The sequence below is a fragment of the Lineus longissimus genome, chromosome 3 (assembly GCF_910592395.1).
Source record: "Lineus longissimus chromosome 3, tnLinLong1.2, whole genome shotgun sequence".
Classification (NCBI taxonomy): Eukaryota; Metazoa; Nemertea; class Pilidiophora; order Heteronemertea; family Lineidae; genus Lineus; species Lineus longissimus.
Window position 1 is genome coordinate 1072786 of NC_088310.1, and position 69798 is coordinate 1142583.

The 69798-nt window shown below is 40.5% G+C and overlaps 8 protein-coding genes across 10 annotated transcripts; 4 read left to right on the plus strand and 4 right to left on the minus strand.

Annotated features, from left to right (window-relative positions):
- Positions 1-619: 619 nt before the first annotated feature.
- On the minus strand, positions 620-3962 carry LOC135484951 (CDAN1-interacting nuclease 1-like). Its single transcript, XM_064766660.1, has 10 exons — positions 3720-3962; positions 3465-3510; positions 3172-3294; positions 2790-2868; positions 2361-2440; positions 2176-2225; positions 1895-1962; positions 1563-1628; positions 1259-1364; positions 620-1100 (listed from the first exon to the last, which is right to left on the minus strand). Exons 1-10 carry the CDS (start codon positions 3809-3811, stop codon positions 962-964), a joined length of 849 nt encoding a protein of 282 aa, XP_064622730.1. The 5' UTR covers positions 3812-3962; the 3' UTR covers positions 620-961.
- Positions 3963-4659: 697 nt separating this feature from the next.
- On the plus strand, positions 4660-10295 carry LOC135485397 (uncharacterized). The gene is made up of 9 exons (XM_064767384.1): positions 4660-5594; positions 5861-6034; positions 6299-6357; positions 6563-6693; positions 7025-7110; positions 7440-7500; positions 7750-9500; positions 9747-9851; positions 10026-10295. Exons 1-9 carry the CDS (start codon positions 5057-5059, stop codon positions 10247-10249), a joined length of 3129 nt encoding a protein of 1042 aa, XP_064623454.1. The 5' UTR covers positions 4660-5056; the 3' UTR covers positions 10250-10295.
- Positions 10296-10370: 75 nt separating this feature from the next.
- LOC135485398 (uncharacterized) lies at positions 10371-11671 on the minus strand. The gene is made up of 2 exons (XM_064767385.1): positions 11418-11671; positions 10371-10887 (listed from the first exon to the last, which is right to left on the minus strand). Exons 1-2 carry the CDS (start codon positions 11659-11661, stop codon positions 10829-10831), a joined length of 303 nt encoding a protein of 100 aa, XP_064623455.1. The 5' UTR covers positions 11662-11671; the 3' UTR covers positions 10371-10828.
- Positions 11672-14939: 3268 nt separating this feature from the next.
- LOC135484744 (tRNA (adenine(58)-N(1))-methyltransferase non-catalytic subunit TRM6-like) lies at positions 14940-20959 on the minus strand. The gene is made up of 13 exons (XM_064766413.1): positions 20808-20959; positions 19746-19873; positions 19297-19403; positions 18880-18971; positions 18411-18494; positions 18125-18249; positions 17851-17896; positions 17505-17625; positions 17003-17266; positions 16444-16520; positions 16071-16173; positions 15771-15857; positions 14940-15436 (listed from the first exon to the last, which is right to left on the minus strand). The coding sequence occupies exons 1-13, from the start codon at positions 20888-20890 to the stop codon at positions 15350-15352; spliced, it is 1404 nt and encodes a 467-aa protein (XP_064622483.1). The 5' UTR covers positions 20891-20959; the 3' UTR covers positions 14940-15349.
- Positions 20960-23209: 2250 nt separating this feature from the next.
- LOC135484916 (solute carrier family 25 member 48-like) lies at positions 23210-26098 on the plus strand. Its single transcript, XM_064766618.1, has 4 exons — positions 23210-23934; positions 24194-24318; positions 24643-24880; positions 25139-26098. Exons 1-4 carry the CDS (start codon positions 23880-23882, stop codon positions 25669-25671), a joined length of 951 nt encoding a protein of 316 aa, XP_064622688.1. The 5' UTR covers positions 23210-23879; the 3' UTR covers positions 25672-26098.
- Positions 26099-26854: 756 nt separating this feature from the next.
- Positions 26855-28884, plus strand: LOC135485257 (solute carrier family 25 member 45-like). Its single transcript, XM_064767105.1, has 4 exons — positions 26855-27154; positions 27376-27447; positions 27685-27922; positions 28190-28884. Exons 1-4 carry the CDS (start codon positions 27065-27067, stop codon positions 28669-28671), a joined length of 882 nt encoding a protein of 293 aa, XP_064623175.1. The 5' UTR covers positions 26855-27064; the 3' UTR covers positions 28672-28884.
- LOC135485258 (B9 domain-containing protein 2-like) lies at positions 28859-31524 on the minus strand. The gene is made up of 4 exons (XM_064767106.1): positions 31416-31524; positions 30908-30999; positions 30556-30681; positions 28859-30148 (listed from the first exon to the last, which is right to left on the minus strand). The coding sequence occupies exons 2-4, from the start codon at positions 30993-30995 to the stop codon at positions 29835-29837; spliced, it is 528 nt and encodes a 175-aa protein (XP_064623176.1). The 5' UTR covers positions 30996-30999; positions 31416-31524; the 3' UTR covers positions 28859-29834.
- A 521-nt stretch (positions 31525-32045) lies between these two features.
- On the plus strand, positions 32046-43237 carry LOC135485221 (exocyst complex component 7-like). Of its 3 annotated transcripts, none has more exons than XM_064767046.1 (20): positions 32046-32238; positions 32445-32610; positions 32912-32996; positions 33290-33395; positions 33663-33780; positions 34088-34280; positions 34519-34558; positions 37077-37138; positions 37327-37388; positions 38489-38598; positions 38968-39192; positions 39388-39447; positions 39624-39662; positions 39932-39994; positions 40229-40295; positions 40607-40675; positions 41201-41318; positions 41595-41690; positions 42054-42177; positions 42420-43237. In XM_064767046.1, the coding sequence occupies exons 1-20, from the start codon at positions 32188-32190 to the stop codon at positions 42654-42656; spliced, it is 2091 nt and encodes a 696-aa protein (XP_064623116.1). In that variant the 5' UTR covers positions 32046-32187; the 3' UTR covers positions 42657-43237. The 3 variants fall into 3 exon arrangements, with proteins under 3 accessions (XP_064623116.1, XP_064623115.1, XP_064623117.1); XM_064767045.1 differs by lacking the exon at positions 34519-34558 and adding an exon at positions 35117-35186; XM_064767047.1 differs by lacking the exon at positions 34519-34558 and adding an exon at positions 36176-36194.
- Positions 43238-69798: the final 26561 nt, after the last annotated feature.

Sequence of the window (69798 nt, forward strand, 5' to 3'; positions counted from 1 at the left end):
AGAGCTTTCGGGCTCGATTCATACTACCTACTGGGCATGCGCATCAAGGCCAAAGATCTGGTGCTTACCGAACCGCGGCGCTAGAAATCGAACGCGCTAAAAGGCCATGCGCTACAACAATGTACACACCCACTCTGTAGCACCAACACAACAGGTTTTGAACCACATTGATCTCGGTCATTCTATATTAGGAAGTGCTATTGGGTGATAAGTGACAATGGAATAATAGGAGGTTGATAATAATAGAGATGCTAATGCAGTTGAAACGCCTAACACTAACACGAACAGGTCCATTTTTTGGTAAGCCAATTAATTGTCCCCAAAATAGACCGAGGAATACAATTATCACCTCTTGCATACTAGTATTATCCAATCCATCCTGGAATACTAGAGTAAGTTGTATGCTCCTAACCTGGCACATACTGTCAATACTGAGCTTGGTCATCAGTGCCAAGTGTTGGCCTGATGTTCAGGATGCATAAGCTCGGTCATTGGTACAGAGTACTGCATGTATTGGCCTGAAGTTCAGGAGGAGGACTATTATCCAGCATTCAATGAAACAGCAAATATGAAAGAAAAAATTTTGTTATGAAAACTAGAAATGTTTTATTTCTTTCAAAAGCACATCTGGAGTACAAATTGCATCTGGAGTACAAATTGCATTTCAACAACATTGGAATAAATTGATATCACAACTGATTGTAAATCTTGTTCATCTGCAGAGACGACCAATTTCATGCAGAAACCATCAGAGGCACCAGTGGTAAATTCAGAGCAACGAGTCCTGTTCCAGTCGCTTACACAATGTGAAACCAATGGAGCCAAACACACTACTGATTAGTTCTGTAGGTTAGAATGATTGTCAGTAAAAAATTGCAGAATGGTATACACATATATCCTGGTCTGTTCTCATGATAGAGCACCTCGCATTATTTAACACATTTGAAGATGATATCCTTGTTCATCTATTGCTAAGACAAAGTGGGTTCATTTTAACGATATCCTCAGGAAAGTGATCTTTTAGAAGTATTCCTTTGTCTCGATTCGTATCCAGCTCATCAATGAAGCCAAACCAGTAGATGACTAATCCTGGTCCAAACCTGGAAATGAGAATCGTAGACTGAAGTGATGCAAGAAGAGGGCCAAGTAAAGAAGGAACAATCTCATGCACAGAGACTAGAGTAGAACAATCTGTCTCCTGGGCAGAAGACGGCAAAATGATGATTACCACAAATGAATATCATGGATAGATGTTTACCTATTCCAGTAACTCCAGAACTGATCCTTCAGGTAACCTCGATGACTGACTTCATCTCCAAAGGATGCTTTACTCTCGATCCAGTTCACCACATGGCCATCAATAGCTGAAATGATTGTCACAAATTTAGCGTACCCTGTATTTCATGTGTACCAATTCTGCGTGAAGATCCTGAAAAGGCATTCAGTGATTGTCATGCTTCAGAATCATTTGACGAGTGACAGATTTGCTGTCATCATTGTAGATGTAGAAGAAGACATAAAAGTACACAGTGGAAGAAAATCTCATGGATTCTTTTACTTACAAATAGGAACCTCAAGTTTTACATCAGGAGTCTTGTCATAGCCCCTCGCACGCATTTGATCTTCATCTGGAATTTAGAAAATTATGAGAAGTTTAACACCTTGGGACGTGACGTTTGGTTTTCCTCAGCTGTCCACACTGGGTAATGGTGTTATATTTTGATTGCAAAAATCGGATTGAGAGAATCTTTCAGTAGACACTGGGGCTAGGAGAACATGACCAGTTGCATGTCCCTTACACTTTCCCTGAAGACAAACGAATCAAAAAGTATTTACTTGTCTTTTCTTTTGGCAAGACAATGCCATCAATGAAGGAATTCACTGCTGATCTTACCTAAATATGAAAGACCTTTCTCGTCCACCTTTTTCTTCAGAAGGAATTCATATTCATGTCCAATTGAACTAGTTTAAAGGTCAAGGACTTTATGGAAATAGTTTTTTGTTAAATATCATGTCTCTTAATTATACTCTCAGACTATTTCAAATCTCTTCGATCTTCCAATAACAATACTGTTAACATTGTAAGAACGAATCTACCAAGTATGTAAGGTGTGGACCACATACTAGAAGAAAGTTCCTCAGAAAATGATTATGCAGTTCGGTTGAAAAGGATACTGTCGTATGCTGTCAACGATGGGTCCATAGAAATCATCATCAAGAATGCACTGAAAGGAAAGGAGTCAAGTCAAATAGCATCTAAATCTTGTCATTGTCCAATAAACAACTGGCAGCAGCATTCAGCCCCAATAGTCATTTAGTCATGACTCCGTTGTCACTTGTTTGCTTGGCACTTAACTTACTATGTCTACTTCCCGTGCTAGCACTGGGTCCTTGATTAGAGATGTGTCTTTCATCATCTGTGCCAAAACTGGCTTTGGAACTGCAAAGATAGGAGAAAAATTAATATCAGAAAACCCAATAACACAAATTTTTTAGAAGTGGTAATCAAAACGTTAGTCGTAATCTAATAACTAGTCCTAGACCTTCACTTTGTGGATCTGTCAATGATTTGGGCAAAGTCAAAAGTCGTCAAGGAGCATTCATTCCTGCATCCATGCTCAGATTGCAGCATTCGAGCTGAAGTGCTAAGGTGACACTGCTGAAGTGCCTCACTAAAATATGGCGTGGCAGTAGAAATCCTCGCCTGGACTGGTGACAGGAGATTTGGAATGTGCTACATCTGGTAAAAGTTTTACTGGAATGGCATTAGAAAAGGAATGTTTCCTTACCATTCTTGCCATCATACTCAGTAACGGAAACATGTTTCTCAACAATGGTTCTAGCAAGCAGTGAGGGGGAAATTTCAACCTGAAATAAATGGAAGACATTGAAACATAACCTTTTGGTGTCAAACTAATCTTTCTCATCAAGTTCAAGATTCCTTCCGTTTCTCGTAACCAGTTGCTACTTGCACTTAAGAGGGAAATTAGTTTCAAAATGTTCAAAGCCTGCCATTAAAGGGCACTCCCCAGCAGAAACTCCTGATGCAGAAATCTAGTGTTTCACTGAACAATGTCTGGTGGGGCCTCATGTCGAGAAAGAATATACTCAACAATTCAAATCTACCATAAGAATAAAATGTCCCCACCCCCTCTGATAGACTGTTCTTGCCTCATTAGCCAATGAAACCAGCACTTGATCTTCTCCACGGTTTATTCTCGTCCAATAGATATGGTACCGATTCTCAACAAAATCCACATCATGGTGTTTATAACTGACTTTCTTCATCTTTTTCTGGAAGAAAAACGGTCCAAAATGCTTACTTTATAATGCAATGTTTGAATTAACTTTAATGGTAAAGGGTTAATCCAGGGAGTGTCAGTGGAGTGAAAATGGAAATTGGACTAAAATCATTCAAGACTGCACTCAAAACTGACAGTCAACACTAACAGCATGAATAATACCTGGTATTCTTGAGAGACTATGCTTCCAATGGTGTACTTTGAAATACTGGAAAAAGAAAGCACTAATTTATTCCACAAGCAGATGTAAATATGACGGGAACTTGATTTCAAAATAATGTTCTGCACCTTGATTATATGTAAACAGTTTAAGAATGAAAAAATTTTGAGACACTAGTGTCTGAAAATAGATCAATACAATTTCAGTGTCGACTGTCATCCGACAACTGGGTTCTCAAGCTTATCAACTATAATTACCCTGGAAACTCATTTATAACATTGGCTACACGAATACGGCCCTTCATGCTCTGCACGAAGTCCAGTATTTCGTTATAAGCGCCGATTTTCATATTTTCATCCTGTAATTTCGTCTCACGAGTGGAACGTTTGCTTGCAAATCAGAATTTATTCGGGAGCCTCGTTTTGAAATGGAGGCAACTTCGAAAATGGCGATTTTTCCATATTTTCCAATTTTCCCTAGATTTTGATTCTTCTATGGCATCTGCAAACGTTTCTTGACCCGTCTCATACCAAAATTAGAAATCAGATGATAGAGAATGAGAAAACGTCGCCCTGCAGGGTCGGCTGAAAGCCCTGTTAAGTATAAATGTAGTAGAAACACGAGCAAAAGTAAACAAACATTCACATTGGCATTGGCACAGGTAGTTGATAAAGCTTGGAATCAGTGAAACCTTGGAACCAGTGATAAACCTTGGAATCAGTCCTAAAAATGCATAAAAACATGAAATAATGCCATTCGAACCTAACGTGGTTACGAATCAACATTTGGAGCTTATTCTTACATGATCAGATCGGAATTTTATGGTAATTTAGAAATCTGTCGCATATCCGATTCAATAGTCTGTATTTTAGAACAACCCAGTTGTACCTCGCCTCCAGTGTACAGTACTGATCTCCCAAATATGGGAAGACACGCCCACCACACACCCATAATATGAACCAATAGCGCTCCGCTTATAAATACGCCACCACCACGCGGGGCCTATTTGAACTACGGATCGGTCTGTTCATACAGGGTGATACAGAGAAAATTGGGGGCCTGTCATGCATTATGCATGGATAAGGTTGACGACTATGTCTAGGCCTAATTGTCTATGATTGACTGATATTTTATAACAAACGATGAATAAAAGAAGCCTAGTCATGTATGTTTATTACCGAAGTTTGCGGATGAAAATTTCCTTCGCCGTGAGCGATTTCTTCCATCTTCCAGTACGCATCGAGGGATGCAGAGATCTTTGTGACGTCACCAGTTCTAAGCGGTTTTTTTATTCACGTGTGTGTTTGTCCTATGATCTCGTGCATCTAGTACCGAGCATAATACTTTATCGTCTATGGAATACAAAACAATCATAAAAACTAATTTTTGCTTCCATTGAAGAGAAATAAAATATTTTAACGACCACAGCGCATTGCCAATTGATGACGTCATCCTCCACATTAAAAATGTTGGCTTCTGAACTAACTGGCAAATTGCTATCAATAAAGTCAGCTGGGACGAGACTGTCAGTTTGGAGGGTATAAATCGTGGAAGGAACGCACCCGATTTCCCGCGCTATTTGCACAGTGATTCCATGGTTTACATTGAATATTCCAAGGTTTATCAGTGTTTCCAAGGTTTCACTAATTCCATACTTTATCAACTACCATTGGCACATTCTGTCAACACATCAGCTGGAGCTGAAACTCCTCATCTACATCAGAACCAGAGACCTTTGGATGGCTTTATCATGGCAGATTCAACTTCTCTTCGTAGTCGTACTCGCCTTGCTAGTAAAGCAGAAAAGTCTGCTGAGAGTGTGAAGGTGAAGCCACGCAAACTTGGCCTCGACAAGTCTGCCCAATCGCCTCTTTCTCTTGGTCATTTTGGTGGTGCTGTGAAGCGTAAACGGAAGGGGTGTTCCATCATTCTAGATGATTCCGATGATGATGACGTGGTTGAAATCAAAGAGCCTTCGTCGCTGAAGAATGTCGATTCTCCAAGTTCAACTGTCATCCGAACCAAGCCTGAAGTAATGTCACCAGAATATCGGCAAAGAGTTGTAGACTGGAGGAAGAGTGAAATTTACAAAAAAAAGACTCCGTCACCTCTAACCACATCCACATCTAATGGTTAGTTTAGTTAGGGAATCAATTGGTCACTCAATCATTTACCATGTACCAAGATGATCTAGGGGATAACTAATGTACTGATGTCCCCGAAAGATCTCGATTTCCTGATAATATTCGGTATAGTTCAACTGAACATGTTTGATATGATTTGATAGCTTTAATCCACAGACATTTGATATAACAGCTACATCCAAATTGAGTACAATTTTATAATGATAGCATAGAAAATAACAAGATGATTCTCATGTAACAATACTTTTTTCCAGGCAGTTCAGATGGAATTTCACCAAGGCCTTCTGCCAGATTCAATCAGCCGGTCAACACACCATTGAGGACTCTGCTGCTTGATGACCTCCTGAGCTCTCAAGCAGAATCTCAGGTAGACGTCAAGTGGGACTGCCGGTCGCCCAATGCTATCAGGGATGCGAAAATGTATCAAAGTAAGTAATAAAACTAAAATTGGACTGTGGAACTGGAACAATTGACTCTTTAGATCTAATTTAGTAAAGCAGTGGCTCAGGTATTGGGGAACCATTGTTGTCGGTGTTGTTGATGAACTTTTAAAAGCTGGATTTTCTTCAAATTATGAAGGCCCATTCCAACTAAAAATGTAAGCTCCAACTGTGCTCTGAGTCTTAACATCATATGATTAGTCATATGTACATGTACATCTGATTTATGGACTACTGTCTCCTATTTTTCAGTGGGAAGTGACCAAGATGGAAGTGATTTGATAGCAATGCTCAAACAAGTTGAGAAACAGGTATGTCTGCCAACGCCAAGTTATCAATAACATTTTTTGATCAGTGTATCAAAATACTTTGTCTCAAAACAGCCTGTTTTAGGCACTGGTGCAAAGACAAGAATCTCTTTCACCACTCCTTCAATATCTCCATAATTGTTGTGGTAGGAGGCCTATATTAGTTATTTGACAATGGTTTTGATAATTTCAGTATATCTATTTCCAGGCCAGTCCAGAGCACTTTGGCACCCCGCCTCCTGCTCCCATATTCAGCATGCTGTGTCTTCCAAATGACAGGGAAACCAATCTTGCTCGCATTACAGAAACAAGGGAAATAACCACCAGGATGGCAAGAAGGTCAGTTGTCTATCTCGGAATAATTGAATAAGACAGACTGTGGTGATAAAACCTCTAATGTTATTAGCACTTCCTAAATGCATCACGTCACTTTGGAAACAGCAATGTTTAGGTGTAATGGAGACAATTCCAAACTATTGTCAACATGGCCGAAGTCAGAACTGCAATTAAACCTTGTCAGCAACTTGAAGCTTTGTGATAGATATGTTACTATTGAAATCATTCAAGATCACTTATTTTCTGTCACATCTCACAATATCAGATTCTGACGGAAAAGCATAATGATATGAAACAAATGAATCTGGTCTAAGATGAAATTCTTACTATACAGAAATTCTAGGAAGAAGGACGTCCCAAAGAATGCCCAGTCTTTAGAATTTATGCAAAAGTTGGCAGAGTACATTCAAGACCAAGCAGGTAAACTTGATATAATGGTTGTCTCTTGTCCGTTTACCCTATGAGATGTGTGGGTATTGCCATAATGTAGAATGTTACCCGTTTCTGGAAGAGGTTCGTTTCTCGATTATTTAGTGAGGAGGGAACCCATGTGATTGATTTTCTGTGGATTTCATAGGGGCATTGAAGGTCAGACCTGGTTAAACTATGGTTATGAATACGTGTAAGATGTAAACACACTGTCCTCCAGATTCTGTGTTGAGGGATTATTCATACCACGATTGATATTGTGTATCATGTCAAATTCAACTGATAGATAAACTTTATTGTGCATCTATTGTTTTTTCCAGATGTTGAAAAGGATCATGATGAGGATTACAAAAATGTTGATCTCAAGGAAGAGGAAGGAAGGTAACTATATGAATTTGTTTGGTACCAGGAGAGCACATCAAGATTGCAGGTGCAGACTTTCTAACAATCTCTATCAATCCAAAGTGTGAACCTTCACGCCGCATTTCCAGTTGTCACATAAATGCTATTTTTTGCTAATGCCATCAAGAGAAACTGGTTACAGTGTCTCTTTGCCTGCTGGTACAAGTTTAAAAACCAAGCTGATTTGAAAGTCATATATTTCAGTGTCTTTATTGTACGTTATTTCAGATCCCCTAAGTTGGTGCCTGAGTTTGATCTCAATGAAGCGGTTCATGAAGAACTGGATTCCTTAGATGCTGAAGATGACTTGTTTGGAAATGATGAAGCTGCCTCATCTAAAATTGCCACGCAGTTGGAGCCAAGTCTGTTGTTTGGTGGTGTCACCCCGAGTGCTAAATGTGGTGATTTGAGACCGTATACTGAAGTTGATCGGGAGATAATGCATGACATGAGCCTTCTCAAGGACATTAAATCTGGAGAACTTGGGAAAGACATTGTTGAAAAAGGTGCTGTGAAGACAAAAACTGACCTTGTTGACGAGTTCTGTGGCGACGATACATTAGATGACCTATTTGGTGATGAGTCATTCATGGAAAAAGCAACGCAGATGGAGTTATTTGATGACAAGACAAAGTCATTTAAAACTCCAAAAGTGTTGGGTAAAGTTGTTACCAGTTGTCTTTCTTCAAAGGATTGTGAAGAACAGTCTGTGAGTGTGTCCGGTGCTCCACAACTCCGGCAAAAGTTATTTACTAAACCCGGTGTGAGTAAATCTGCAACATTGGTGCCTCAAATTAAGACTTCGTTAGCCACTGCTGTTTGTTCCACTTGTGTTGCAAACCGACTTCCGATCAGTTCATCGTCTTGTGTTTCGTTTCCAAACAATAGTTCAAAATCCAAGGAGACCTACGTGGGTGAAACTACAATCTTAAGTAAACCAAGTGGTCAGTACGGTGAACAGTCTAAGCAGCCATCATTCCACAACAATAAGGGGGCTAAACCAGCAGCAGCTTCATGTGTAACGTCTTCAAATTCAAACTGGGCTAAAAAACCTCCAGGTGTTGTGTCCCGTGCACAGACTCTAACTGACGTGAAAAAACCCACGGGTTATACATTTCCAATTAGAGCTCAAACCATGCCAAATGCCACTGTTTCTGGTGCAGTTAGCCAGAACATGACAAACTTTGGTGCTAAACTTCCTCCGTCTAGATCCTCGACAATACCAGCTCCAATGACAAATTCTTCTCAAGCAATAGGACAATCTTTTGCTAAGTCTAACAAACCAGCAGCTATTGTGAGCAAAACACCTGCTGCTACTTTGAGTTCTAATTCAATTGATGCTGCATATTTTGATGATTTAAGTCTTTCCGAGGACTTGTTGATTCAACTTGCTGAACCCGACGACGTCTTGGACAGTCAGGTGTGTAATAGTGGAAGTTCTAGCAGTTCGGTAGAGCAGATTCAAGCTGATGCATTGAAAGTCGCGCAGAGTAAAAATAAGACAAAAACTGCAAAATCGGTTGATTCACAGCGCAGTACTCCTTCTTTTGGGAATAAGCCTAATGTCCGTGGTTCAGTGAACACTTCAAGTTCTAATTCAGTGATGAGACCTGTTAGTTCTCAGCGAGAGACTATGGCATGCAAGGCTGTTGTATCAAACACCATGTCTGCAGCAACTAGGTCCATGAGGAGCTCGGCTCCTTCCCAGCCCAGTACAAGGAAGTGTTTCCAAATAGGGAACGAATTTGAAACTAACACGAGAGAGGCGTCAACGTTGATACTTGAAGACTCTGACCTTGGGATTCCACCTACACCACAAGTTCAGAGTAAATTTATCAAGGCACAGAAATTCAACTTCAAATCAACCAATCTCAGCACAGGAGTTAATGCTGTGACAAGGAGTCAAGCTAAAATATCACACCCTGCATGCATGGTCGGGCCGGAAAAATTACAGGAAAAGCCAGTATCAAACGATAAAGGTAATTCGAGACATAAAATGTTGTTCTTCTCTCCAGGACATTCATTCAAGTATAAGTTCTGAAACATAATACTCTGGTACTTCAAGATTTGTTGGTGGAGTGACTTTTGCAGTGATAAGTTTCTCATAGTTACCGTATAAGATACATGAACTTGTGGACAGGATATATGATGAGCTAGTTTCATCATTTAGTCCTCTTCATCTGTTCTGTGTTGTATCTGAAGGTTATTTCCTCTTCCACTTCCAGCATCTCAAGATAAGAATGCGGTAGTCTTTGGTTTAGGCAACGATGATGACGATGATGATGATCTGTTTGAGCCAGAGGTTCTAGCCATGTTAGAAAATGTTGAAAGTAAGTAAATGTCCACAATTCTCAATCTTTCAGTGATTCAAAGCATAACTCCTCTATTTGGGCCTCCCCTGTGACTGACCAATGCTGTCCACAATAGAAAGGTGTCCCAGATTCAGAGATAGAATTAGGTCTCCACTATGGGAGGTTCCACTGTAGTTTCAATTCTCTTTCCAGACCAAGCAAGTCAATCGTCCAGTCAGCCTTGGAGTCAGAATCAATGCTCGGCAGAGCAGATCGAGAAAAAGAAACAGGAGGCACTGAAAAGACGAATTGAAAAGAAACGGCAGGAAGCAATAAAGAGACGTGGGGCGCAGTTACAGGCTTCTCAGAAAGCTCAAGCTGCGAGGAGTTGTAATGTTGGAGGACTATCACAAACAAGGAGGACAAGGAAAAGTTGACCTATAGGATATTTGGTTGTCTGATTTTCATTGACTTAACATTGCATTGCAAAGCTAACTGCTAAAAGGCTGTGACTAAATTTCAGTCCAGATGTATGATCATAGTGACAAAACTAATCAATGAATATTTCCAGAACGTTATTTAATCAAATATAAACCGGTAATCTGCAAACATTTACAATGTCTTAAACTACCGTGATGTATTGAATTACAATACTAGGCGCTTTTGTCTTGACATCCACTCGAAAGAATTTTGTTACGAAAGAGAAAATGTCTTGGCGTTCTCCATTTACATTTGTGATAGGTCCAGACGGTATCAACAGAGGTACATCACATCCAAGCAGTCTTCGGAGTCTGTGATGTTGTCAGATAGCATATCTGCAACCCAATCAAGGAATCAGCTTGGGAATCTTAAGAAACTTGTCACATCACATGATTAGAATTGTTAGTTTCAGTGAGTGTCTTTGGCCGAGTGAATCGTGTTTCCATTGCCACATTTCCTTTTCAACCAGACAATATCTTCACGAGAGTAGTGTCAATAGAGTTCTTGGAACACTGGCAAAATCTTTGTTGTGAATTTCATGTTTTGGCTTTCTTTGGGTTTGGTTCTTGGATGGGTTCATCTTCATCACTTTCATCTGAAAAAGGGATTCCTGGATTTAGTACTGGTCAAAGTATTTGGAAAAATAAAGATGAACATACAATACAATTTACAGACTTGTCACCTTGTGTTTAGAAAAGTAAAAAGAGCACTGAATATTTATTTACTTTATGGATTGCAGGATGGCTTGGCCACTCAGAAACATCTGAGAATTTGTGAGTCTCATTATGATGCTCTTATTTCCATGATCTCTACTTGTGCAAGGCTGGAAACCAAACCAAAGATGCCAGACAATGCCTCTCGGGCAATTGTCTGACATCTTGGCATTGACTGACATCTTTGACTGTGAAGACCTATAGCAAAGATGGTTTATTTTCCCAACCCTTGGCTAGCAAAGAATCAAGACAGGGTGGTATGGCCATAGGCGTATCATGGTGGCCGTATCCGGCGAGTGTTGTCTTGCGTCTTATCCGTTGACAACCTAGAAAGAAGGCAATTGATTGTTTCGGCAATTCTTGACCATTTTTCAGAATCTTTATAATGGTACACCGGTGGTAGGGAACTTACCCTCATCTTCCATTTCCTCATCCATATCTGGCATCGTCACGACAGTATTCCGATTTCCAAGGTTTTGTCCATTTCTTTCCTTTTCTACTATCTCTGTCAGCAGTTTATTTGCATTTTCTTGTAGTTTACGTAGAGAGGATATCATAGTCTTCAAATCGGGGTTGTTATCAACTCCAGCAGGGTAAGAAAACTCCTTTTTATCCCCAGATTTTGGGCAAAATGTGATTTTCATGGAGGCTGCCATGTTGGTTTTATCTAAAATCTGGCCCAGGAGCAAAAAAAGTGCGTGCCATACCGAATTGTACTTCATGATAAATACTTCTTCTCAAAGTAAATATTGTACCCATGCAGCAAGAAAACATATCTCAAATACCTTCAAAGATATCAAAGCTCCAAAAATCAACTTGAAACTGAAAATAATGCGGCGATTGTCATGTCATTTCGTTTCTTTGTGGTTAGTATTTTATATGTACCCACTATTTGTGTGCTAAATGTACACTTATACACAGCTGGTTGATGTTCTGAGAGCCCATTATGATATTATTGAAAGGGTTAAAGAGATTATAGGCTAAACTGGTACCTATATCTGTAATCAGCAGGCATCCTAAGGCTAATAATTGGTCGCTGGTAAAACTCTCTTCAGTTTCAGCCAGACTACCATTTGCCGGTCCATCATGTCCCATTGCCATGCGACTAAAAGTCAAAGTGAGTGATTGTGAGTGATCTCTCGTTTCAGGATTTTGATATTCTTCCCATGACAGCTGTGATATGTGAACCATGAAGAAGTTTCCAAAAGCAGGTGGATTCAAGACGTGGGGGCGGCTGGCCCGGGGTGTGATAGTGATAGAGCTGCTTGCCATTGGAGGGTGTTACTATGTCTGGAGAAGAATGAACACTGAGAGAGGTAATGGGAAGCTTTAATGATTGCATAAATGAGGCAAGGAAATCGGGATATTTTTTGTATCATGCAGTCTAACTCATATTGAAACGTATTGTTAACCCCACATCAATAACAAGTGACAGAAGTAGTGTTACCAAGAGTAACATGACAATATAGTGTTTACGCTAGATCAATCTTACCAAACAGTGAGTTGGCAACTTGAATGGTTTATTGACTTATTGGATTCTATCACTCAAAATACATCTGATTATTTTCCAAAATGCATGTGATACGGTTACTAGGTATTACACCTTGTCGCTCCTGCACCTGCTGAAGTGTTACATGCTAATGATATTCTGCCGTCAGAGGTGGAAGTGTTATATATATTTCACTTGTTGGCAGACATCCCAGTGACCAACCTCTGGAGGTGTTCCAAGTTATTCCTATTCTACCACCGGTAGTTGACATTTCATTGAGCTGTATTTGTGCTCTGATGACAAGATTGTTAATGGTTTACATCATCAGATTTCAGGTTGAAAATGCACAAAGACTGGCCAAAAACTTTGGAGGGTGAGTTTGTGACATCAGTTCAAGTTGATCTTTGGGTTTGAGTTGTCTGAAGGAGAGAAATTCAGACCATAATTGAATGCTTTCTGTATCGTAATCTGAACAGTACAACCCCCTCTGTCCCTTCCTTTGGACTGGAAAATCCGAAGTGTCCAGATTACAGGCGTTAAATTGTATGGAACAGATAATTTCAAACCACAGGTGTCATAAGAGCCTGAGGGGTTATGTGGATTGTTTTGTCAAAAATTCTAGCCAAGGGAAACGTCCATAATGATTTCATTTTCTTGATTGCAGGGTACTACCAAGTAGGAGAATATATGAACAATTCACCACTCAGGGAGCTGGACTACCGGGCATGGGGGATCAAGGACACACAGCATTTATCAGTTCAAGACAATGCCAAAAAGGCATAAGGACCCATGACTTGTGGCCAGGTGAGGAGAAGAGAGAGTGTCAGTAGCGAAGACGTGTTGCATTGAACACAGAGGAGGCATCGGAGGAGGACAATTTGAGGGGCCGAGCTCAGTGTGATGAATTATCTTTGTGGGCGCTGAATCATGTTTTTGTACTCTTTGTCTATAATAATAACTGTTTGAAGGAAACATTGTTTTTGTTCTCAATGATGCAACTAGCATCAAAATTGGCCGCCCAGGTCAAATTACTGAAAGGATGAAATGTATGGCGGTCCGCCTCTGAATTTGAAGTAATGAAAATGAGGTGAATTAAATGTGTTAAAAGGGTAACTGCTTCCAGGAAGTCTTCAAGGAAGATAGTCCAAATTTGAATGGCAATCCCCTAGTACACTCCTGATGCAATGGACCAGCCTTGACCTGTTGCTTGAGGAAAGACGATCAGGATGACAGAATGGACTGCATAGGAGTCTATCCCCTAGAAAGGGGTGTCATTTTAGATGATTGGGGGGGGGGGTAAAGCTGTGTTCCCTTGTGTGGGTCCTGTCACACCTATCACACTCTGCTTTATTAAGTAGGAAATAGAATGATCTCGAGACTAGAACATGCTGGTTGGTCATTAACAACATTTTATGTGACATCACGGATGGGCGATGCAATGTACATATTTTGAGACGATTTCCCACACATCATTTGGAATTCAGGCCTTCAGAAGATGTCTACGCAATCCTCCTGACAATCTTGAAGAGCTTTTGGTTTCAACAAACACTGGGAAAGGATACATGGAGCAGTCAAGGTATGCATGATATACTGTCTTTTGTTCTCCAATATATTTGAAGCAACACTTTCCCCACCATGCAAATTATTCTTTGTGGGCTGTGAAATGCATTTACTACATATGTGACCCGCTCCAGCAAAACCAGTCGCATGTCGCACATAAGATGAGCCTAGATGACACCAGAAGATAGTAGATGAAATTGATGTTGTCAGATTTCACAAACGGCAGACAATAGTGAAATGAACAAACAGTCCGTCTCAACCTGCCAAGCTCTGAGCGATATGCAACTGGTTTTGCTGGAACGGGTCACATATGTGTTTCCTTAACTCAAGCTTATTCTGTCTTTGTCTTTCAGCAGATTATGCCCCAAGGGTCAAAGGCAAAGTCACTGTTTGGACAAGTACACTGCTGTCCGAGACTGGATTTTTTACCAAATGACAATCAGTGGTGACAAAACAGATGGAAAGAAGAAGACATTTTCACCAGTGCTCACACCAACAACCATTCCAGAGTTCGTGATACCCAAGCGACATCGAAGGAGAATCTTGCCAACTTGTTCAGACTGATGGCGGTTTCTCACCGGAGCAATGAACTACGGACATCATGCCAATTCTGAAATGTCCAGGAGACTAATCCCGAGGTCGTCAGATCGGGGGATCAGGTTTGAACAATAGAGTATTGCCGTCGTTGACAGTTTCGTAAGGATGGGCAATGTTCAGTTGAACCAGCTGTCGAAGGTTGGCCTGTCGACAGGTTCAAGAAAAGTTTGCATCCTTCCAAGTGTGTCTTCAGTCAGCTGTCTGTCTATTAGCAGTTGTCACACTAGCGAAGTGTGGAACACCTTCAACTTAACCAGCATATCAAAAGATAAAAACAAGATAAATAAATTCACAGCTGCCTTTAGATATTTATTTGGTCACAGATGTTTACAGTGTGGAACCGGCAAGTACCAAAATGATTGGTACAGAACATGATGAACAGCACCAACAGAGGTTACACTTGCTACAACACAGTCTGCATCACTTCTAACACCCATACAATCCTCTCAAATCGCTGTCTTTAGGTTGGTCTTGGAAATATATTGCTTTGCCACAACCTTCCCAAAAGCCTTAAATGATGCTGACCAAGACGTTTTTATCAGAATCATGGCTCTTTTTTACAGATTTCATTGAAATCTATCAAAGTAGTACTATTTCCGACCCACTTCAAAAGTTGAGAGTTGCATTACATCAAACAAGCAACAATTAAGGTAAGCCTAGAAAACAATGTTGATTTTTGGAACGGGCAAAGAATTTCGTCACTCCACAAGAACTTTGATGCCAGTCAATAGAAATCCTCCTGATCCACTCATATTGATCTGGGGATGTGACCTCATTGGTAGAACCTGCAACAGCAAAAGTAAATGTTTCACATATCACCAGGAGGTATGATATTTACATGTAAAACAAAATGGTAGTCTACGTAACTGTCTTGGGACCAAAACGTGAACTCTTTATGGCTTGCACTCAGCATTTTAGAATGGTAGTACTCAAGGAAGGCACCACGGGAGAAGAGGAGATGATGGAGCTTGGTCTGACCTGGCGAACGTCTGAACACGAAGGTTGCTGACTGAAGGTTTTGAAGCCTCATAATGAGCCTCTTGCGGATGATGTCACAATCACAACAAGCTTGAAGTAGGACACCATTCAACCACAGGCTGAATGCGGGTTGAGACTAACCTGATATTCTCGAAACCATGTTTCTGATATCGTCAAATTCACCACATTTCCTTGCTCCCTCAGTTTCTTGTAAAGGTCGATTAAAGGCTGGAAGAAAAGCGGTATGGTTCATGTCCATTTTATCAAAAGTGTCGCGACTAGAAGATGGTAAACTTTTCTGAGTAGTCAATTTTGTTTTTCATTATTTCCGTTCACACGAGGTCACATTGTGGTGAAGTCAAACCATTATCCCTGCTCCTTGGCATCGCGAAGAATAGGAAATCTTATTGAATGTAATATTGGCTGTTCAAGACAGCTTACCTCTTGGTACTGACTATAGACTACAATGGGCCTTGAGGGAGCAACGAACTTCATCAGATTCATGACTATAGGCTTCGGGTGGAATTTGGAGGCCACAATTAACCTAGAAATAAAAAGAATAAAAAACATCACACAGTGCATAAACAACCAAACTCAAGATAAACTGTTGCAATGGAATAATGTCACTTTAGGGCAGAGATAGATAGTTAGTCACCCAACACGACTAGTGTTGAGGATAATTCAAAAGCACTTGATGCAATGATGAGACTTAATGAAGCAGATTTGCAGGTAACTCTCCATTGTATCTTTAGAGCAGCACTGCTGGCTCAGCCAAGGTATCCTCATCACACCTAGTACTCCAGTATTGACCTACCCATCAAAGTTTCCTTTCACAGCTAATTCAGTTGCTTCTATTATCCTCTTCTGTTTGAACGCTCTTCTCTCTTCATACTGCAACATAGAGGGAGACACCTGATCATTCCAGCTTCCATGTCTAGGGTACATACAGTTCATGAGTCTATCTTTATTTACACCCCACTTTTGACCCCTTTCTCCAAGAAAATTGAAATACATAGCTCCTATGCGGTCTCTGACTGAGGGGGGGATGGCAGGGATTCTAACACGCATATGTCTCATGACTTCCAGTACCATAGCTTGTAGCAGGCTGTCATTTCCCTGCCACCATGAAGGGCATACCGTGATTATATTAGCCTATCATTATCTGCTCCTGCAGATCAAATCAGGCTTATACCACTGATGCCATTGGCAAAATAACAAAACATGAGGAAATAACCATTATTTTATGCTGTTGACTCCCATTTCAAAGAGTGTCTCTCGGAAATGGATAAAAGCTACCAAAACCCAGTTTTTCTCCTTGTACTGTGAATCAACAGAGGTGTGTACAAACAATGGTACAGAACACAGAAACTCACGTCTGCTTTGTCTTGTTCCTTTCTCCTTTTCCCTTTCTTTTCTTCTGGCTGTGACGTCTGCTGTGTGCCACTTTTGCCATCACCAACAGCTACCGACTGTGATTCTGTCATCTCTTCCTCAGCTTTAACCTCAACAGCTGAAGATATCGTATCAGCACCAGTGATCTCCTCCTTTTCTGTGGCACCATCCAGTGTCGTTGTGGAACCATCTGCTGTTATTGCCTTCATCTCTGCATCATTCACCTGTTTACTAGAATCGTCATCCTTTAGATTGAGACAAAGTGAATGGGTATCTGTTTAGATTGAAGATATAAGGCACTTGGCCAAGCATACAGAAGTGCAAGTTTTAATTCACACTGTACATTGTAACCAAGAGGAAGAAAAAACTACTCAAAGACCAGTCAAGAACTGTAGTTCAGCAAGGCTACAACAGACTGTCTACTTCACAACAGATTAATAACTGTGTTTCCCTATTGCAACCAAAAATACTTTGCCCACTGACCTCTTCCTTTGCATCCTCAGATCTTCCTTCTAATCTATCGACTAGGCTTTTGATCTTATCCAACGGTAAACTATATACATGTTTGTTGTAGTATTCCTTGCTGAACTCGGGAGCCTCGGGTCTGAAACACGATAATCAAAAATAAGATGATAGATATTCACAACAGCATCCTTTGTACCTCCCTTATTCATGGATTGATCAAGATCAGTTAAAGTGCTCCAAGTGGGTCCACTTTTTCAAACACACCAGAACACATTTGCTTGTTCGGCATACTGATCTAGATAGACCGGGATCACTCTAGATTGGTTTGGTTCCATAAATACAGATATTATCAAGTCATATTTACCTTACTGGAGCTGAACCAATGTAAAAGTCCAGGAGCGTGCCTTCATCTGAAAACAGATGTGATAAGCCCATTACATGATGTGATGAATAGTGTAATGTTGAGTTAAAGATGTGATAAGACTGCTTTGTTGATTTAGTTGGCACTCCCCAATATAGAGGGGGAGGGGGGGGGGGGTTATAGATAAAGTACAAACACTGGCCCCTCTTCTTCAATTTGCTGAGTTGGGGGCTGGGGTAAGCGGGTATAGATGGAACAAACATTGATGAATATTTACCTCCTAGTCTCTTCAATATAGCACCAAGTAATAATCCAGCACAGTTCTCATGCAGGATGAGATTGCACCCAGATCGCACATTAGCATATGCTAAAATCTGTGAGACGCTATCCATTCTTAGCCCTCTGTAAGAGAAAAAAGTCACCTTGTAACAAATAAAATACCACATATTTTTCCTTTGTCTATGCATGAACACATCTATGGATTGGTACTGTAAACAGTGAGATGTTTGAGAGCTACTTGCATAAAGACACAAACAAATTAAACGTATCACTTGGCCACTTACAGAATTCTATTTCTGCCCTTGGTGTAGTGGAGTTCACAGAGCAGTCGAGTTGTTGGTTTTACGATGGTGAATAGTTTCATAAATCTGAAATAGGAAGACAAAACTGCACTAATCAGCAACATACAGAATTCGTACAATGGCGTATTTAGGAAGGTGTTCTGAAGACTGTTTGGGTATTTTGGCTCTCTTTCTTGAGTAGGTAGGCTGCGACGTTCAAACCTGTCATTCACTAGCCGTTTTCGAGCAGAATGAAGGGTTGACAATTTCAGACAAGACAACTCATCTAAGGATACAATGAATATCAAGTTGGACCTCCCTTGGTAAATACCTCTGCAAGGAGGACCCTTTGGTACAAACCAGATAAATTTGAAAGCACACTGATAGTCAGTTCCATAGTCGTTCATTTCAACAGACAAGTTCTACTCAACTTAGTTTAATAAGAACTTGTCACTTAATACAGAATACTTACTTCTTTTTCTTCTTCTTCAGATATTTTGCTTTTGAAAATTCTGTCTTATTTTCAAATGTATTACTGTGTTCAACCAATTTCTCAATGATTTTCTGAAAAGAAGATTTTTTTTCTCATGATACAAATAATAACTACAATTATCTAATATCAGAGTTGGTCTGATCCAGGAGGTTGAGAAGGGACGGGGAGGATGTTGTTTTACAGAGAATGCTCTTCTATACATGTAATGGTGGTGCCACCCCTGGATCTTTGCCAGACAGACCAGTAATTCCAGATTGAGTTACTTTCCACATGCAAGATCAAAGTTAATGTGTCAGCTTGTAGCAGCCCCTACATTCATGATTTGAATACAATGCTACCTAGGTTCAACGAAAAATACCTTTTTGTTGCTTACTTAAGTCTGATACGTTATCTTACCCCTCCCTCCACTCCCTGCCCTTTCATCTCTTCGATATCATCTCTACTGAGTTTCTGGTTGCTGCTCGCATCTTTAAGGTCACGATTATCAGCTGTCTCTCCACTTTCTGCAACACAACACAAACCTGTCAATCAATGTTTACAAGTGTACATATGAACAGCTTTTTAGCGACACTGTTGTGATGCTAGACAAACAAATCAAACTTGCTCTGTAAATGAAATTTAATGTTAAACTAACACAACCTGTGCAATCTAAACTTGAAAAAATGTTCATCAAGAGCTCTTGAACGAGTAGTCCTCCTTGACCTTTATTATATAGGCTGTGCCAAATTTTGTCCTTTGAAATTGAAAAAAAACAACTTTTGTTTCCGATAAAGACGCCATTGCTATGCGAAAGATTGGGACACTGAACCATTCCCAACTTCTCCTTAGCCCACGCCGTTACTCACCCTTATCTGCAGCCGACGTCTCGGGCTCGACTTTCACCAACTGGAAATCTTTTACTTCAAACATGGACCCATATGGATGACCAATAGCGCCAGTGAATGTGAACTTGACTTTCTCCATAAAGACTTGCCTGAAGGAAATAAAGGTGTCATGATACTAGAAATCAACAGTGTACCATACGACATATGAAGTCATATCACGTTTCCTCCTCGGCAGAGGCTCTGGTGACTGGTGTAACTGTAACAAGAACTTGAAGAAGAGCCAGACAGCATCTCTTTGACTTTGATGCAATGAGGTGGTATCAGGCTGTTTCGCTACATTGCCAGTTCGCTGCAAGTCGTTTCGCTACATGTGGCGGTCGTTTCGCTACATGGTAGGTCGTTTCGCTACATGGGTGGAGTCGTTTCGCTACATGATGGGTATGGTCGTTTCGCTACATGGAGGACGTTTCGCTACATGGGTGGAGTCTATTTTACCCTACTATAATTCCCGGTGGTGACTACAAATTTATTATAGCACAGTTTGCCGGTAAAAAAACTTATACGGTTTGATGGCGCGCAAGGGGTTCTTGTCGTCCTGGCCTGGGTTAGGCCACATAAAAAAAAGAGTTGGTGATCGTCCCCGCCCGCCCCTACGAAAAACGCCCGGCCCCACCGCACTTCAACGCAGATTTGGAGGCCTTTGCAAGGCCTTCGCGTTGGCTCGCTCAATCGTCTATCCGTGTATACGTACTTATTATTGATTGACAGGGGTCATTCAAACGCACTCCAACGCAGATTTGGAGGCCTTTGCAAGGCCTTCGCGTTGGCTTGCTCGTCTCCACCCATGTAGCGAAACGACTCCACCCATGTAGCGAAACGTCCTCCATGTAGCGAAACGACCATACCCATCATGTAGCGAAACGACTCCACCCATGTAGCGAAACGACCTACCATGTAGCGAAACGACCGCCACATGTAGCGAAACGACTTGTAGCGAACTGGCAATGTAGCGAAACGACAGTAATTCAATGAGGTTTGCGCTAACAACATTTTATTGATAAGAGAAAAAGCTAATTTCCGAACCTTTTTTCTCGAACAGTGAAGACCCTGAGATTTTCATCTTTTTTAACTATCACTTGATCCCCTTCTTTGATGAGATCAATCATAACTGCCAAATTTAGAAGGCTTTTTGTCAGCGCAAAACAGTCATATGTAGAAAATGCACATGGGTTTGTGTACATTTAAAAGGCCTTGACCTGGTATCCGGTTCTTTCGCTCCCTGACCTTTTCGCCCCCAGTCATTTCGCTCCAAATCGAAGAATCCATACACATGAGGCAGTATCGAAAGACAAGTCTCATTGCAGAGAAACATATTATTCATACTGGAGGAAGACCATTCACATGAGACAAGTTTCATTGTATATTCATACTCAATTTGATATCTGAAGGACTATCCCTTGGATCTTGGAGATGGGCTATTGTTATTGTCCTTTCTTCTGTAAGTGTAGGCTAGGCCTATGTTGCAGGCAGCATAACTCAAATATCTAAAATCGAAATACATGTAACAAGGGAAAAGAAACGCATTATAAAGTAAAATATGTAGTAAAAAAGATAAAGAAAAATGTTGTCCACAACCGGATTCGAACTCGCGACCTTTGGATCGAACACCGTATTCTGCCATTTCTGACGAGCGCTCTACCAACTGCTCTAATATTTCTAAGACGTCTGACGTCATGTATTTGTCGAAATCTGATTGGCTGAAAGTCCCTGTACTAATGTACACTGTACTGCCTGAAAGGTTCAGGGAAAAAAATTCGCACCCCGACAACTACCCATCCTCTTGCAAACATGGCCTACAACATGATTCCTCGTAACGCATGTTTCATGAGGAAGTAATATGTATCGAGTGAAATGATCTGAGATTGTCAGGATGACAACTACCTTGAAGAATTAGACTTTCTCAAGCAGCGGGATTGAGCGCCAAGATTTGTGATAGATTTAACAAAATTGTAATAGTATATATTGATGGGCCATAGATTAATTTATGCAACAAGTGACTCTAGTTACCATTGTGTGGATGGGGCATGAACGCTGTCAATGAGGACAATACAAAGAATATAAGGGACAGGAGAGACAATGTAATATTTAGACTATACGGGAAATGGGCATGTAGAATCAATACAGGCGTGACAAGTGGGCACACTTCGATGGTCTTGTCTGGCACACCCTGTCGTTGGTTGAAGATATATGTTTTCCAGCAGAAGCAGGAATAGTAAGATCAGGTCACTGGAGACATGTGGTTGTTTCATGGTGTATACATGTTTTGTAGTTTACTGGCGATAGACGATATTTCCTCTGAATGTGCATCCATTAGTTGTTTGTTGAGAGAGTGGATGATCGATAAAACAACGACCACGGTCAGGGTTTCGACGGCAATTGCCTCAACAACTTGTTCATTATCTTTCAGGTTTTCTCGAATAAAGCACATGATCAAAATGGCAGTGTTGCGGAGTCCCTTCCTTCTGCTATGGCTCCTAGGGAACTAGCTCTTGTGAGGGCAGGATCAAGTGAAAGGACAAGAAGTCAGGTGTATCTCTTTCAGAACTTTGTTGTACGTCTGTTACAGGTTGTTACAGGTTCAGGTTGTTACAGGTTCAGGTTGGAGGTCGTCTCTGAGGATTCGGCCGGAGGGCCACGCTAATAAAGGCAGACTAATTGGATAACATGTGATCAGCCACCTCGATTCCTATTGGTTGGACATCAGGGTGTTGGCCCGCTGGACCACTGGGAGGTGGCGACCTCACTTCCAAAAAGCACAAGATTTCAATCCTTCAGTCTTGGGTTTGGCGGAGAGAACTAATCTTACAGAAGTCCCAGAACAATATCATATGTCTTTATGGCAATATTTATTACTGGGACCCAGTAAAGTGACGTTCTATCCAATATTCTTTGAGGGTGTTGGAGAGGCTTCTTGTCTAAACAGTACCATTTTGCCCCCTCTAAGGCATACGTTGGTAACTAATGAATTGACTGCGAAATGAACGTAGTTGAACACAATGTGAATAATTCAGTCTCGGTTTCGCCGAAAAGAAGGCGATGTGTTATTATTTGATAATATATATGATCATGATAATTAGGAGACCCTTTGCGGGTGTTTGATCCAACATAATTTGATGTGATTGGAGATGGAAGTTTGCCATAGTGCCTTTAAAGGTATTATTAAGACGGCATTAGTATGCTACTTGGTGCTATTCTGATTGACCATATTGCCAGGAAAACTTAAGTGGCAGGTCTCTATAGTCTTAATTCACGTTGCCACTGTCCAAGTGAAAGGCAAGTCTTGCTGAAAAGTTATTGGAAGGAAATCTTTATCTTTACATGTGTTCCTGAATTTGACCATTAACTTGATCTGTCTCATGATTTCAGAGGTGACTGACCCCTCGGCCCATGAGGTGTGAAAGCGAGAATAATCAGTGCCATTGTGTAACCAAATACGACTCAGATCCACCTGATGCATATGATCTGATGATCGTATATCCAGAACAGGCTAACGAAACGTCTCTTCCATTCTTGACCCTCAAATGTATTGACATAGCTCAGCTTCGAGACAACGCTCATATGGGCGGAGGCTACGGGGGCAATAACACCAACAGATGGCAACAGAAGACATTGGAAGGGTCTAACATTATTTAGCAGAAATCCCCCTACAAGAAGCCTTACAGCAACTTCGGGGACCAGAGTTAGGCCTGGAAGAATTTCCTAGCCCAGTGTAAAGAGTCGCAGAACCTTTAGAGCAGCAAACCAATGGAATATGACCCAAATCCCTAGCCCTTCAAGCGGTGAGACACCACGATTACCATTGACGACGCTTGGAGAATGAGACAGTAGGTCGGGTGAGAACGGCTTGGCAACGATGATTACCATTGACGACGCTTGGAGAATGGTGGCTACTGCGAAAATGATTGGTTGCCGAAACAATGGCCTGATTGGTTGGCTAGCCTTGTGACATCAAATTATTTTTAGACCGAGGGGTTTCCGGAATTCCTCGTACATACATCAGTGGCATGATGTACAGCGTAGCGTGGCGGATCGAGGCTGTAGCTAATACATTTATTTTCCAGGGGAACTCGATGTAGGCCTACAGTAATTGGCAACATGAAGGAGGCTGGGACAAATAACCTAAATGATTGGCTTGCAGGAGCATGTGGAGGTATACATTTCTTTAATCATTATATCCCATTTCATGACACCACTAATGCCACTATGACAATAATAGAGCATTGAATTGATTGTTTGATGATCATTGAGTGATTGACATTGACATTGAATTCACACTAAAGTCATTCAGGCTCCTTATTCCAGTCACATCAGGCTAGCCTAGTAATGGCGTAATGCATGTATTAAATTGCTCAGAGAAAGTCAACACACTACATTATACTGTTGTACATCATTGTCGTCTGTCGTTTCAGGGGTGGTTGGCCTGGTCGTTGGCTTCCCTCTAGATACCACCAAGGTTCAGCTGCAAACGGCAGCAGACGGAGCGGAGAGAATACGAATTATTGATATGTTCAAGAAAATCAAAACAGATGGGATGGTAAGTTGCGATTGATGTAAGTACATGAAGTAAGGGCAGGAGGTGAAAATGGTTGCAGAGGTTATGAAGGATCTTGTGATGGAAGCTTTGACAGTCAGTCCATTACTGGTAACAAAGTAATAATGACGAAGTCGGCAGTCCTTGAGTGGTCTGCCATCGAGCGCGGGAGTTCTGGGTGGTGTCATTATGCCAGTATTTCTCTCTTTTCTTTATTAAGGAGCAGGGAGTCTGGTCTCCAGCTCCAAGTTCATATCGAGCAGATTCTTGTATGCCTAGGAGGTACTGTGCTTTTATAACTACATGATTTTGCTGGTTTATTTTCAGTTCACTGGATTCTTCCGTGGTTTAACCATGCCCTTGTGCTCCTATGCATTTTTCAACTCGCTCTATTTTGGAGTCTATGGGCAGGCTCTGAAGAAAATAAGGGAATGGAAAGGTCAGACTGAATCGACTTACTTGGATATCATGATGGCTTCATTGTGTGGCGGGTTGTCAACACTGATCCCATCATGTCCGATAGAGGTCATCAAGTGTACGCTTCAAGCTCAAGTTGGGAACAAACGTGAGTATGGTTTGAGGACTAAAGGCCCTCTGGACAAAATGCCTTTGTTGAAGGTTCTCTGACAAAAATTTGATGTAATATTTCATTAAGGAATCCCTTTTCCTTCTGTCTTGGCTAATTCAACACAGCAAACGAGTCTCTGACATAAGGCAAATCTGTCAATTCCAATTTTGAGCTACTTAATCTGAAACTCCATTTTGAATGTTCGAACATTGCAATATCTATCCCTCAGTGTTCAATAATTTCTAATCTTTGCAGACCTTGCCAGTCACCACACAACCAAGTATTACAGTGGACCAATTCATTGCATGGCCTCAATCTTTAAACAGCGTGGTCTGCGAGGACTCTACAAAGGTGTTGGCATCCAGGCAACGAGGGAGGTCCCTGCTAGCATGGTATACCTTCCAGTGTTTGTATTCTATGATGAAATGCTAGGAAAGTATACACCCTTACACGCTAATGGAATAATAGCTGGCAGTATAGCTGGAGGACTTTCAGGAGTGACAATGTGGACTACAATTATGCCTATAGATGTGATCAAAACGCGGCTCCAATCAGACAGTCTTGGGGTAAAATATAAAGGGATTGTGGACTGTGCTGTCAAAACATATAAAAGCGGTGGTATCAGAACTTTTTATAGTGGGCTCCTGGTTTGTGCTATAAGAGCATTTCCCTGTAATGCTGCTATCCTGGCTGTGTATAAAAAGACTTTACACTATCTCAATAGTTTGAGTGCAACTAGTGTCAGTCATCCAGAGGTCTTGTATCCCAGCGAAAGAGAACATAACTAGTCTTATGTGAAGCAGTTTCAATAGTGTAAACATGAAATCGGTGCATGACTTCTGCATGGTGGTGGTACATGTATAAGGCGTGAAATTTGATATGCTCACAATTTAGGTATATATTGACACATCTACTGTCAATCCTTCAGTTCGTGGAATTGGAAATGGGTGATTTGTGTATTTAGTACTTCTGGGTCACGGGGACAGTCATTTACTCTAGCCAGTGTTCTTTATTTAGATTTGAATGCATTTCTTGGTCGGTGATGACAACTCAGCATCTATCTGTGTCTTAGTCATTGGCACTGAAAGTACTGTAGTATCATTCTATAATAAGGTGCCAAATTATTGTTAACTGAAGGTCTGAAACAGGCATATTATTGTCTTGGGAAGTGTGCTTTGCTTCAGATCATTTTTAATGTTGGAGACTGTTACATGTATTTTGTTGAAATAAAATGTTACTAGTTTTATAATAATTTGTAAGTTTCAATAAATTGTCATAGCCGTTGATAAAAGTTGCCTCCTGAAGCATCCGACTCCTGTGCCGTTGCCTTCTGTCTTAGTGTAGTGATGTTGTCCCTTGTTTGCTGGCTATCAGGTCACGGTGACATTGAAAGGGAACTGCAGACCAATGGGACTGTCCCACATGCAGCTTAGACGAGATGAGATCTCACCAGGAGTGAAAGTGTGCTATCTTCACCGGATGACTGCCTCTATTTCTAGAACAGCTGTGATATGTAAGACAGGAGGTCCCTTCTCTGCATCAATGCACATTAACTGCACTTGCAATACGGTTTCCATTTATATAAGAGCATGAAGTGAAATTCTTCATGCAACCGATATTGTATATCGGCCAAAGGTGTTTTTTGTCTTAGGATATTTTAAAAGTATGGTTCATTTCTGTACATTTTTATTGTCTGTCACAGGTAAATACCTGTTGAAATAAACATGGTCGAAATACGTACAGTAACTAGACACGTTAATGTGAGGAAAATTGACATTTTTATCATTTTTGTCATTTTTCTAATGACACAAACATTATAAAAGAGGACACATGGACAATGTGTACATTACTGACTAAATACATTATGTGCAGTGATTTAATATGTTGATAAACTAGTGACACATATACCTTGGCCATCTCTGATAGGCCTAATTACAGGCCTTCCAGGCCTACCGTGGATTATTCCAAAAGCAACAGACCACGACATTCATGCTTGCCCCAGGTGTATACAATGTGCTTCCACCTGACTGCTTATGTTGATAAAGAACTGAATGACCAGCTCTCCTATGTCTGATAAGCAAGCTCTAAGTGACGACAAGGAATGATCAACCCCTGATAATAAAATCAACAACAGACTTCGGTGTAAAAGAATTCAAGAGGATCTTTGAGAAAGAGGGCAAGATGGCTTCCAATGTAGTCAATGACTATGTGGCTGGTGCAGTAGGAGGTATTGCTGGACTGGTCATCGGTCATCCTTTTGACACTACAAAGGTAGGGTTTATAGCTCAATGTAAATGCTATCTGCTCTAGAGGGCAGGGAGATATACTTTGTTTTCTCCTTTTTTTTCATTTCTTGGCAACTGATGCCCCTTTGCTTTTATCAGTGGTTTTGAACCAACTTCCTATAGACAAGCAAAATTCTTCTGGAGTCAAATCTTTTAAACCTATTGGACAAAATCAGCACTTTTAAAGTTGTTCATGATTCATTGCAGGTTAGGTTTCAGGTGGAGTCTTCAAGCAGCAGTCTCTCCAGTTGCATGAGGAATATACATGCTGACGGAATGGTAGGTAAAGTAAAGATGGCGAGGACCTCATATTGAAATGAAAAGTAGGCCTAAACCATAATACTGAATGTAGCATACATGTGGAATGATAAGGGGTAAGCAGACTTATGCAGTAACAATGTACATGTACAATGAAAAGTAACACAAGCCTTGGGTCAATATTCCGTAAGATACAATTCATTTGTGCCAAAGCACGAAAACATGTCCAAAATAAAAAGCCACTTTATTAATTTACAGATCGGGGGTTTCTTCCGAGGCCTCTCAATCCCATTTGCTTCTTACGGAATCGTCAACTCGGTTCTTTTTGGCGTGTATGGAAACACGCTGAGGTTTCTGAATGAGGGGAATGTGGATAAGGTCCCCAAATTATCACATGTGTTCCTGGCATCAGTAGCAGGAGGTCTGGTGCAGCTCATCCCAGCATGTCCAGTAGAGGTCATCAAGTGTATGCTACAGTCACAAGCAGGGAATCTCAGTAAGTTGACCGTTGAACACAACAGAGAGGAAGAGACTGCCTTTGTATGGGGCAGACAGTGCGGGATGGTAGCTAATATCAATACACTGGCTCATCGTATCATACCATATCCAAACACTTCAGAAATGCCTGTAGTACAGTTCCTCATCTCAACTGGCCTTTTGGATTGGCATGAAAAATATGTTTTCAGTGATGTTGGGCGGGGTTGCCTTTGGCAGAAAAATAATTGCTACAGCTGTAAGTATAAATATCTAAATATACTTTCAGGTTCTCATAGCAAAGAACTTTACTTCAAAGGCCCATGGGACTGTGCAGTGCACATTTTCAAACAAAGTGGACTACGAGGCTTCTATCGAGGACTCCCAATACAAGCAATAAGGGACCTACCAGCATCTGCCGTCTATTTACCAACTTATACAATCATCAATGATTTCCTTGTAAAGAAACAATGGACCGACAAGGGAGGTTACTTATCAGGGTTTTTTAGCGGTGGAATGGCTGGAGTTTGTTCATGGATGATAATCATGCCCTTCGACGTCATAAAAAGTCGTTTACAATCCGACGTTGGCAAGAAATACAAAGGTGCAATAGATTGTGTGGTTCAGAGTTACCGGGTCGGTGGCTTGAATGTTTTCTATAAAGGGACACTCATGTGTGCAATCAGGGCATTTCCAGTGAACGCAGCAACACTTCTAGTCTATCATAAGAGTATGGAGTTCCTTAATGGACTTGGAGAGTTAAGAGAATAGATCAAGTGTATGCAAGATGAAAGGGGATAGGGATCCAATGATGGAGATTCTTGTAGCACATTCACTGTTGACAAATAAATCTTGTTTCTCAGGGATAGGACTAGACAAACCTAATCAAAGAACAAAACAGTATTTTTTAGAAATATTTTGGTTTATCAAATATTGACTGCTCAATGTATACCAAACTACAATAATAAATAATACAAAATTATTCTACCTGATGTTGTCTGGTCTATTTCAACTGACTTCTCCTATTCTAAAACCTCCAAAGATGTACCTACGCTTGGGACACCACATTGTCCATGTGTCTCCAAACATTAGTGTACTTGAGGACATCATTACAACTGGGACCAAATCAGTCCACATCTGTTGCTGCCAAACTGATTTTTCTGATTCCATATTGTACTTTCTACAAATGTATTGTTCATGAGGTTCTATAGTTGGACAATGTTCCCAGTCCTAAACCCCCAATGACTGCAAGTAAATTCAGGTTAAATTTGACACCAACTACATTGCCAGCAAGCTACACTGGAACTTAACTGCAGACCATGTCAAAATTGGGTTTGAAAGTAAAAGTAATTTGTCTACCACTGGTCTTGATATCTTGCTGGACGATACCTACATACATGAAAAAGTCTGATTTGTCCCTAGAAGATTATACTTCATCCTACAAATCATTTCAAAACATCCTAAATACGAAGGACAGATCATTACAATAATACAGTAATTTGTGATGTTACAAAACTGGACTGCCAAAAATCTTTTGAATTCTGTGCCGATACCCTCTCTCGTGAGAGTCAGGTCATACTCGCAGTTCGGGACTACATACATGCCAGAGCTACAAGCCGTAGTCTTTGAATTGGTGAAAACCTATACAGAAAATCTAGTTTAAGAGCTATTGATGGCTCGATACTCAACAAGAAGGAAAATGCCGACCAGGAACTTGTGTCAAACTAGGTACTGACATCAGGTCTGGGTAACATCTCATAAACACGACCATAACCAGCAACAAAGACTGGCAATTAGGGATAACCTGGTTATTCATTCACAGAGCACTCGCTCCTTCTGATTGCCTAACTTTTATAGCTAGATTGAAAAATGTACCAAATCTTTTTGCTCATCATATGATCATATAAAAGTGTTTATATGAACTGGCACAGTTATCAGCACTCAATCCCAAACTTATCAAAGTTCCTTAAAATAACATTCAACTGAATCTGGACGTTTCCCATGGCAACAGTTCGCAGATGAAAACGTTCAGCACCACTGTAGATCAGATCCGGATTACGCAGCTGTGGTCCTCCGCCCAGAAACATTTGCGATATCTGCTCACGGACTGTTCCCAGTGGACGCCAGGTGGGACATTCTAGATCGTGGACACCTGGCGAGGATGGAACATGACAGAAACCGTAACCATAAAGCTCGTTCCGGCCGTATGAATCTTGATGCCAGACTTGGAAATGGATTTTGGGCCAACCTGGAAGAAAGGACACACATGTATGATGTATTATATGAGACATTGAGAAATAAAGCAACATTGACAATGATAAACTGAGGGTCTTATCACGTCTACATGGGCACGCTCTTGCCATTGATACAAAATGGAGGATGCAGAGCTATTCTGTGGAGATGGAAACAAATGGTTCACTTTTCAGGGAAGGGCAGAGAGATTTGTTACTTTTTCTCCTGGACAAAACAGATATGGTTTATTGTGAATGTACATGTACATATGAATGATAATGATCACCAGCCTCTGAAACCCTTGCTAATGTCAAGACTGGTGACAATAATTATCTTCTGGTGCAACTCTACAAGAAATGAATATCAACACAAGACAGGAACCTGGGCATCTGGTCTAATCTTAGAATATAGGCCTCGAGTTACCTTGCAAGCCTTTTGTGGCAAAGTGAATATCAATGGGGTGGTACCAGCTGGCTCTGTCTTCAATCTGGGGGTTATCAACCTGTGTCTGACCCTCCCTTAATCCTGCAAGTATCTTCCACGCACCACCTAAAATCATGAAAAAAGATTTTTTGCTGAACTCAGAAACGTTTAAGAGGAAGTTGCATCAAAACATTGCAACTTGCTGCTTGTATCCAGGATTCCACAGGCCTTTTGAGAGGCAGTTTGAAAAAGTTTTCAAGAATTTTCAGTTTAACCTCCTTGTTAACAATAACATGGTTAAACGCTTAAAATAAAGCCTTGATTTGTCATTGTCAAAGTTCAAACTGCATACCTGTGTGTATTCCCCATTTACAGAACAAATTGTGCTCTGGGAAACCAGTGGCTCCCACAATCTGACCAATCACATGAACTTCTGCCATTTTACTGGAAATAAAAACAGACAAATATTGAAGTCTATCTTTTAAGACTACTGCTGCCGCTTTGTCAATAAATACTGTCCATTCAAAAGGAAACCAGTCTGCTACTTTTTCCCTGGTCTGTGAAATTCAGTTGTGAAACTAATACTGTGGTGTGGAAGGTGACTGGGCAGCGGAAAGCTTGGTGCCCCCCCCCTCCTTCTAATTGGTATCCGAAAATAGATGCTTGAATAAGGAGTGTACCAATGTACATGGATGAAGCTATTGTCGGACAGTTACACAAACTGGGGGAAAATATCACTATACTTGTCATTTTTTCAGAGAAGGAATCACCCGATACCCAATAACCACTATGAAAAAGCTTCTTCAATATATCAACTAGGATAGTAACATCGCTGTTTGGTAAAAGAAGAAGATATTTACCAGAGAAATTGATTTGAAAATCGGCATATTCAGCAAAATCAGATTTGTTTGTCAGCCGCCATAGCTACCCCATAACTATTTCACGCTTGCGCTGAGGTCTCATTAGGGAGTTTTTCCCGAATGTACGCGATGATGACGTGACCCATTAACAGGACGTAACATCTATTTCAAAATGCGTTTCCAATGTGATTACATGAGGAAAACCCATTTGTGTCGTATATCACTGGAAATGCCCGATTATCCTGATTCTGCAGGATGTCAAATTGGGTATTTTATTTCTTTAAATAAACAAAGTGGTAATTTCCACGACAAAATCGGTGGTAATGGCATTCCTAAATCATTCATTTTGAACCGATTGAGGCCAGTTTGAAGACTTCTTCTCTGGATTCATATGAACCCATAAATGTATGGATTATGGTGCCTATGATGTATGATTAGACCTCAGCAGGAACTGAAAGACTACCCCGTGTCGGTTGCCCGAGGCCTATCTGACGCTACCCTTGACGCCGTCCTCCACACTGTGTAGTGCCACCTGATGGCTCGCGCACTTGATTTTTCTTGCGCAATGTAAATTTTGTGTGCGTTCGATTCACCAGTCTGATCAAATTTCGACGATGAGTGAGACTTTACTTCCGGCAACAAGGCGGAGCCTGGAAATCTAAAAACAGATATTCCCAATAAAAGCCGAATTTCTACCTAATTCTGCTTCACATTTTCAATCGAATTGATCCAACATCTTGTTGAGTGCCATTGGCACTAAAAAACTTTAAAAATGGATGATTTTGAAGCACGGAAATATGAAATTGATGTCAAGTTGGATAGGGTTAGTTCATGAGTAGGCTAAAAAAAGCACAAGAGAATGCATTCTCACTGACTCTGCCATTCGGTCACTACATGCATTTGAACCAACCACAGCCCAAACAAGTTTGACGTTCATATAATGTTAATCAAAGTCATAAGGTAATTACGAATTGCTAAATTAGGATCAGGATTCAAAATGATAAAAAGTGTCTAAATTTTCAATTGCAGGAAACCACCAATTTGGCCCTTCTCAAGGAATCGTTGGACAAGAGTGACAACATGACAAAGAACATGTTGTCTATACTTGACACATTCAACAACAGACTGCGGAAGCTGGAAGCTACAATCACACCAGTTTATCAAGAAACAGGGAACTTACAGAGGAGACAAGAGAGTATCCTTGCAATCAGAAATAAGTTCAAAATCGGTCTCCTGCTCCCCAACCTCGCATTATCCTTGGTTTTTCGAGAGAGTTTACGTCCAGATCGTGATCGCAGTGGAAGTGTTAAGAATCAAATAGTAGAAAAGAACATATGATAGCTCCAAAACTACATCAATCTAAACGAACCAACTTTTGCAGACCATGGCAGTACATTTCACAGTAGAAATCTGATGGTGGTCATTATAAAAAGAGAATATTTTCTTTAATTCATATCTGAAATTGATGTGAGTTATTAACCTTAACTCTTTATCAGATATTGACAAAAGTCTTTGTAAACTTGATAATGTGTTAAGTTTCTATCATGTTGCAAAAGAAGCTGATCCTATCATACGAGAGGGGTGAGGAACATTTCACTAATGTTTAAAGTCTTTCTTGGCTTGATTATCATACAGATACATGCAGACATTGGAGCACCAATGTTCACAACAGTCAATAGCTAATGTCGGAAATCAGTTAGAAGCTGAGCAGTGAACCAAAGCTACCTTCTTCGCAAATGACAGCCTTGAAGTTGTAAGAATCCATGATTTCTTGAACAGTCAGGATTTCTAGAGGGTGGCAGTCAACTTTTTCTTGAACCTTGAGTTGTTTTTATTGACATGTCATTAAAACATCTTCTCTGGTTTCCTTTCAGGCCTAGCTCTGGTTTGGAGACGTATTTGGATTGCATGGCTAAACTGAGAGGAGCAGTGAACTACTTCACAGAAGATAATCCAGGAAGCCCTGAACTCTCTACTGTTGTAGGTATACATGTAGGGGTCATGTTAGCATAATAGCATTCTGACACAATACCTTAAAATGTGCTAGAGTCGAAACTATGGTAGCAGTTACTTAGGTTTGATTTGGTGCATGGTGTGGAGTGTTGTCCCTGACTCATCTCAAATCTTCTAACTCCAGTTGTAGTTCATACTTTGAAATCATCAGTCGTGTTGTTGCCTTGAGACTTTTCAGTTGGGTAATTTAACTTCTGTTTTATGTAATTCTTTGTAATGGTTTTTATATTTCAGAGCAATCTGTATGAGACTGGCAAAGACAATTTGGAGCGAGAGTTTAGTTCTCTGCTGAAGCGACACAGTAAGCCAGTTACCCCCGTGGCGGTTCTAAACATGATTGGAACAGATGAAGGTTTGCATTGACAGGTTCTTGTGACTATAAAAGGTTTTGTTATGTATTACCTGTGCATGGAACTCGAATGGACACTTCTGACTCGAGACAGCTTGTCTCATGTGTAAACAAGTTGGTGACCCAAAACTTGTGAAATATGTGCGAGATACCTTGCAACGAAACTTTATTCGAAAACAAGAAAAAACAAATGTTGTTGTTGTGAAGTTATGGCAGAACCGCTTCTACCTATGCATCGGAGTAACCACGTATTTAGTTTTCATTTCAGATATGTTGCTTTTGGATAAAGCGTGATGTCTATAATTTTCAGAACTGCCAAGCGACAAGCGTCCAGAGAGTGTATGCAGTGCTGGCAGTATATTAGGTGTCGAGCATATATCGGACAGAGTGGTCGAGGAACTTGTTCAGATAACAAAATGGCTTGTTGACAACAGAGCATCGACTGAATTCATGAATGTTTACGCAACGGTCAGGTCAAATAATCTCATGAAAACTTTGCAAGGGTATGTAATTTACAACAAATACATCTCTTTTTGGGTGTAGTTACAAAAATTGCATCGTTGCCTGATTGTTCGTTGCTTTACTGTAAAAAAAGGTATTTTTAGTGATATTGGGCAACTACAGAGAACTAAGAGGGTTTTTTCGTTTGTTTATTTGAATAAACTGAAGGTTAAATTACAAGTTAGTGGACACCAAATTCATAACAGTAGTGGATCTCTCAACGATTCTATTGATAATTAGCTTTCAGGATTTTATCCCCATGAAACGTTATGAAACGTTGGTAAGTTGATCAGTTGGTAAATGGTCTCAGAGAGAACAAGCAGATGTCCTTTTCTAATACCTGGGACTGGGTCCTTCCATTCAAAATCTCTCATAACATGATATATTGTCAATCCACACTGCTGATGACATAACCAGGTAATCTGCTTCACACTTGGGTCATCCCTCAGTTAAAGTGCAGCTGACTTCCTCATCACTATTTCCAACAGCACAATAACAATTAACATATCCTTCCACTAGCAATGGTGGTCAGCTGCCCAACACATGCCCCGATCAGCCCCTCTGTGTGAACCAGTCTTCATAAGGTCACATGTCCTCTCCATGGCCAGCAGAAGGAAATATCCCAAGTAGAAAGTAAAAGTCTGGTTCCATTGGCAGCTATCTCTGTGCAGCAGTGGCTCCGATTTTTAGCCTTGAGTTAACCTGACATTGATAACCAAACCTCCTCAGACTAGCACCTCTATCCATCGTGACAAAGTGTGATATAGTAAGAAAATGTGGTAATGGGAGATAGTAACAGTCACCTGATGTTGTCGTTGACTCTCCATTTCATTTACAGAGTAAAGGATCATTTGCGGAAGGCAAGCAGTGGTAGTACATCCCACGGTACCCCCCACTCGCCTCTTGTAGTAAGTGCACACAGGAACAACGGCTGACTACGTAACATGAGGCTTGGTGCTTAGCTTGACTATTGTATGACCTTGTCACGGTTTGAAGGCATCTGTGGGACATTGAAAATATGAAAAAAAATCGCATATCTGTTGATGTTGAACGTATGAGAAATAAGGTAAACCCCTTAAAGGTCACAATCAAATTCTAGGCTATCATAATTGTTAATTGGTTAACTTGCAGTATGCAGTCTTATCAACGCATTATTTCGACATCGGTGGGACGATATCTTGAAAGGTTCACTTTCGTTAAAAGAGCCATTGAAGGAGAATGGTGATTTTGATGAGTCTCTCTATGGTGCCCTCCAACCTTCAGGTCAATACTACATGGTTTAGGCTAGACACTATTCTTGTGCATTTTGAAAGTTCTTGAAAATATCGCTTAATGTCCGTTATGCAGTGGCAAAGCTACTGCCTTGGGTTGCCAATAATGCTAAAAAGCATTGGTAAAATCTAAGGCAGATTATCACGCCTGGGTAAATGGCAAATGCATTTGGCCCTTTGCTTTCATGATGCACTTGAATCTGTAAATACCTTCTGTATACATGTCTCCAGGCATGGAATGCAGATACCTCCTGTATACATGTCTCCAGGCATGGAATGCAGACCTCCTGTATACATGTCTCCATACATGTAATGCAGACCTCCTGTATACATGTCTCCATACATGTAATGCAGACCTCCTGTATACATGTCTCCATACATGTAATGCAGACCTCCTGTATACATGTCTCCATACATGTAATGCAGACCTCCTGTATACATGTCTCCATACATGTAATGCAGACCTCCTGTACACATGTCTCCGTACATGTAATGCAGACCTCCTGTACACATGTCTCCATACATGTAATGCAGACCTCCTGTACACATGTCTCTGTACAAGCAGCACATGCCAGTCTATTGCTAACCTTTATGTCTCTAACTCTGATACACTTCTAAATTTTTAGACACCACGGAGCACTTGTGGTATGTCCTCCTATTTTTTTGCACTCCACTTAACGTGTAGTGAGCAAAACTTCACTAAGATGAAAGCCATCGTCTGTTACTTTCACTTGTTGTGTAGCTCCTTGATTTTAAGACTTACATGCCTGATTAGAATGAGAATAACATCGGGCCATCATTCCCTTGTTGTGAATTTGTTTTACTAAGTTAGGTTTCAAGTCGTGGTCCGTTGTGATGTTTTCATTAAACTGATGCATGTTTCTTATCCTGAAAAGCTGTCTTCCCCATTACTCTACCTGGCCAAACATTGACACAGTAACAAAAGACTGATTTCACGACACTGATCCTTTAGAATATTCAAATTTTCGTTTTGAGAATAGCAGTTTATATTTTGTTTTTCGTCTCTCTCCATTCTATGTTTGGTACAATGCATGCATCCTTGTGTGATGTTTCTGTCTTGCTCATCAATACAGATAAAAGCCTTGTTTAAATTACTAGATAACTGTATGAACTAAGCTATTGTCTTTATATTGTAGTTCATTTGAAATCAAAACAATACTCACTGACTTTTCTGCATGAATGTGGCATGACCATTGTGCTGTGGCTGCAGTGTTTCATGACATTTAACAAATTGTAAGAGATAAACTACAACACTTATACATGTAGTACAAACCAATATCTTGCTTTTATCAATTTATTCATCAATGCAATTGAAAATGCTTAATCCTTGATGAAGAAACTTTTGTACAGAAATGGTTCAAGGCTCATGCACAAGCGTCATAAAACTCAAATATTCTACTTGCATTGGTGTGTTTCCATTACAATGCCCCCCCCCCCCCTGTAGGCCAAAAACATTTGTGCTTTCTCTCTTTCTTTACCTTAACATGTCTGTTTTATCATTTGCAGACGGCAAAAATGAGAGGTGCAAAAGACACTCCAACCAGGCGGACTTCCAAGAGAGTCGCAACGTAAGTCTGGATATTTCTTGTCACGTCATATACACCAAAACATCTGGTTATCTTATCAGTTCCTGGCTGAAATTCTATGACTTAAAAACTGCGGGCTGGCACAGAGTTGTCGATGTCCGATTGTGGAGTTATGATGATGAGATAGTATGATATTTCAGTTAGCTTTGAACGTGTTTCATCATTTTCAGATTTGCCCGCAAGTCAACATCACTGATACGAGGTTCAATCCACTCTTTACCCATTGATCCAAGTAAGATTTATTCCTTGTCCGTAGAGCTAGCTTGATCCAAGCTTTAGATTAGTTTGGCTTCATTTGCAGTGTTTTTTGTTCATGTCTCAGTCTTATTACTCTAAGTGTTGTTGCACAAATAACTCCTTGAAAACAAGCTGTTCAACTGTAAATAAAGAAGGAGTGGATATGGAAGTTTGGAGTAGGCTATGTGCCAAGAGAGAAAGGCATTGGATTCTGTGTGCAGTGCTAGGAAAATAGCTTCAGACCCTTGCTTATAGCTTTGGCTTGCTTCAATACCAGAGATTACGAGAATGAGTTACATTTTCACCTTTGCCATTTTACCTGCACCTGGCTGTTCAAAACATGTTAGTTGCTAACTTGGTGTTCGATGTCAAGTAAAACACCAAGGTTAGTGATTAGACTTGCTTTGAACTACTGGACTATGCACAGCATATCTGTTGCTTTTGATTTCAACGCGATCATTTTAACTCCACAATCGACAGGCCAACACAGACCTTCCTCTGTATTTGATCTCTGTTCATGTAAGTCTTGCTGTGTCAGCAAATTCATTGGCTTCACTATTGATGTTAGCGTGGAATAACAACTAATACTGAGTCATCTTGCAAGGTGCAAAATTACGAACCACCGTGGCAGGAATTCAATCTAATCTTACTGGTGTATTGACTTTCATTGTTTGTTTTGTTGTAATATTGTTTATTCTGTAATCTAACGTCAAAGGAATTTCTGGTTTTGGCCTCTTGATTAACTACCTTTTAGACTTTGTTGTCAGTGATAACCAAATAACCCTATTGATCTATTTTGGACTAGAAATGCATCACTGTTCCATAAACTATAACATTATTCTACAACAAGTAACAGAGATACATCAGTAGTCACGAGTCTGTGAACTGGAGTTATAGGTACCTTGTCTGGTATATACTACACATTACAGTATCAGCTATGTCAAAAATACTAGTAAAACAGTTTCTGAACTCAGCAGAATTGATAAGGGCATAAAAACCTGCAAACAGATACATTTCTTGTCTTTAACCAAGTGTGAAATCCATATGGTCTAATACTTTAAATCATGTTACTGATTGTGCTCTGTACCTTTTAAGGTGGCCTGAAGCGGCAGCCATCTTTCAGCCTTGATATCAAAGAAGAAGGCAGTGAGATTGACATAGAGATCTATATGAGCTGCATCTCGGCTTTACTTAAGTTGGCACAGGTGAGGTGCATTTTATAGCCAAGTTTATATCATTCTGCCATAGCAGTGGTGGCCTTGGTTGAATGAGCTCCTATATGTACCTCCAATGTCAGGCACTGAAGAGCTGTGTGTACCATTGTTAAACTAGTCAACAGCTAACACACTCGTGGCATCAGAATGTGCCACAAGGTTCAATCCGCAGATACTGGTCTTCTTCTGCGTTAGCTCCTTTGAGTGTTTCTTGCCTGACACAACGATTGGCCACCAATTGGTATAGAAGACTCCATCTTCAGTGATTGAGGAAGAGATGATCACCGGCTACCGATGGGAGGATTCTCTCTGCACCATACTAATCTTTTGAATGTAGATTTCTCTCTTGTCTCGTTACAGAGTGAAAACCAGCTCCTGATGAGAATTCTTCCACACGAATACCAGCGGAAAACATTCGATCTCCTGATCCAGTCGTCGTTGGAATCGATTGTGAACGAGGGAGAACAGATTGCCATTTCAGCCAGGAAGTTGATTGCTAAACACGACTTCTCTGGCCTGTTGTCCATCTTCCCTGTGGTGAAACATCTACGCTCGGTCAAGGTGGAATTTATACAGACTTTGGAGGTATGGGGTCCAGATGGGGAATGTTCGCTGTTTTATTTTTGCGATTTAGAAAGCAAACATGGCATTAAACTCTAACGCATTACGATACCTGCGGCTGTGACGAGCCTGTTGATCAAAGTCTATGTTAATATTGGTGTCTACCTGGCAAATGTCAGATTTATGAAATTGAATAAAGTAATATCTTCTTTCCTTTAGGGATGTCAGGCACCGACGCGACATAAGCTGACCTCACTCATGGACTCGCTCAGTACTACAGTAGGTCATCGCTATTCACTTTATGCATCTGTATGCCTGAGAGGGCAGTGATATTTCAGTGTCTTCGTGACATTGAAGAAAAGGTTACTGTTGGACTTGCTTTTTCAATTGATTGTTTGAATTGAATGATTGTTCACTATCTTTGCTAAGCTCATCCTTTGCCTGTCTGTTTTCAGGGTGCCAAAGCATTGGAGTCATTCATCGAAAATATAAGGGTAAGTCAGAATAATGGGATGCAATCCTGATTCTTCAATTTCATGCTGGTCAAGCTGTACTTGTTTGAAAGAGGGGAAATTGTCAGTTAGTTTATGACCACTTGTCACAATGTCTCATGATAACAATATGGCTGTGCCAGTCGGAGGCAATGGCCACCAATTCAAGTTTGGGTAGAACCACGTCAACATGGTAGTATTCCGGTCATGATGAGGAGGATGGTTACTGATTTAGATATCTTGTTGTTTACTTGTGTCTATCATCATTCCAGAATGACTCTGATAAACAATCCAACATGCCCAAGGACGGAACAGTCCATGAACTTGCTAATAATGTAAGTAAGCCAATGTGGCAACTCGATGTGACCTTGAAATTTGTAGGAATTGCAGAGTCGGAGGTCTGAAATGTTTCTAAAGTCAGCGTAATGTTAGTTGTGCTGGAGTCATTTCTTGTTCTGAAGTAGAGTGTAATGTCCCTTAAGAGGATGAGGGATACAATCTAAAGGAATAATTCCATGACTTGGTTTTGCATAGTTTTGGTGAAGTTCACAATACTTTTCATTTTTTAGGTGCTGATCTTCCTTGAACAACTGATGGATTATGGAGAAACAGCAGGTGCTATGCTTCTAGAACAAGGCAAGTTGAAAAATAAGATACACTTAAAACAGAAATAGCTCTCCCCAGATGTCCTCCTGCATTCTGATGAGGAAAGATCCAACTTTCTAATGAGACATTGGTTTGGGTGGTTCCCTCAAGCGCCTGTTTGGCTATAGATGTCTGGCTAAGGAAGCATTTGACCGCGCTGAAGTGCAGTATAGAAGAACACAGAGATTGATTTCCTGATGTAACATACTCCTCTGCTGCTGCACCACTGGGTGCCAAAACTGATCAGGGTGCGACAGACTGCTTGTCATCTCTTACATTAATGTAAGTGCCTTCTCTTTCAGAAGCCAAAACCACACCCACTGACCTCAAACGTGATGATATTTTTAAGCATAAACTTGCTGATTATATAAGTAAGTACTAATAACCAAAAAGTAGGGTAATGGAACCAAGTATGATACTGAGATAATGGTCGATAATTGTACTTTTGATGATGATATTGCAGTCACTTGGTTCTTGATCAAAGGAAGTGGCAGTGAGTCGTGTGGCATTGCAGTCACTTGATTCTTGATCAAAGGAAGTGGCAGTGAGTCGTGTGGCATTGCAGTCACTTGGTTCTTGATCAAAGGAAGTGGCAGTGAGTCGTGTAGCATTGCAGTCACTTGGTTCTTGATCAAAGGAAGTGGCAGTGAGTCGTGTGGCATTGCAGTCACTTGGTTCTTGATCAAAGGAAGTGGCAGTGAGTCGTGTAGCATTGCAGTCACTTGGTTCTTGATCAAAGGAAGTGGCAGTGAGTCGTGTAGCATTGCAGTCACTTGGTTCTTGATCAAAGGAAGTGGCAGTGAGTCGTGTAGCATTGCAGTCACTTGGTTCTTGATCAAAGGAAGTGGCAGTGAGTCCTGTAGCGTGCTCACCAAACATTTTGCTCTTTTTTCCAGACAAGGTGCTGTGTGCATTGAACCTCAACCTGTGTAACAAATCTAATTGCTACGGAGAGACTCTGAAGGCCGTCTTCATTCTGAACAACTACAATTATGTACTCACTTCCATGAAGAGGTAAGTAGACAGCTCTTTTGTAAAGAAAGTGTATTCCTGTGGCTGACACTACACTCTCTGATAGACATCCCCAGATGATGAAATCAGACATGGACCAAGATCGCCACTGTGGTGTTGGGAGTTTTCATTGCAACCAAAGTTTCAGGTGAAGTCTTGAGAAAAGGCTTGGCAATATCACAGGAAACAGGGCGTTTAATTGTTGATTGAGCCACGTTTCGCGTGAGACCGTCCTTGGTCAAGATAACCCTGTGACTGAATGTGTTGCCTCCTTTCCAGATCTGGCGTATTAGAAGCGCTAACAGCTTATAACAAAGATGTCGAGAAGTACTATAATGAGCAACTCCTTGAGCATATGAGGTTGTATTCACAAAGGTAAGGTAACCAGGCCACTTTGAGGTGTGTGAGTGTGTGTGTGGTGGTAGCATGTAAAAACAGCCAGATACATTGGAAAAGGCTGTTTGTAACTAACAGAAGAAGATGATGAACCTGTTAAGATCTAGCCTTATGAAATTCCAATAATCTTTGCTGCAAAATATGCCTGTACAATGAAATGTGTTCAGCCTTATGGTGGGTGTTGTTCCCTTTGAAAAGTCTGTTATGGATCTCGGACAAGAGAAGAAATGAGTGATAAAATGTTGTTGTGGGGATGACGGGGATGTGGAAATGGTATGAGATGCTGTAGCTGTCATTGTTCCTGTTGAGCCTCTGAAGATAACGTGTACGTTTCTGTTACAGTTGGAGTCGTGTCCTTCATTACATCTATGAGCCAAGCAAACCTGCCTCACTTCAGAAGACTCCATCGCCGGAGTCGGGGAAGTTAAAAGATAAGGAGAGGCAAACTATCAAAGATAAATTTGCTGTAAGTAATCAGGTTATGGTAGAAAAAAAAAAAAATTTTCAGAGATTTTTTGATTTGATGAACTTTTCCTGGTAAAGTTTCTGAGAGGAGGCAATAAAAAAAAAAATTTCACAAATTTTTGTCCTTCCATTAAAATCAGCTATTTTATGAAATGATCTCCTGCATGAAGATTGCATTTAATCTTGTTTATGATGTATACTGTCATTAAAAGTCAATATTGAATTCAATGTTTATATTTTCAGGGTTTCAACAAAGAGATGGAGGAGTTATTCCGTACGCAGAAAACGTATGCTAGTCCTGATCCAGAATTACGTGCCAAACTCACCAAGGACAACAAGGACTTTATTCTGCCCAAATACAGATCATTCTTGGAGAAATACATGACAATGAACTTTTCAAAAACTCCAGATAAATATACGAAATATTCCGCTGACGATGTGAGCTACATGATTGATCAGTTCTTTGAAGGTGCTATGTGAGACGACTGTGTTTGGTTGGTGGTCAAGGTTTGCATCTGATAACTTGGCGGCCTATTATTATTCCATTGGTGATGTACGAGAATGTAGCTTATAATCTTGGGTGCTGTCTTCAGTTATAGTAAGGTTGTTTCTTTAGTTATAACTTGGATGAATGAAAAGACAGTAGGCAGGTGAGATTTTAAGAAAAGGTGCATCGTTAACATTTTTGGCAGGAATGATATTGTCTGGTGAAAGACATCATCTTCTCAGATCATTAGAGTGTTGTTGGTGATTCTCCTGTGGATATTGCCGAGATGCCTTCTCACATGGTCAATTATTTTATTTGTAGCTGGTTGAAGCTATTGGGGTAAAGTTTTTATCAAGTCCTACTGAACATTGGCAAAGGGGTTACTGGTACCACACTTGATTAACTGAAAAAGACAAAACCTGAGATCAAAAAATATTACAAATCAGGCAATCTAAGTACAGATATCTAAAAATACTACTCTTGAAGTAGTTATGCCTCTCCTGCATTGTCTAATGTTATGTAAACTCTGATGATGTACGATTTGTATACTGTACTATATGACTGTACATTTGATAAAAAATTGTGAAAGAAAATTGTCAGTTTTGTTCCTTTGTTCATTCATGAAGAGTGGTCTTTACTCTAGCTCAGTACAACCTGTCAGTCCTGTTTCTGTGGCTGCTGTAGTCCTTGAGCTGGCCACGTCTTCCCCTCTGTGCTGTCTGGCGTTTGTTATTGGAAGACACCAATATGTCTATTCCAGAGCAGTTGGATGGGCTTCTATGGCAGTCCTGGTTGTGATGGCAAGTTCAGGTTGTGATGCATTATGGTGGTTATGGTCCTGGCTGTGACACTGTTACTGTTGTCCATTAGAACAATCTGCTGGATGTGGCACGATCCTCGTAGCCTTTTGGCTGTGAGACGATCTTGGATGACCACTGTGAACAGTTGGTCGCAAGGACAAACCCTCTTATAAGCCTACTGATGGTAAACAGACAGTCGCCATAACCCCAGACATGTTACCGGATTGGTGACCTCCGGAACAGTCCTTGTTGTGACATTTCGATGAGTGGTTATTTAGCCTGCTTGGGACACTGACGTGTCCGGCTTGTGATTGTCCAATTGTCCTCAGTTCTACCATTGGTTCGTTAGTTTAACACTAGGTTGACAGATGGCGTTGGAGAGTTTCATCCCTGGTTGCCATGGCGATGTCATGATGCCGTCCGCCCATTCCAACCTCGAAGATGCCCAAAACCTCGCAGCTAACTTAATTGCTAGCTTGTCAAAGCAACGTCTAAAGAAACTGTTGAAGACCCAAGAGAAACGTAGGTAATTCAGCAATTTGAAGTTTTTGGCAATTCACGCGGGTCTGTTTTATTCTCATCAGTTTTGCATTGAATGATAGGCTACAATATAAGTTCATACGTAATACCTTGGCGTGGTAGCATGGCTATCCTTCGGGAGCCATGCGCGCCCGGGATGGTTTTTCACAATTGAGATGATTACATGTGAGATATATATCTAGACCAAGGCGGCAGCGCGCTGCATGGGTCAAGATGAGATGCCCCCTACTTGTCTCCCTCCTTCTGCTGTCTTCACTCTCTTGCAGATAGAAGGTCACTCCATTGAGTCGGGTCAGATTGAATTGCAACATAAAATGAGATATCATTCATGTAGCTTTCAACAAGATTCTGGCAAGTGAACTTGTGAGGAGGGAAGTCATGACAAGGCCTTGGCTAAATATATCAAGGGTCGATATATTGTCCAGGGTATATAAGGCAACTGAAGGCAAGTATCGCTTAAAAATAAAATACATAATTACAAATTAAACTACATGGGTTATTGAAATGAATTTCACTTAATCCTATCATCTGATTAAAGGGTAAAAACCGAAGAGCATTTCTAAAACCATTTTGGAGAGAGAATCACTTAATTGTCCCAAGGGTGCTAGTTATTTCTATTTACTATTAATTTTCGATTTTAGAGTAAATAATGTATATTGCTATCGAGATTATGTATCCATCTTGTCAGTTCCATTTTGAGATACATGACTTCGTTAATTGAAAACTTGATGGATGAAACAGATACTGGTAGCCGCCTGAATGGTTTTGAATGGTGGTGCCGCACTTAATGCCCTTATCTAGTCTGATGCTTCTCTTATCATAATGCACTCTGATTATTTAATATGCACTTTATAAGTTCCACGATCCCTGATATCAATTCTACTAATGCAAAACTGTTGAAATTCAATTATTGAATTATGCTTTTTAATTTATGTCTGTCTGAGCGGGATTGTTATTCGAGACACCTTTGTGTTTTTCTGTCCGCTGTGAAGAATTGTGACGGGGTGGGGGGGGGGGGGGGGCATGGGCTATTGGCACGCCTACCTTAGAATTACTTACTGGATATTTGCACAGCCTTTCGTGGCACAAAGACTTCTCATTTAATTTTCAATTAATTCCAATTTCACATGTAGCTGTGAAATTTTTTACAACATTTCGTTTGACTGGGGGACCTGTGAGTGTTATAAAAACTGATATGATTCAATCTATTTGGAAGCTATTTTTGTTAAAAGGTAACAACTTGTCTGAAGAAACAATCAAATGGTAGGAAAATGGCAGTTTGAGCTGATCCCCTTTTGACAACTGAAATTTTAAAACCCGTCCACTTATCGATCTCCTCTCCCTGAATGTCTGACGAACAGTGTTCGTTTTTTGCCTTCACGACCTGCTCCCTCTATAGTGAGTATTGACAGTCTTGTAAACGCAGGGATAGTTATTCAGTCAAAGTACGCGCTGTTTCACTTTTCTCAATTGAATATCTCATTGTCTCCTTGAAAAATTCATACATGCGGCAGAATATGCGACTCTTCATTTAACGGATAAGTCAGTAAATATTAATGAAGATGACATCCCTATATGTCACATGGAGAAGTTCTCCTCCATTATCTAAAATACTTAGCGTACATCGTTGAGGTGTTAAACATGCCCACGGTAGTCGCTACTTCCCACCACAAAAACAATGCCGCCTTTACTGTTACATTGATTTTCCAAAATGCCTTCCACTTTTCGATCACTTCTCGGAGTCTGAAGGGCCCTCCATGAGCAAAGTCACTCAACATGTGCTCTTGTCTTGCCTTAGAATGCACCAACGTGCCAGTTTTCAATTTACTCACTTCCCAACTTTATTGTTACTTCGTTTTCCAATATTTTCTCGTACGCTAAGTGTCATGCGAAAGTGAATGGCAAATCCTTTGTCTTTATTTCATGTGTATAGTCGTTAAATGGAACATGTCCGTGAAACTCTCTAAGGGTTGACATTGGCCGATATCATCTACCCACAAAGCAGCGTATTTTGCTGAGGGAGAAAGTTTACCTGGTCCAGTTAAGGTGATTTTTAGAGCCACGTGGCCCTGTCCTGTTTAAAAGGGATGTGACAACTAAAATGTTCATCCCTGCGAAAATGAGGATTTTCATATCTCAAGCACGGGCTTGTCGTCCTAGTAAACCTCCCTCGTTTAGTTTTGTCCGTATTTCACCAAATGGCAGACAAGTGATGGTGGTCAGACATGGCCTTTGCATCAATCCCATGGTTCCTGAGATTCAATGATCCGTGACCTTTGTTTGTCCTTTATATCAAAACACATGATTTCGTGATAGAAACAAAATATTCGATAGGGGCGGAAATTTTTTAATTTTTCCAGTTGACAATGTAAGTGTTAGCCAGCTGTGTCAACCAAGATAATGTTGGTGGCTATATTTATTTTAGGACACATGTCTATTGTACTTTTGGGCGACCATAATTTCCTGTTTGGACTTTTATATAAACCATATAATGCAATGCTATTGATGTTGGTATGGTTGATGCCATTAAGTGGAAGGCAGTTTTGGAATAGAGGGAATTTGGAAATATTTTTGAAAATTTGACCATAAATTTTAAACTGGTATTAAATTTTGCTATCTTTTTCATAGTCTCTTTGGACTTATATTATTTGTTATTTGTGGGAATGAAACATTCCCTTTCGACAATTGTATAGACCCAACAATACAAGGTGGTTGATAAAGATCTGATACCATAAGGGGGGGGGGAGATTCTGATATGTCGCTGGACCTTTGGAAGTCAAGTTTGGATCCTTGACTCCAAGTCTATCCTACTTGGACATTTCATGCCATGGATGTGCGCGGCGTGGGCCATGCTACAAACAGCAAGTGACACCAATCTTTACCAGAACCGTTTCTCGTGTAATTGTGTGTGAGTGCACAGCAAGGGATATTACTTCTGAAGAGTGTTGTGCCATTGTAGTAACTTTCTACTATCTTCACCTCTTGCTCCGATATAAAAAGGTTAAGGAATTATCCGCTAATACCCCATGTTTGATATAACTCCCTTAACCCACAATGCAGCCAATCCAATTACGAACCCCGCCCTACTACCAGTGTCACTAGGTAATCCTGTCATGAACATCTTCCAGATTGCCCTAACCACAAAGTAAATCGTCATGTCTTCAAACAAACACAGGTTTGATTTCGTTTATCAATACAATAATTACTCACCCTCGCGTTTCGCGTGTGAGACCTTTCGTCAATAAAATAGAAATGATCGCTTCTTTCTGTTACTCGCCGTGAGTAATTTATTGTCTCAATATAAACCAGAGTCAATCGCTTTAATTACTTATCGTATAAAGATTGGTACATCTCTCTTGCACGGTATTAACAAACTCATCGCCAACCTTTCTATTTGCCTTTCATTTACCAAAGTAACGATGGTCTTGGCGCTTATATCTTAATGCATCTCTATTGACATGGAGAAATTAAACTTTTATCCGTGAATGGCGGATCAGTTAATCTTCGCGTTCTACATGATTGGACAATTGCCTCTAATCAGACGGTGTTTCAATATGATGCACTCTCGAGCCAGGTTATCCTGCCTTTGTCGCTTCTCTGTGTGATGTCTTCGAACAGGTTATCTGCGTAGTTTGCTGAGCAATTGCATCGTTTTATGGTTGAGTAAACTCTGCTGTTCTTAACAAACTCGTGCGTATCCTGCGGCTAGGTGTCCAACTGATCTTTGTGGCGTTTAATTGAGTGTGGCTGTTCGCTGCGTGGTGTCTTACTCATCCTGTTGTCCGCGTGTCGGCGATGCAGACTAGCGATGTCAATCGCTGCATTGCATCGTGGGACGAGACAACGCTGTATCAAATAGATCATATGACCAGGGTAGAAAGAAAATAGTATTGTGAGCGGAAAAACAGTGGGACGTTTATGATGAATACTGTCATTATGTCTCTCATGTCAGTGGGTGACGTGAAGAATGGGCAACATGTATAACAAGTGGAAATATCATTTCTTTTAGTTAGCTGATGAGAATCAATGGAGATTTGCACGGATTTTTTCTTTGTTTTGAGTTTGTTTTTTCTGTTGATGTCGAAGTGTGGGAACATGTAATCTCTTGACGTGATGTGAGCGTCCTTATTGATTGAAAACAGAGAAACTGAATGGCGACATGTTTTTCTACTCATTTCGTGTTTTTCTTGCCAACTGTGCAGTCTGACTTCTCCAGCTGGTTTCTTCAGACTGTTTAACTGTCCAGAATCGTTATGATCATGTCACTGATATTAAAAGTGCCATTAAAAATGCCACGAGGAAATGTTATAATGCTTTGTCTATCCAATATTAGATAATGCCACAACGGCTTTTCATTTCCACCATTTTCCACCTCTCGTTGCAACTCTCAGACTTTCTCGCGTTGCGCTACTTCTTTCTCCGTGATGCGTAGAAATTCAAGTGGATGTCACACTATCATACATTGTTGTTGCTTTCATATCACATTACTAATACAAGCCTCTTCTCCAAGTGGCACTCATGGGTCAGAACGAGATCAGAATGCTTCAGGTCAGGAACTCGGCTACATAATCGGTTAAGTTGACTTCCTCACACAGTGTCTCTTGACATGAAATCAACGACTTTCTCTTCGAGTTGCTGCATTTCCGATCTTGCCCTAAACTGATGACTTTTATCCCTACTTTAGCTTCCGTCTGATGCGTACCTTGAAAACAAAAACTTAACACTTTGTATCACCTCATTCAAACATTCTGAAGTGTGTTTGAAATCTGTTCACGTCTGTTACGTTTTTGGAACGGGATGACAGCTGGTCGAAGTTCCTGCCGTGAGATGTGTTGGCCTTTTTCTCCCACCATACCTCGCCATTTCACCCATTGTCAGGTGTTTCCTTCCAAACTTCAACTTGGTAACTGATTCATTTCAGCGCGGCTACCCTAGATTTATGCTCAGTCATACTATGTTTGATCCTTTGTCTCTGAAGGAAATGTGGGCATACTATTTTGGTCAGGATACAATGTATGTATGCTAATCTATAAAACCTGTCCAAATTTGTTGGCTTTGAAAATGTTTCAGAATTTTGAACTGACTCTGAAGATGAAAAAATGTCCAAGTCCAAATATTATTTTGAGAATACTGGGAGAGCTTGATAATAACTCATTGTCTTTCATTTCTCTTGCTTCATTAATGAAATCACTCGCGGATTAGACCCAATCTTGATTTAACAGATTATCGGCAAAGAATTAACAGGATGAATAGGACTGTTGAAAGCTGGCTTACTCCTTGAAAAGGGTGCATTAGCCCTGCTTCATCTCGCACAAGAAATTCCCATTATAATGCATTCATTGGATTTTTCATGAATGACTATGAGACACAGACAAAACATATTGATGCTTTGAAAGAAACAAGTTAGACTTGCTCTACTACAGTTATTTGTGAATGAGAAACTGGTGTGAAAACTACCACATTAGCGCAAGCCCATGTGCAAGCAACTAGATAGTATGGTCCCCTGCGCATGTCTTGCCGATGATTGAAAAGACCCCTGTCACACTCAGGTCGCCTGACGTCACTTGGGTCTCATAAGATCAACCGCTTCCTCTCGTCAACGTCTCAGGAAATTAGCTCCATTGTAAGGCGCTGACAGCTCTAATGATAGGGATTGTCGCTAACAAATTTGCCGTGGATTCCTCCAACCACCAGCGCCTTTGTGAGGGCGAGATAGCTAGCTAGCGTATCGTGCCACCATTCCTGACATGTTGATGTTAACTGTTCGCTAGTTATCTTATTGATGGCTCCCTTGGCTCTCTTCAAGAAAACGTTCCGTCTCTGCATCTAATCTGACTGACGGATGCGATTTTATGGTGGTTTTCCAAAAGATGATTTATTGATGGAATCGGGTTGAGGTTTTTGCTATCCAAATCGTTATGATAGGCTGCTGCGTTTAAAAAAAAGAGTTGGCTGTTTGCTTGCTTTAATGGTTTGGTGGATCAAGGTAGCCACCTGATAAAAGGCATGGAATTCTCTACTTTTGGGGGTCAGCATTCATAGCCAATGTCGAGTGGATACAGTTCTACGTGGTGAAGATGGCAATCTGCTTTAGTTTGCACAAGTCCTTGGTTGTCTAATGTTGCGACAAGAATGAAGAAGGAGGGACCGCAATTCTTGTAATTTCCATACTCGCAATCCCTTAGGGGGAATTTTAATTTCAGTAATGCGTGTATCGGCCAAATCACTGTGCAAATCTTTCTGATTGACAATGCATGACGCGCAGGGTCGTCATTATCGCAAGTCAACACTGCAAGTCTCCGGTGGTCGTCTTCCATGTTGGAAGCAGACGTTGACTGTTACTTAATCTGGTAGCAATCAGGAGATGTGGATGTGACAAGTATTGGATCAGGACACCGTGTTGGTTTTCTGGGCGGAGCTGGTTTGTTGGTCACTGTTTTTCCAGCTTAAGTTACTCCGGATCAACATGGAAGTCGTGTCACCAAGTCAGTTGATAAAACGCAGTATTTGGCTGGTATGGAGGGGGACTTGTACCAATTTTCGGCAATTCCTTGGGGAATTTCTGATGGCCTGGAAGAAAGTAAACAGTGCACCAATTCTGCTAAGGGCTTGGTGCTAAATTGTATTGGGTCATCATCATTATCCTTTCGTCAACAAGGAGTATCTCTCGATGGTTTCTGCCATATTGGTGCTGAAGTGGCCATCGCTACTTTCCAGCTTTCGGAATTCAGATTCTGCTCAGTGGTTTGTCAGTTTAACACAAGGTAGCAGTACTGGTCGCTCATATTGGCTCTTGATTCAAGCTAACTTGGTCATGCTGGTCGGGTAGGCTGACCTGGCTTAGGGAAATAATAAGTGGAGGAGAAGAGAGCTTTATCACTGCGGTTTCCAAAAGTAAAGACTGAATAAAGAGTCAAGGGTTACTTTTTAATTGAGATGTAATAGATGCAGGTATCATAATCTTGTTGTAATGCAGCTCGCTTACAATTTATGATACTTTCATCATCATCATAACAACAATTGATACAGGTTGTGTGGGTAGTTGGTTTGCTGAAAGACTGATAAATCGATGATCGTGGTTGGTTAGTGGGGGGAGGTATGATGTGACTATATTGGGTTTGGTTTCTTGCTTCCAGTATGTGGGGGTGGGATTGAAACATGTGCTCCATCAATAACTAACACGATGTGAGTCTTATCCTTGTCCTTTTCATCCTGAGATCATATGTCGTATACAAAGAAATATGGGGAGGCGTATTGGGGGGGGGGGGGGTGGCTTACTTTCGATGAATACTCTGATCTTCGCATGTCTAGTCACAGACGGTGTTACCGCTTGACCACGCTAACCTATTACTTAATCCGACAACAAAGCTGAATTCCATATAACAGGTTCATGCTAATGACCAAGACCTCATTCCCATGGGTATCAAAGCAGACATTAATCACCAAACAAAACCGCTCAACCCAAACTCTTTTATTCCATCCTGATATTTGTCTTTACCATCCCATTGTTTAGACAAAGGGGTCTCTCTGTTGCGTTGTAGTATCACCATGGCAACTCGAGTGACTCTATTCAAACCCACTGTCATCTTGCGGGTAATTGACATCCCATAATAGTACTTAATTTGATTGCAACTATTAGTGAAAGCCTTGGCATTGTTTGTGTCATCATCCCCCACTTAGATAGCCACGCCATATGAACTCACCATCAAATGCTATCATATTAAGAAAACAGACAATATAATGTAGAGTTTTCCTCTGCCATAAATCATAATATAAAACCACGATGGCATCGTCTAATACCATTTAAAGATTCATCAATTCGAGCAATTCATATTCAGCCTCATTAAATTTTGAAAACTCAGACCAAGCTAAAGACATTTTTAATTCCCGCTCTTGTTGCCAGCGGCATTAACACTGAGCAGAACTCATAATGGGACCTGTTGGAACTGAAATATTGTTGTGTAAGGTTTCATGATTAGTCAGAGTTTAAATGAAATATGAACTTAAATGGCATCATCTGTTGACTAACTTTTAAGATATGGCCAATGCGAAATCATAATCGTGTATTCCCATCAAAATCCCATTCAAGTTTTGTTACCATATTAATAAGATCACTCAGAACTGGATACAAGTTCATCCTGTATTGCTTCCCCTAATGAACGGGAGGGCATTAATCTATCCCCAGGGTATTCATTACCTCAAAGATGACACTTTTGGTTAGCTAGGAATAGAGTGGCCGGGTTATGATATTATGACTGTCATTGGTAATACCGCCGCCCATTCGTATTCATATTGGGAAATTGGTGAAGTCATCAGAGAAGAACTGTCTAATCTTCTCTGAGAATGTTGGTTGAGAGTTTTTGATAGGCGCTGGGAAGCATTACCAGATATAAAACGACAAGAAGCACTTTATTCATTTATCTGAAAGATTCTGGTCATTGATAGATACCATGTAAGCCCCTACCTTGTTACTGATACAGAAGAGGGTTTGTCCATGTTTTCCCTTTAATAATCAGAATCTACTATATTTTACATCAAGAAATTCTTTTTCGCCATAAACAAACTTGTCAAGTAATCAGGAGAGTGGCTGTTAGAGTTTGAATAGAAGGCCATCCATCCATGATACAGTCGCTAGAGAACCCTGGACACTTGTAAAGAATGCACCATTTAACCTGATTTAGTTCTTGTGTTCCGCTGTTATCTAGTCCTTTATCTTCAAACAAATGGATGATCTTCAGTAATGGCCACTAGTTACCTAGGTTGCATTCCCCTAATGAATAAAAGGCCAATTAGCTTGAATGGGCGTGATGGTTGGCTTACATCAAAAGTTGCCTGCTGTACCAGTATGTCGTTTAACAGGTCTTATTGGCGCTTTATGGATGACAATAGATGGGAATGTGACCGCGATGGGAGGGCTGATGTTTCTTGTCCATTTGCCCAGGAGTCGACTTGGCCATCATTAGTTACCTGTAGAGGTATTAGTCAGCTATTCAAACACTGTCAGTTGATATTTCATCTCCACTCAAACAATAGACGATTCTTTGTCAGGTTTAGGTGATCACGTTATTGTTTTCAGCTTCTACCAATACCAGATTCAAATTGACCAGTCTGAGTCGATATCTGTTCTCCTTTAATTGTTTTAGCACAGTCCTTGTCTTGACCAAATTGTTATTATATGACAACTACCTTTAATTCTAGTGCAATGACGTGTCCAAGATCTTGTGTGTTCAGAAGCTCAAGGCCAGTGGTAAGCCTCCCGTTAGAAAGACCAATGTCTACTGTGAGGCCTATATGTCCTTAGACATCCTGGGAAACTGTTCAGAAAATCATTTCAATCAAAAACGCAATTTGCCAAATCACAAGCTTTTTGCATCTTCCATGTAACTTTTTCTATTTCATGAAAATGTGATTGGGAGAAAACCACGAATACCTTTTACTCATTGTGTGACTGTATAGTGCACCTTTGTACGTGGTCATTGTCCGTAAACCACAAAAATCCCAGCTACTTTCAAGCCACTCCATTCTAACAATTTCCCGAATAAAGTTTTTATCTCAAAAATGTCGATGTGGTATGAGAAATTATTGGGTTGAATGTGAGGATGTCGTTGACGACCGGCCCTCATTTCCTTGACATGCTCTGTGAAGCCATGGCCACGAGCGCCCAGTATTATTCTTAAGCCGTGACAAAAGCTGATGAACCTGTGAAAGCTGTCTAAATGACAATGACCTGACTAAGGTATAGGTAACACGCATCATGCCGGGAGAGTGTACCACCATGCTGGCGACTACAATCAGGATAAAGACACCTTACACATGATACATTTGCTCTGGTAACAATACGAAGCGTGGCACACACAGAACTTCAAAATGTCCCCTGAACCTTCGCGCTAGAGTGATTTCTAGTCAGACAGGTTACACCGGGTCTAATAAATAATGGCATTGTGTACAGAAATTGCCTTAAAGAGTTCAGCAGCATCTCTTTTCATACGGAAAATGACGAATTTTTTTTCAATGGCTTTCCCACACTTCTTGCTTTGGGCGTCTTCACCGGAGCAGATGAACTGAGGGACGGTTATTCATCATGAGACTTTGAGCAGGTTTCCGCGGATTTATGTGACGAAAATAACATTGAATTGTTGAATGAAATTCGCTTTGTAAAGACTCGATGGAAGAAGATTTTTGCGGCTAAGCTTCTCAGTAAATATGTGGGATCATTAGAGTTCACCTGTCGTCTTTGGCAATTTGTTAAAAAAGATGTGAATTTGTCTAATCAAAAACGGATATGTTCATGTTATCAATTTTGTTGCAATTCTTTTTCTGTAATGGCATCAGAGAACACATTCTCTGCTATGACTTGTAGCACCGGGTAAAATTACTCAGATCGTTGTCACCGCCGACACGCCGCTAATTAACATCTTCAACCAGAGACGTCTCAAATATCTGTTAGATAATGATTGGTAGTTGGTAGAGACTGGGATGGACCTGCCTCGAGCTACTGTCATAAGATCATGCTACCCTTGGGCAATACGACTAATGACTTGGCGGTGTGGCACTTTGGATCGATTCGTTAACAGCCGTTACTTCCACCCATTTTTTCTGCACAGCCACTTTGATCAGTTTTTAGAATATCCTTACTTTTTCTTGCCATCGCAGAAGCAGCCAACCATTTTTGTTTTATTGAAATGAGTCCATCTCGGTTTGATCCTTCAGTGTGTCTGGCCTTTATGGTCTGCCTATATGTTATTTGTGATGTCAGTGCCTATCATGGTACCCCTGTTTGGTAAATTATCAGTAATGTTGGAAAATCCAAATCTAAATTGAAATATTACAATTCTAATAAGAAGAAGGCCTTCACCCTCCTTGAACATGGTCTTGACACATGATATTCCTGTTAGTGTTAGATGAAATGCTTGCACTGTTCGATAACTCTCTCATAGATCGATTTCCGATCCGTGATCAATGACCTATGAGCTATGAGAACGAGGTGATCTGACTAGCTCCCGTTACATTCTCTTGTCTCAATACTGGTAACAAGTCCAATCCGATTATAGAGTTGGGGGGCCATTGATTTGTCAATGCTAGATCTTAGTTCAAGTTTTGACCTTGCGTGTGGTTTTTACTTGCATGGCATAACACCTGATAACAGTTTTACTTAAAACGAGTTGATTCATCCATTCTCCATCGCCAATGTTAGTAATGAACTGATAATGTCCAACGGTGTTTCAAAATTGTGATGATATAGTATCTGTTGGAGTCAGGGTGTACCAATGGGTATCGTTTGGAATCAGGATGTGCCAATGGGTATCCGTTGGCATCAGGGTGTACCAATGGGTATCGTTTGGAATCAGGATGTGCCAATGGGTATCCGTTCGCATCAGGGTGAACCAATGGGTATTCCTTGGAATCAGGTTGTGCCAATGGGTATCCGTTGGCATCAGGGTGTAGCAATGGGTATCGTTTGGAATCAGGATGTGCCAATGGGTATCGTTTGGAATCAGGATGTGCCAATGGGTATCCATTGGCATCAGGGTGTACCAATGGGTATCGTTTGGAATCAGGATGTGCCAATGGGTCTCCGTTGGCATCAGGTTGTACCAATGGGTATCCTTTGGAATCAGGATGTGCCAATGGGTATCCGTTGGCTTCAGGGTGTACTAATGGGTATCCGTTGGAATCAGGGTGTACCAATGGGTATCAGTTGGCATCAGGGTGTACCAATGGGTATCCGTTGGCATCAGGGTGTACCAAGTCTCCAATAGCTCCAGATCTGATTGGATGCCTTGATCCCATCAAATATGTACTCTGTTATTGTCGAGGGCCTCACAACCACTTGTCATGTCTGGTGCAATATCGATATATCCATAACTTTTCCCAACCAAGTATTTCTATTTTAAAACGACTATACATGTGTAAGAATGTGCAAATAAACTTCCGCGATTATTTGTTTGTATTTTTGATTAAGTTCTATTTGTATTCTGAAAATATCAAATAAGGTCCCTTGGGATATTGGTGACAAGACTTCGATTTGGAAATTGTCACCGATATTTACCAAACTCTAAACGGATGTGAACCATACGTGTACTGTCGCTGTTGGCTGTATCTGGTATTTTTTAAAATTTTGGGAACATTTTGGAAAAAAATTGAATTTTGAATTGAGTTAAGTGGTTTTTTTCATCATTTGTGGTGCCTTGTCGGCATTTGTCTCCTTCGTGATCTGAAATTCCCCACAATGTTTTGAAATGATTTCGTTCAACTGTGGTGAGCTTATATGGTATGTGTAGCACAGCTTGTTGTGTACCCAGAATTCCAATCTTCTATTACATGGGGTGTGTCAGAGGATTGTTATCAGTCAGGTCACGCGATATTAAACAGATCGTACCATCAAACAGCTCCATTATTGTGGCATATTTTTCCTCGATCTTATGCGGTGGCAAACCTCTCCCGCTGCACCACATAAATAGCCTTTGTTGATTGTTCTTGACACGGGCGGTGCCCTCGTGATCACCTGACTCAATAACTTCTCGCCTATCGTTCTAACCTCCCATCAAGTATCTAACGTTACAACTTGTTATATGATTCATAAAGTCAATAATATGATGACTTCCGATCATATCTTCCGTTTGTCAATAACTATTCTGCTAAATCTGGTCGATAACCTGGTTCGATCTGATGTGTGTTATCCCTTTCTTTCACTGGGTGATTTGGATATGCAGTACCTGATCAATGTGTACATTGAATCACTTTCAAATGGATCCTTTTTCAGTGATTACCTTGTCATTTCTTTGTGTTAATTGACCCATGCAGTGATCAGTTTTAACCAATAATTGGTAGAAAACAGATATATTTATTTGTGAATGACTTATTTCATACTCTTAGATTTAAAACCAGATTTTTTTCCATTTTGAAATATTTGACTTAGTTTTCACCAGACAGGTCATGTGGAAATATTCATCTAAAAACAAATCAAAATCTGAACTCATTTTGACTTAAAACTAAATTTGGAATTTTCTCTGCAATCAACAAATCTGTTAAGTTTTCAAATTAAGATGTCGACTCGTTCCTAATTTTCCATTTGAATTCCCGCGATATAATGAGACGCTCTGACATGTAATTCCTCAGTATGGAAGACGAATTTCACCCTTATTAACGTTATAGGGCGAGAATGAGTTGCGGTGTCATCTTTGTGGCAGCTCGCACCTGACTTGAATCCAAATGAACGCCACCTAATGGTGATAACTTACTTTATGATTGACTTGATCAGCGCGTCTCCTGAATCTTCCGCAGCCTCATTTTCATCTTGGTATCGGAGCTAAACCCAAGCGGCACTTGTCACTAATTCGCCTCATATCCTCAAATGACTGTTGACAGTTCATTTCAAAATAATAAGAATCTCACATACCCGATGATGAGAGGTATATTTTCTTAATTTCTCGGGCATTTCGGCGTCTTTATTCATTTCCCAATAGACACTCATCGGCTATGCACGATGTTTCGTTGACACTTTTGGTATTGCTTTTACCACCCTAGGGACGTATCAGCAGATTGTCAGTGTTTCTACTCTAATTTATAAAGGAGATTCATCGCCCCAAGCAAACAACAATATGATTAAAGTCCATCAGTCATGGGGTTAGGTTATCAGCGAGTGATCTGATGCGATGAGGGAGTGAGTACAGGTACAAGAATTGATCACCTGGGGTCGTGACTGGTTGAGATGTTGACAGTTTTTATTGGAAGAAAATTGCCATCATCCATAACGGAGATTGGATTATGAGAGGAACGATTAGATTTGGGAGACACTTTTGATTACTTCTGGAAAGGGAGAGCAGACGTTATTGTGATACGTTAAACTTGACTGATTCCTTTACTCACAGGGAATATGATGTCGTCTTTGTCAATAAGCAACCATCTTATATAAGTTTTCAAGCTAGCAAATGAATTTCATCTGAAGGCGAGGTTCCACTCTAATCTCCTTCCATGTTAAAGCAATTTGGCCTTAAAACTAGTTGCCGATGCAGCATTGGGAGTGTTACAGTGAAGTGGTTGTACAGCAGATGTCCTGACCGAGAGGCAGTGGATTCAAGTCCGTTGGGAGACACTTAGTTCTTTCTCTGATACCTTTCGAAGGTTCTGTGATGTATTTTAGTCACCGCCACATGCACACATGTAACATCCCCTATTGACTTTGATTGTAACATTTTCAGCAAGGATTCCTTCGGGGAGCACCATGTAAGAACAAATGTAAAGAACAAATGTCAAAGCGATGGGGCCTCTTTGAGTCTGCTGCAGGTGCATTGCCTTGCCCAAGGACAAAGATGAAGGACTTCATTCTTGTCCGGGTGTTAAGAGGTTAACTTCAGAGATGATGACTTATGTGGTCATCTTGTTATGATGTCCGATATCCACCATCGCCCTCGGGCTTTCTCTCCCCTGTGATACGACCAGAATAATTGTTATGATTGGTTGAGTGACTGCTGCCCGCACATCGCGACGCCGAAGACATCACACCATCCACGTCTGACGAAGACATAATAACGTTCGCGGATATCATGTCAAAGTAATTATGATGATTTCAATATTGGCAAGATTGGCGGCCAGTCGGGTTCCCCCTGAGGGTCGTATCGAGGAATGACCATATCTCGCTGTAACAGTAGCTCTCAAAGAGAAAACCCAATTCGGGTAATTTCATAAGTTAATGTATTAGTTGTTGGTAATAGTCTTATTAATGTCGTTATTGCTAATGTAAAGTGGTAAGGTTATGGCTGTGGGAATCGAAATGAAGAGATCCAACTTGGCGTGGAGTTCAGAAGTGGCAGGGAAATGGCTTTCAGCTAATTTATTGCTTGTAATTGTTATTAAAGATCATTTGGATCAAGGGTGACTGGCGGAGTCTGTTATAAGGTTAGGAGAGTTTTACCTTTCACAGCTCATTGCGGCTAATCACTTTACAGTGAGAATGTTTCTTTTTCTGAAAAACATCGAGTCATGAGTAAGGACAGGATGGCTTTGTTACCAACTTCTAAACATGCAAGGAACTTCAGTGGAACCATATATGAAGGCATCATGTATCCATGAGACTTTTGAACGGCAGATGTCTAATTATGCCCAAAAGATACAGAAAGGAATGAGAAAGATGAATTTGCTGACTTTCCCTCTCCCCATGGTGCCAGTGAGAAGAGAAGATGGTCCGTCCAGATCACCTGTCTAACCGAGAGATGCCTCATGGCGCTCCTTTGATGGTCCTTGCAGAATAACCATATTTATTGAAGAATGCGCCGAGTTTCCCCGTCCACTCAGGTATATGATCATCAGTTTCCATTATTAAACATGAAAGGCTTCATAAGTAGAAGGTAGTGGTTTTATCAATTACCCAAAGACAATCGCTCAGTGATATAAAACGATTGTTATTTTCTACTGCCGTGAAGACGACATTACCGCGCATGCGAGGAGATAATCAGTCACCATGCCAACTTAACAAACACAAACACAAGCCAATCAGGAGGTCATCTTTGAGAGGTGATTAATGCAGTTTTAATGTTTGTGGACTTTAGGATGCTCGGAGCCTGGAGGATGCAGGACTCGCGTTTTGAGGATGGCTACTGATGCGGACATCGGGTCCATTTCCAGATGTTAGGCGGCGTTTCCTTCAATAATGGTCGGCTAATGGTTCATGTCTAATTGTCAGAAGGACAATTTCCCAAGATAGAAAAGTTTCTGTTTCTGATCCAGTTGTAATGATGCGTTGAAAGTCGTAATAATTGACCACTTTATTAGTTTCATTGCGTTTAGATTTATTGATAATTTGTGTCATCTTGAAACATTATCATGTTCGTCTCTCATTGCCTTTCTGCAATCTAGCTCCAAATTGCAAAAAATCAACTTGAAATCAACGGGGAGGGAGACTGGTGGCAGAAACCAGGTTGGGGAGATTTTCCTAGTGTCCTTGGTGTCTCGGCCACCTCAGAGTAGGGCCTACGTGAACTCCATTTACCTGAGTCAAACCAGACCCAGTTCCTTTCCTGCACATATTAGTCAACTGGAGATGATCAGTTGGACATTCTAGCTCCCGCCTCGAGTTCTCCTGCAAAGTTACCATGTCGACTTCTGCAGCAATTGATACAAAACTTGTTCGAAGGTACTCAGTTGTCTCAAATATATTTCATGTTCAAACACATTGGCCATCACAATGAAAATGCTAATACAATCACAGTACTTGCAACATCTCACAAATTCCAGCTCCAGCCCGAGGGTGTGACAGGTCCTCATACAAAGATGTGAATTTCAAAATGACATTTTTCGCTGGTTGTCTTTCATTGTTGTTTCATTGCTGAGGCATAGTGTCACAATAGTGGTCAATTGTATCTTTTATATTTTGGATGGGATGGTCCATCTCCTATAGTGGTAAGTTATGACTAGATGATCGCCAGTGAATAAATGGGATGGTTTTTAAGTGCGCCTGACAAACATAAGCATACTTTGCCACTTGCAGACAGCGATATTGATGCTACCATTGTCTCGTAGCAAATGTGCTTTCTGTAAAAGCATCAGGACATCCTAACATGATTTGCGCTTTATGGTGTGACTCTATAGCTGACGCTTCCAGATGAATAGCGGGGGATAATACGGTATCCACCACTCTCGAGCAATGAATCCTTCGCCATTCAGGTATGGCGTCCAAACACCAGGGTTCACCGGTCTAATTAGTTACAGGCTTCGCAGGGTAATTAGTGGCTAATTGTGTAAAATGGTGAGATGATGTTCCGGAGATTTGATGGCAAATGTGACCGATTTGATAAACTCTGTTTCAAATCTAGTATTTTACCAGATATTGGTGGGAAAGTGGTGGTTTGTCCTGAATTTTATTGAACATCAGGTGTCCTGCTACATGATATCATGTAATCACCACTCCTAGTCTCAATCCAGTTCTTACAGCCCTTAGAGTGGCCTACAAGACATCAAAGACTCATCTTCCAATAAGAAAACCACCTCTTTGCTTCCATCTATACAATTTCCACTTAGCAACCAAGTACCGCCATCAACAGATTTATCACCGCTCTCTCCGCGATGGTACCGGCATCTTGACGGTGACATGCGGGAGGCGTGTCATGGTTGTGGCGGAGACAGGAGTGGGAGGAAGATGCTGCGTTCAATTGTCTTCTTCATCCTTTAAGACTGCAGCACGTTGCCTGTGGTGATTGATGCTGCTCTTCTTGTAGATGCTCTCACTCCCACCGAACTCAAGTTGTCAATTCAAATCTTTGAATATTCTTTAAGCCCCTTTATTGTTTGGTAGCTTTTGAAATGAAGTGCACGCGAAGTACTTGTAGACCTGCTACGGAGTCTCATCGGCCATATGAAAGACTGACCTTGTTTCGTCAAATGCAAGACTATACCTTTGATGACATCTTATTGTCGGAAGAGCATGATCGTGACAATATAAATTCCATGCTCCTCCGGTGTCTTCTAAGTTAATAGTTCAATAATCATCAATGTTATTATTAATGGCCAATTAAGGCAAGCCCTTAAGATCTCTTTGTTAACGAGGGAAGATGCAACAAGGTGATGTGAAGCTGGCTATTGTGTCAACCATCAGTCGCCGCCGCGGACTGATCAAGATCACTTGAGGCAACTGTCCAGGGTTGCTCTGGGGATCTATGCTAATAAAACCGTTGTTTATACATTTCAAGGAAGGATATAAGCTCCTGGTTTGGAAATGGGGTTATAGGACAAGAGAGAGGGCGTGTATAAGTCAAAAGTTTGTCTAAGTTTTGATGGGGGGGGGGGGGGGTATAATCCTCCAGTGTTTTGTAGCCTGATCCACGCATGAACATTCTTTCCTTCCAACTCCTGTAAGCTTTGCTCCTGATGCTTTCTTCTATTGAATGTAAACAGTATGGCAAATTGTGGCTGGTCATTTTCAAAGCTCCTGCGGTGAACTTTCAATATTATCTATTGTACAAAACTGGTAAAATAGATAGCGTTTTGTAATAAATTGGTACTTAAAACTGCCCTCTGCGTGATGTTCAATGTTGTCAATTCATTTCCAAACATAAAACCCATGAAAGACCCCATTCAAACTCTCTCACGAACTTTCTAACTTTGCAATGTTTCACAACAGTGTATAGAATCTATCCGCCCATCTCACCTTTGCATGGTAATTTACTCTATCATTAATATTTGTATTAGAGCCATCACTCCTACCAAATATTGACGTGCCATTCATTCAGATGAAGCTTTTAGGAGTCGGGCGAATCCTTAGTAACACTATCATTCATAACTGTGCGAGACAAATACCAAAAAGCTTCGGGGACGGATATCGTTACTTTTTGTTTCCACGTTGAATTGAATGAGATATTTGCACAGGGGTTCCCTTTCAAGCGTGATTATGGTCAATAGACATGGTATCATCCCGCTTGATGGAGAGGGCATGAATTCCCCAGTTCCCACAATCGTACGCCATTCAACCGAAGGAAGCCATCATGACCTGATACATGAGATTTTTAAACATATTTTCCATTCACAGTTGACCCAAGTTTCCTGTACAATATCATTGTCAATATCGAGTCACTTTGGCTCAAGTTACAATGAAATGTAGTACATTTTATATTCCATCCTCGGAAGGGTTATGATCGCAATGTAAACACACTACAGAATGCAGCAGTCCCATTGTTCATCTCATAATGAAAATACAACTCGCCATTAGATAATAATTTCAAGTCGGCCCAATAGATGTTCCGCTTATTTAGTTTGTGTAGTGATGTATTATGTCTCCTTTGTCGCCGCAGTGTAATATTTGGTTACCGTCAAATCGTGTTTCGTTAATTGGGATTTATGATGATTCTTTGTTGGGGCGGTGATGGGTGTCCTTTCAAATCGTAATAAATAAAGGTAGACATCAGTAAATATTACCAACTGAAACTTGATCTGTGCTTTTAGTTGGAATCATTTCATATCATTATCAGTAAACTCGCACAGCGTCGAAATTTAAAATAAAGATTTCAGCGTTCCAAGGAACAAAATCAGCGCCTCTAGTGTTGACTTGTCAAGTGACAAACGTAGACATTGGAGAAATGGCGAGGGAATTAGTACCATTTATAAGTGGTGCAGTGTAATGTGTGTATAGTTAAGATAAATTGCAGATTAAACCAGATCCATACTTGCACTTAAATGCCTAATGGATGACGGATCAGCGGAGGATGGTTTGGGGTTCCAGCTATTGATCGTCCCCCACCCTAAAACGGACGATATATTTCTAATTTTATTCAAAGCCTAGTTCAATTTTTTAGCTCAGATGGCAGTACTAGACAATGACGGACTCGTAAGGATGTGACATGTCATACGCATTTATATTCATATAAAGTTTGTAACACCTGTTTGATGAAGCAGTTGTCAACCCGTACCACTAGCGGGCTCTGATCATACTCATTACATATTATTGCTACATCAATTAAAGAGATAAATTGTCTTTTCAATTCAACAGAATTCACAGAATTTGCTTCGTATCGTTGGGAAATTTTTATATTGCAATAACAAATGTTTGCGCACCATCCTCCGTGATGGAAACTTATACTAATGACTCCGCTGCATTTTCACAATATTTGTCCAAAGCGGGGACACAAGGTGAAGTGAGTGAACGATACCGCTTGCTTTTGTCTCGATGTCATCAAAGCCTGGATGGATGGCGATGATTTTCAATAGAACCACCATCAATACTGTAGAGCTACAGTGTTATTATGGAGTAATATTGGCCGATTGCGATCATTTCGCCACCTGAATGCGATTGTTTAGAGGAAGTCAATCTTGAGGCTTGATAAAACAGATGGAAGCCCAGCCCTTTCAGATTATCAAACACCATGTTGTTTGTCTTTGTGGTTTCCGATGTACCATGGCCAATCTCATTATCAGTTTGAATGGCTTACTGGTGGCGAGCGCCATTCACGCCAGGGCGACTGGATGACACACAGAGGTCAGGGAATTAGTCTAACTTGATGCTCTTGAGTGTTGCTGGTCGTATACATCCTTGATTGAGTCAATATGATAAAAAATAGATTCACTTCTATGACCTCATGTTTTGTACAGTTTACCTGAACTAAATTAAGATGACATCAAATCTTTAATCTGTAGAATTTTCTTCAACAAACTTTATGACCAATCATCTTCTAAATTATCTGTGATTTTCACTTTAATTGCATCATTAATAACAACGTTAATAAGCCAATTGTGCTGCGATTGATTATCTGTGGACTAATAACACCTTTGGACACCTGACCTGTTGCGACGTGCATGTCGTTGCATTTCAAAGACTTATTAAGTTAAGCTACGACAGAGCACACAAAACTGCCTCGAGCCATCCTGGAGACTAATCTCCTTCTCCAATTAGCCTCAGCATTACAAACTTTGTCTTAATTATTCCTCACATTCAAACTTCCTATTACGCCATTTACAATAAAAGAAAAACTGAAGTTAACAATAAAAAGCATTTGACATCTTGAGTGATGATAGTGGTAATTTGGAGTAAGATAATTTGATTTTGCCCGGGGGGTTGTTTAAATGTATAATGATGGTCAGGGGGCCCTATCTACCCCAAGACCTGTATAAGAGATGGGATATTATCAAAATGAAATTTATGAGTTTAATATGAAGTGAATAAATAAGTGTGGAGAATGGATTCTTTCCACTCTGCCAGTATGATCATTAAGATGATAAACGACCTTTATAAACGACTATTATAATTGACTAATTATCCCTAACTTGGAGTATAATGGGGAGGAGATGGTTATGGGGGTTGATAGATCCACCCTTATGTAATCACTTGTATAGGGGTACTTGTCAATATGACTGCTTGTTCTCTCGATAATGGCCTCTCATCCCAAAGGGCCTAATGCTTTACATACATTAAACTGATATGTGCCCTCTCTCAAATCTAAGGAAAGTGAGTTACTCAAAGTCAGTGGCCTGACTTTCACATATTATGCCTCCATGTAAGTCTGTTGGTCCTTGTCTCCACACCTGAGTGAGTAGTTCACAGTGCAAATTAATGAGAGGGGTGAAGATGTTTTAAGGCTTAAGGGAGAAAATACACGTCGGTACATTTTCAATACCTTTTAACTTATATTGAAACAAATTTTTAACTGGGACACAAATTCCTTTTAACATTGAAAATCGTTCGTCCAAAATTAGTATTGAACTCAATAATTTTGAAGGAACACAGAAACATCGAAAGGGACAAATGGCCAAGTCTGGTTGGCTCGTTGTAAGAAATCTTTAAATTCGTTGATGTGTCGGCAATTAGGCTGTGGGCGTCGACGAACTATAGGTACACAAAACTCGGTTTCTATGGTGATCCTTTTATTGCCTTCTTTTCCGTTGAAATTGAGAGCATTTCAATTGTGTGTACCTGTAGGGAGTATTGAGAATCAGCAAGATCATTTGGAATGAAGAGTTAAAACAAACTTCGATATCATGAATCATCGGGAATGGATAATCAACCCTTGAGGGTTTCAAACAGACTTCTCTAAAAAGTCTAAAAGAAGTGAAGTCTCTTATTCTTCTGAAAGGTTTGAAATGCATACCATGAGAAAACGGATGGGAAGTCATTATCATTTTCAATATGGCTGAACTCAAATACCTTTGACTGGGGTATTCGACGAACTTGATGTTTTTTTCCGATGCGGTATCAACAGTCCTTTGTTCTGGCAAATGAAACTCAATATCCAATCACAAGGTTATGTTAAAGTTATATCCCTTTATCAATAACTTCATAAAACCAATAATGAAGTGGGAAGTTAAACTTGATTGTTTGTCCCCCAGAGGTAGGTGGGTGCGTTGGCTGAGAGCTCCAAACATAAGGAACCGGAAAAGTATTGGGTCGCGTTACCAGGTTGGTCGCGTTACCAGGTTGGTCGCGTTACCAGGGTGGTCGCGTTAGTGAAGTTGAAAATCCGGGGATAAATGCAGGATCAAGTTTTCCCGTCGTCGTCCATTGTGGTCGTCGTTGTCTGTAATCAACATTGTCAGTCATAGACCCTTGACTCAAGTCCTTCACCTGAACTTGTCATGACAGCAAGGGTGATTCTAACCCACACTGACCATCTTGTCTACGGCATTCCATTGATTGTTGTCCGCTGCTATGGAATCCGCCTTATTTGACCATTAACAGGTGTCTAGATTGGTAACCATGGTATTAACAAGATGGCTACCACAACCACCTACCGCCGAAACTCAACGACTAATTGTCCTTTCTTTCCGAGTGATGATGTCTACCCTCATTACTTGTATTATACACATTTATTGGAAAAACATGTATTATTAGGATGATTTGCCCCTTGTCATGTCAAAGATATTGTGAACTAAATCGTACCGGTAGCAAAGGGGGCAGTTCGCTGGATGTGACCTTGTGAGAACCCCGTAAAGGGAGCAAGGTAACAAGTCCGGCAAGATGTCGCCCCTTGAGACTTGGAATTATTAGACCGTGCTTATGAGGCCTGGCAGCACGCAGAGACTGCGATATGTTCCATCAGTCACAGGTCACAAACGCATGAGAAGAGGCTCCCCTGAGACAAGGGGTTAATGTGTTCACAGTAGCAACTGCATAAAAATGGACATATAAAGCAATAAAAATGTTAAAACGGAATAAAACTTGTCAAACTTAGATTTAAAATTAGATATGAACTGATACTTTATGGGCGAAACAAACAACGAATACAGGCAGGGTGTTCACTTAACAAATATAATATGTATTAACAAGCATTGATTTTATATTCGGTTTATAAGATAATTGTCATTCTCTTATGTTTGTAATTTCCTATTGATGTACGATTTCATACAAAATGAACTGTATATGTATACGTTGAACAAATAAAGATGAACTTTCTTCCTTTTATGAACACTGTGCTGACATGTTGTATTCCATTGTTTATTTCGACAACCTGGCGAAACATATGAAATGTTCAGCAACAAATGACTCAGTTTAACAACGGGATGTGGAAGACATGGCGAATACGAATATCCGACTAGAAGAGTCAAGACAAGCAATGGGAGGCAAAATCAACACGTGCACTTTGTCTGGTTCGATCATTTTCCACCAGGAGACTCTGCTAGTTATTGCGGCAGCAGTTATGCTTTGTCACACACTGCTGTTCTTATGTAATAGATGGATTCATGAAGTGTAAAGCTGTAGATTGTTACTAGATTTCAATTCTTATGAAATATTTGTTCCGATTACTCGTTCGGTAGTTGTAGATATATGTATAGAGTTAGATGACGTAATACATGCAAGAGGGTGCACACTCCATGTTTTATTGTATTCTATTTCAAGGTTGTAAGTTTATTGACAAATAGTCCAATGAATTGATTTCATGCCGCAATAGAATTATATCATGTTGAGATTGTCGTTGTTGTTGATTTGAGTTTTTGTTCCTTCTAGGTCTTGGAAAGGCAGAGACCACCAATAGAGACCTTTGATAACTTGTAAAATGAGGTAATTGTAATGACCCATTCGGTACCTGAGACAGAAACTAATCATTTCATTTATTTTAAAAATTATACTTAAAATATGTTATCGTTTATGAGATATCATAAAACTTGAGGTGGTGGGTTGTTTTAAAACGACCGTTCATCGAGCAATAGGGGTGACTTGTGATCAGAATGTCATAATGTCAATACCTTAAATTGGTACATCACTTGTGACCTTTGACCAGTTACCTTACTTTGGTTGCCAATTGATGCCATGTACAGGGTGGATGCCAAGCCAAGAAACAAACACTCATATGAGTGAGCAAAGAAGGATTGAATTGAATAAGAATAAAGTCCCCTCAAGCTTTACACCATGAGTTGTGCTGCTCGACCTTGGTCTCCTAGGGGAGGATCGGCGACACCTTGAGGTCGACTCATCATCTTGAGGGTCTGCAGCGCGACACAATGCCGCCCCTATGACCCATCTTGCCAGGGACCAGTTCTTCCCGCCTATTGTCCAATACCCCACCGCAGTCTTCCACTGGTCTCAGGTGGAGAATCGCAATAATGGAGTTATTGATCAATATTTCTTTAGCGTTATTTGAGACGCCTTTTTAACCGACCAAACCCAGACCACCATCTTTGCCGTGTAATGAGAAATTACAGGTTTAAAAAACATGGCTTTTGCGCTAGCGTGCTTGTATCGAATAGTATTGTTCTTTGTGTCGTCAGGGATTGCATTTGAGGATTCAGATGAGGACATAATCACCCAATAGAAAAATGACGGGAACTAAATGCTCAACCCGAATGTATTTTTCAAAGCAATGATTATTAACCACCCCATGATAATTTCTTAAATGGCTGCCAAAACCATTTGAAATGTGACCTATATTATAATGATATTTTCTTACAATTACTGTATCAAGTTCAAGGTTGCCAGTCCGAAAACATGCTGGTCACGAAAAAATGCATATTTGCTCGAAAACTGAGTATGGCTGCATCAATTGAGAAGTGTTGTGTTCTCGCATAAAAACACCTGAAGGCGTAAATCTATTGTCAGTGGTGCTTTACATGTCCTCCGTGTTCATGTCATATCTATATGTATACAGGTTAGTCATTTTGCGTTACTGGATGAGCGCTAGTGATATATAGAGCTTTACATATCTCAAGGCACAGGTTGTCAGATTATTTGAAGGCTCAGTATTCTGACTATCTTGATGATTTGACTGGAGGTAGTAAAATCTATATCGGATTAGATTTTGCTTCGGTTGATTCATATTTAGTTTATTGACCTTATAAAAATACGTCTATTTGAAAGTGTAGTCATGGGTTTAGCATTGGTCATGGGTTTGAAAGAGTAGATCATGGGTTTGAAAGCATTGGTCATGGGTCGGAGCAGGTAGGTAATGGGTTTGAAAGAGTAGGTCATGGGTTTGAAAACATTGGTCATGGGTCTGAGCAGGTAGGTAATGGGTTTGAAAGAGTAGGTCATAGGTTTGAAAGCATTGGTCTTGGGTCTGAGCAGGTAGGTAATGGGTTTGAAAGAGTAGATCATGGGTTTGAAAGCATTGGTCATGGGTCTGAGCAGGTAGGTAATGGGTTTGAAAGAGTAGGTCATAGGTTTGAAAGCATTGGTCTTGGGTCTGAGCAGGTAGGTAATGGGTTTGAAAGAGTAGATCATGGGTTTGAAAGCATTGGTTATGGGTCTGAGCAGGTAGGTAATGGGTTTGAAAGAGTAGGTCATGGGTTTGAAAGCATTGGTCTTGGGTCTGAGCAGGTAGGTATTGGGTTTGAAAGAGTAGATCATGGATTTGAAAGCATTGGTCATGGGTCTGAGCAGGTAGGTCATGGGTTTGAAAGAGTAGGTCATGGGTTTGAAAGCATTGGTCTTGGGTCTGAGCAGGTAGGTAATGGGTTTGAAAGAGTCATTAAACTTTACCCTTTCCAAAACATATTTCAAAATTGGAAAAACTTTCATTCTTTTCTTTGTAACAATTTTTTTCAGTCGCAGTTACAAATCAAAATATTATGATCACAGGGGGTGCTAACTGCCTGCACTTAGGCCTTGAGGCAGAAACAAACCTACTGTGACACTGTCTATCTTAAACATATTGAAAAAATCTCTGGTGCTAATTAGTGCGTACTAACATGCGATTATAAATAATGCAAACAACAATAGATTTTCCATCCTAGATCAAAGGAAAAAAGCTAAGAACGTTATCCGTTATAGATTTCTTGTGAAGTTTTTCTGGCGAAAAAGGACAGATCCATTAAATCTTTTCTAACACTTTTTCAGAAAGTTTGTTTTAAATGTTTTTTGATCGGTCGATACTGAGAATAATGG

Excerpts from the sequence above, each read along its gene's own strand:
- LOC135484951 (XM_064766660.1), bottom strand. The coding sequence starts at position 3,811 with ATGAAAATCGGCGCTTATAACGAAATACTGGACTTCGTGCAGAGCATG. Across the intron at positions 2,869-3,171 it reads TGGTTTCATTGGCTAATGAG|GTTGAAATTTCCCCCTCACT; the intron begins GCAAGAACAGTC and ends CATTTATTTCAG. Across the intron at positions 1,963-2,175 it reads ATCGTTGACAGCATACGACA|TTCAATTGGACATGAATATG; the intron begins GTATCCTTTTCA and ends CCTTTAAACTAG.
- LOC135485221 (XM_064767045.1), top strand. The coding sequence starts at position 32,188 with ATGGATGATTTTGAAGCACGGAAATATGAAATTGATGTCAAGTTGGAT. Across the intron at positions 38,599-38,967 it reads CTTTACTTAAGTTGGCACAG|AGTGAAAACCAGCTCCTGAT; the intron begins GTGAGGTGCATT and ends GTCTCGTTACAG. Across the intron at positions 39,663-39,931 it reads CATTCATCGAAAATATAAGG|AATGACTCTGATAAACAATC; the intron begins GTAAGTCAGAAT and ends TCATCATTCCAG.
- LOC135485258 (XM_064767106.1), bottom strand. The coding sequence starts at position 30,995 with ATGGCAGAAGTTCATGTGATTGGTCAGATTGTGGGAGCCACTGGTTTC. Across the intron at positions 30,682-30,907 it reads TAAATGGGGAATACACACAG|GTGGTGCGTGGAAGATACTT; the intron begins GTATGCAGTTTG and ends TCATGATTTTAG. Across the intron at positions 30,149-30,555 it reads TGCCACAAAAGGCTTGCAAG|GTTGGCCCAAAATCCATTTC; the intron begins GTAACTCGAGGC and ends CCTTTCTTCCAG.
- LOC135484744 (XM_064766413.1), bottom strand. The coding sequence starts at position 20,890 with ATGATTGATCTCATCAAAGAAGGGGATCAAGTGATAGTTAAAAAAGAT. Across the intron at positions 19,874-20,807 it reads TTCACTGTTCGAGAAAAAAG|GCAAGTCTTTATGGAGAAAG; the intron begins GTTCGGAAATTA and ends TATTTCCTTCAG. Across the intron at positions 18,972-19,296 it reads GGCAGGGAGTGGAGGGAGGG|AAAATCATTGAGAAATTGGT; the intron begins GTAAGATAACGT and ends TCTTCTTTTCAG.
- LOC135485397 (XM_064767384.1), top strand. The coding sequence starts at position 5,057 with ATGGTTTACATTGAATATTCCAAGGTTTATCAGTGTTTCCAAGGTTTC. Across the intron at positions 6,694-7,024 it reads ACCACCAGGATGGCAAGAAG|AAATTCTAGGAAGAAGGACG; the intron begins GTCAGTTGTCTA and ends CTTACTATACAG. Across the intron at positions 9,852-10,025 it reads CATGTTAGAAAATGTTGAAA|ACCAAGCAAGTCAATCGTCC; the intron begins GTAAGTAAATGT and ends TTCTCTTTCCAG.
- LOC135485257 (XM_064767105.1), top strand. The coding sequence starts at position 27,065 with ATGGCTTCCAATGTAGTCAATGACTATGTGGCTGGTGCAGTAGGAGGT. Across the intron at positions 27,155-27,375 it reads ATCCTTTTGACACTACAAAG|GTTAGGTTTCAGGTGGAGTC; the intron begins GTAGGGTTTATA and ends GATTCATTGCAG. Across the intron at positions 27,448-27,684 it reads ATATACATGCTGACGGAATG|ATCGGGGGTTTCTTCCGAGG; the intron begins GTAGGTAAAGTA and ends ATTAATTTACAG.
- LOC135484916 (XM_064766618.1), top strand. The coding sequence starts at position 23,880 with ATGAAGGAGGCTGGGACAAATAACCTAAATGATTGGCTTGCAGGAGCA. Across the intron at positions 24,319-24,642 it reads AAATCAAAACAGATGGGATG|TTCACTGGATTCTTCCGTGG; the intron begins GTAAGTTGCGAT and ends GTTTATTTTCAG. Across the intron at positions 24,881-25,138 it reads AGCTCAAGTTGGGAACAAAC|ACCTTGCCAGTCACCACACA; the intron begins GTGAGTATGGTT and ends TAATCTTTGCAG.
- LOC135485398 (XM_064767385.1), bottom strand. The coding sequence starts at position 11,661 with ATGGCAGCCTCCATGAAAATCACATTTTGCCCAAAATCTGGGGATAAA. Across the intron at positions 10,888-11,417 it reads TGAGGAAATGGAAGATGAGG|ATGAAAGTGATGAAGATGAA; the intron begins GTAAGTTCCCTA and ends TCCCTTTTTCAG.